We start from the raw sequence: 72089 nt of genomic DNA, 5'->3' as shown, positions 1-72089 counted from the left end.
GAATTGACTAATAACTAAAGTGAAACTAAGGCTAAAATCAACTCGCCTAGTCAAGCTTGTCCATGAAAAATAGGTTTTTGAAGTTTGTCATTTCAATTTCTTACTAAGTAAAATGGATCATTTTCAAGTTCCAACGCCTTAAAATGATCACCTCTTAAGTAAAAAGAAATCACTTGATAAAAAAGAACTACGTAGGTCTGATTTCCTCATCGCAATTGAGGAATACGTAGGAGCAAAGGGAAACACCCTTGTCGACCACAAAAAGAGAAAAAATATAAAAAGGGTATAAAGGATATAAGGACATAAAAGGGAACGTAAAAATCAAAGTCATGTTTGCACATTCGATTAAAGGCTGCCGTCCTTGTGACGGATGTGTGGGGTCTAATACCTTCCCCGTGCGTAAATACAACTCCCGAGCCTTTCACTTAAAAGTTCGTAGATCGCGTCTTTTCTGGTTTTTCCGACGTTTTCCTCAAATAAACGTTGGTGGCGACTCCGCGCGTATTCCTTTCGTGGAACACGCATCCCGCGAGTCTCGCGTCGCCCTCCCGCCGAAGGGTAGGTTGCGACACTAAACTACATATATATATATTTTGTGAGGTATGACTACCTTTCGAGTTTGTGCTTGTTTCGAGATTGATACACTTTGAGTGGATTTCTTCTATTTTGTCGAACCCAGTGTTTCCTCTAAATGGTCTTTAGAAACGAAATGCTAAACATCCAAAATCTCATTTATGGTTATGAAAAATTTCATCAGATACTCTCCTTCCCCGATAGACGCATTGTTTTTCACTCAAAAAGCATATGTTGCTCTATCAGTTGGAAATATTTGTCTCTTTACTAAAGCATGTTTTGCATTTTAGTGGAGAAAACACCGAGACTTTTTCAAGTCTCACAAGTTATCAAGAACTACCGTAGGTCTGAGTTCCTCATTGGAGGATACGCAGGAGCAAAAGCCTCGCTTTTGTTGATCACACCGCTTTCTGTTACCATGACCCAAGAGCTGGTAGCCTGCGGAGACACCTTACGGTTATCCGTGCCTCGTCATTCGGTGACCCAAGTGTGATTGATGAGCAGAGGCCAATGTGGTCATCTGCGCCCTTTCCGGAGATGTCAGCATCTTCCGGTGGAGACTTTTTCAAGTCTCACAAGTTATACGAACTACGTAGGTCTGAGTTCCTCATTGGGGGATACGTAGGAGCAAGAGCCTTGCTTTTGTCGGCCGCCCCACAAGATCTGTCGTACTGACCCTGAGGTCATGAGACATGTAGAGACAAATTATGGTCATTCTGCACCCTTTTGTCATCCAGAGGCGGCGGGCCCGATGACATGCGGAGACAAATTATGGTCATCGTCGGCGGTGGGCATCACTGGTTACCCCCATGGCCAAGTTCGATCCAGAAGTAGTCCTTGAGTTTTATGCCAATGCTTGGCCAACAGAGGAGGGCGTGCGTGACATGAGGTCCTGGGTGAGGGGTCAGTGGATCCCGTTTGATGCAGATGCTATCGGCCAGCTCCTGCGATATCCGTTAGTGCTAGAAGAGGGCCAGGAGTGCGAGTATGGCCAGAGGAGGAACCGGTCTGATGGGTTCGATGAGGAGGCTATCGCTCAGTTGCTATGTATACCAGGGCAGGATTTTGCCCGGACTGCAGCCGGAAGGCGGGTGCGGATCATGCGCACCAACATGACCACCCTGACCCAGATATGGATGACGTTGCTGCTCAGCAACATCCTGCCCAGCGATCATAATTCCGACCTCCCCCTGCCGAAGTGTCAGCTGGTGTACGCCATCCTGACGCGGATGAGCATCCATGTGGCTCAGTTAATCGCTGATGCCATCTATATTTTTGCAGGTATGACGCCTACCAGGCACCCTTTGGATCCAGATAAGTCCAACAGGGCCCTGGGATTTCCCGCACTGATCACAGGACTCTGCCAGTCGTTCGGAGTCCCCGTGGCACCTACCAAGGTGATTCGGCCGCCCATCACCCGGGCTTTTATTGAGAAGTACTGCACCCTGAGATAGGCTCAGGGGGAATGCTCCACAGGCGCGGGCACGCCACCACCACCTCATCAGGCTGGCCCGGCTGGGTCATTTGACATGGAGCAGTATTTACAGCAATTGGTTCGCCAGCAGGCGGCCAACCACCGGGCACATGTACAGACCCATGATTGTCTGTACCAGCTGAGCCTCAGCATGCAGAGCCAGGGCTTCGCTTCTTTTTCATGCCCTACTCCAGACCAGTTCAGGGCAGAGGTCGCATGGCCCGGGGATTGGCCCGAGGCCCAAGCAGGAGAGGCGCCCCCAGAAGCTCCCAGCGATGGAGAGGAGGCCCACGAGGACGAGGAGATGGCCGATTTGCTTGACTTCTAGGAGGGAGTGGAGCTACATGACTGGGAGATCCCCAGATTCATGTTTTCTTTCATATTTCTTTTATCATTTTTATGTTATGTTTTGACTTGAGAGACTAATGTTTGTTTTTGTTGTTTCGATTGTCATTTGTACAGCGCATACATTTTTGTTTGGATTGTTGTGTTAGTGTTTATATCATTACTATCAATGATGTTTGAAATTCTGGAACCGTGTAGAGTTCTTCGTTTAGGAACATCGTCCAAAAAAAAAATAAAACAAACAAAAATCATGATAAAAATAAAAATAAAAAAAATGAAAAAGAGAGCAAATAAGAAAGAAGAGAGCAAGTAAGGGAAAAAGAGAGCAAGTAAGAAAAAAGAGAGGAAAAAGAAAAGAAAAATAAGTTGTTTAGCTGAAAAACCGACATGCTTTTGAAAAGAGATGACTTCCAACTCTTCTTTTGGAAATTCGCCGATCATAGCTGGTTTTTGAAAAAATGTGTGTACACCCGACGGGTGAACTCTGTGAAATTTCCCCGGACGCCCAAAATGGACTCGGATGAATGCACAAATGGATAAAAGAACATATTTTGGAAACATTGGGTTGACTAAAATAGAGGGAATGAATCCTGAGCCCTAGCATCACATGACCATAAAAATTTGACACTTGAGTGTCCACATAGGTGCATGCATGACCAGTTTTGCATAAAGTTTCCAAATCATCATTTTTGCATTTGTGTCATGGAAATAATGTGGGGCATCCCTTTTACCCTTGAACCAAACCAAACCCTGACATGTATCATGTCTGGCCATTCTACAAGCTTTGAGCCAAAATCCTAACTCACCATAAACCTTGACCCAGGGTGAGAATGTCAATCCTTACCCTCGGAAGCAAAAAAGAAGAGAAGGAAAATTTCCAATCAAAGAAAAAAAAGAGAAGGAAAATTTCCAATCAAGAGAAAGCAAAAAAAGGAGAGAAGGAAAATTTCCAATCAAAGGAAAAAGAGAGGAAAGGAAATTCCCAATCAAAGAGTGGGAGAAAGAGAAAAGAAAAGAAAGAAAATTCCCAACCAAAGAGTGGGAGAAAGTAAAAGGAAGGAAAGAAAGCTCCTGATCAAGGATCGAAAGAAATCAGAAGAAATGTGCAAAAAGGTCTTTGGACCGGACATATCTGTACAATACAGAATTGTCACCAAATGAACAAAAAAAAAAGGGAAAGGAAACCACGACTTGAAAGTGGTCTTCTCCCTTTGATTACCAACCAAAATCCTGTGCGTCGGTGACTTGTTCGCCTCGCGCAAAACAGAAACAGAAAAGGAAAAAGCCAAAAAAATCAAAGGCCGAAAAACCTACCAAAAGAACCCATTCCCAAGGGAAGTCCTATTGATCCATGATCACGCATGTAATTTTTGATTTGATAGGAAATAATTTGCAAAGTCAAGTCATGACATATCTATGGTCCGGAATTAGGATGAAACACTTACCTGTGCGAGATTGATACACTTTGAGTGGATTTCTTCTATTTTTGTCGAACCCAGTGTTTCCTCTAAATGGTCATTTAGAAACGAAATGCTAAACATCCAAAATCTCATTTATGGTTATGAGAAAATTTCATCAGCATACTCTCCTTCCCCGATAGACGCATTGTTTTTCACTCAAAAAAGCATATGTTGCTCTAATCAGTTGGAATATTTGTCTCTTTACTAAAGCATGTTTGCATTTTAGTGGAGAAAACACCGAGACTTTTTCAAGTCTCACAAGTTATCAAGAACTACGTAGGTCTGAGTTCCTCATTGGAGGATACGCAGGAGCAAAAGCCTCGCTTTTGTTGATCACACCGCTTTCTGTTACCATGACCCAAGAGCTGGTAGCCTGCGGAGACACCTTACGGTTATCCGTGCCTCGTCATTCGGTGACCCCAAGTGTGATTGATGAGCAGAGGCCAATGTGGTCATCTGCGCCCTTTCCGGAGATGTCAGCATCTTCCGGTGGAGACTTTTTCAAGTCTCACAAGTTATCAAGAACTACGTAGGTCTGAGTTCCTCATTGGAGGATACGTAGGAGCAAGAGCCTTGCTTTTGTCGGCCGCCCCACAAGATCTGTCGTACTGACCCTGAGGTCATGAGACATGTAGAGACAAATTATGGTCATTCTGCACCCTTTTGTCATCCAGAGGCGGCGGGCCCGATGACATGCGGAGACAAATTATGGTCATTCCGCACCCCTTTGCCATTCAGACACAGTCGTGCCCGATGGTACGCAGAGACAAATTATGGTCATTCTGCACCCTTTTGTCATCCAGAGGCGGCGGGCCCGATGACATGCGGAGACAAATTATGGTCATTCCGCACCCCTTTGCCATTCAGACACAGTCGTCTCCGATGGCACGCAGAGACAAATTATGGTCATTTTGCACCCTTTTGTCATCCAGAGGCGGCGGGCCCGATGACATGCGGAGACAAATTATGGTCATTCTGCACCCCTTTGCCATTCAGACACAGTCGTGTCCGATGGCACGCAGAGACAAATTATGGTCATTCTGCGCCCTTTTGTCATCCAGAGGCGGCGGGCCCGATGACATGCGGAGACAAATTATGGTCATTCCGTACCCCTTTGCCATTCAGACACAGTCATGTCCGATGGCACGCAAAGACAAATTATGGTCGTTCTGCACCCTTCGTCAATCGCAGCCGACAAGCCCATTGACACACGGAGATTTACATCATCTTCCGCACACACAAGATCTGTCATGCTGACTTTTGAGTCACGCTGACGGGCGGAAATACCCGAGTGGTTATCCGTATAAACATTCTTTTGCTATCTGTAAGACAGAATGCTTGATAGCAGGCAGAGACTGACATCGTCTTTAGCACCTTTTGTTCCCCCGGGAACAACGTGTCATTTGCATGCGGAAATTTTATGGTCACCCGCGACTCTCGTCAACCGAGAGGAACGAAATTAGTGTCTTATCTTTACTTTCCTTTTATCTCCAATAAAAGACAAGTAAAGAGGGGCAACTGTCATACCCTAATTTCGTCCGGGGACCTTTGCTTGATGACATGCGACTTTTGTTTGGTCCTTGTAAGGTGCTTGGCACCCATCATTAGGCAATTTGTGAAATTCCGGGACGTGCCGGAAAACAAAAGAAAATATTGATGCACAATCCGTAAGGTTCCGTGACACACCGGAAATCAAATGGAAGCATCGTTGCGCAATTAGTGAGGTTCCGTAAGTCAAAAAGGGGATGATTATGTAATCCATAAGGTTCCGTAACATTACGGAAAGAAAACAAGTATCGTTACGAAATTTGTAAGTTTCCGTAACTTTACGAAAAAAGAATCACCAAAAAAAGGCAGGGGGTGTACTTAGTAAAAATGGGGGTGCAAATAGCAACCAGGCCCACTTGGGCCCTCCAAAAGATTCCTCCAGAAGGTTGTTGCTTCTGGAGGAAGCAACCCTGCTCGCCTGGGCGAGCTGGGTGGCAAGCTTCTCCCCCAATTTTCTATAAATAGGGGGAGAAGTGAAGTGAAAAAGGGTTCAGCCCCTTAGGCACTTCTCTCTCTTTCGAATTTGCTTGGAAAAATTGTTTCCGTGAAGAAAATCTAAGCCGAGGCGCTTCCGAAACGTTTCCGTAAGGAATTTCGTGAAGGTTTCGATCGTTCTTCGACGTTCTTCATTCGTTCTTCATCGTTCTTCGATCTTCAACGGGTAAGTACCTCGAACCAAGCTTTTCGATTCATTCTATGTACCCGTGGTGGTCCACATTGTGTTTCGTGTATTTTTATTTTCGTTTTATTTACTTTTTTATACCCCCTTTTGACGTGCTTAAGTCATTTTATTTAAGTCATTTCTCGCTTAACCTAAAAATAAAATAAATTTCCACCGATCGTTTGAATTGTATTATCCGTTAACTTCAGTTAAAATGAATTCCGACCGTTCGGTCGTGCCGTAACCACGTTGGAAATCAAAAAAAGAGGTAAAATAATAATATTATAATAAAAAAACGTCTTTTAGTAAAATAAAGCGGAAAATCAATCGGACGTTTTCTCTTTGGGATTTCTCATTCTTAATCGAATTGACTAATAACTAAAGTGAAACTAAGGCTAAAATCAACTCGCCTAGTCAAGCTTGTCCATGAAAAATAGGTTTTTGAAGTTTGTCATTTCAATTTCTTACTAAGTAAAATGGATCATTTTCAAGTTCCAACGCCTTAAAATGATCACCTCTTAAGTAAAAAAGAAATCACTTGATAAAAAAGAACTACGTAGGTCTGATTTCCTCATCGCAATTGAGGAATACGTAGGAGCAAAGGGAAACACCCTTGTCGACCACAAAAAGAGAAAAAATATAAAAAGGGTATAAAGGATATAAGGACATAAAAGGGAACGTAAAAATCAAAGTCATGTTTGCACATTCGATTAAAGGCTGCCGTCCCTTGTGACGGATGTGTGGGGTGCTAATACCTTCCCCGTGCGTAAATACAACTCCCGAGCCTTTCACTTAAAAGTTCGTAGATCGCGTCTTTTCTGGTTTTTCCGACGTTTTCCTCAAATAAACGTTGGTGGCGACTCCGCGCGTATTCCTTTCGTGGAACACGCATCCCGCGAGTCTCGCGTCGCCCTCCCGCCGAAGGGTAGGTTGCGACACTAAACATACATATATATATATTTTGTGAGGTATGACTACCTTTCGAGTTTGTGCTTGTTTTATTTAAATTCCTAGGATCATGAGCAACTAGGTGTGTCCTACTATGATTTGAGAAACAAAAAGGTGGTCAAATAACAAGCAGAAATTTAAAAGGTACTAGGTTGCCTCCTAGTAGCGCTTCTTTAACGTCTTGAGCTGGACGCCTTATGACTTGTCGGTCACGGACCTAGTATTTTGTTTTTGGACTTGGTCGCCTATTGGTCGGCCATGTGTCGTAGGCAACACTATAACCTTTTTTGTGGATGAGCTGAGGTGAACTCTAGAGGTGGTGGCGGTGTGCCTGTTGCCCGCTATCAGCCATCCCCAGGCTGCTGTGGTGTCTCGCCCTACGCCTGCCTAGGGGTGCAGTACTTCTTGATGAAAACCCGGTTAATGGGGGGCCTAATGACCTTGTTGGGGGTGACGGGCACTTCGTAGAACTGACAAAGGCCCGTAATCAAAGCTAGAAACCCCAAGACCCTGTTGAACTTCTCCGGGTCCACTGGGTGTCTTGGGGCGCGATCCTTGCAAACAATAGATGACATCAGAAATCAATTGAGAGAAGTGCATGCTTACCTATGTCACGATGGTATGACCTTGCTGGGAGGGACAGACACCTTGTACGACTGACAAAGGCCCGTAACCCGAGCTAGAAACCCCAGGGCCCTGTTGGACTTCTCCGGGTCCACTGGGTGTCTTGTGGGCGCGACCCCAATTGATACTTCCGTAGGGGGAGATCGACATTATGGTCATTGGGCAGAATGTTGCTAAGTGGCAACATCATCTATATCTGTGTAAGAGTGGTCATGTTGGTGCACATGATCCGCACTCGTCTCTTTGTAACGGCACGGGTGAAATCTTGCCCCAATATGCATAGTGGTTGTATGATAGCCTCCTCCTCTAGTTGTGCTCGCACAGTTGGCCCTCCTCTAGGATTAGGGGGTGGCCCAGGAACTGAACTGATAAAAGGAAACTACTGGCCCCCGTAACCTGGAGCGCAAGTCTCAGTTAAGCATTAAGGGCAGAGGACCTTAAATTCTCTTAAGGTGCGGATGTGGAGCCCACTAAAAGTGAGGACACGTAGCCCTTTAAAGTCGGGGACGTGTCACCCTTTGAAGGCGAGGGCATCCAGCCCTCTAAAAGCAAGGGCGTGCAGCCCACTAAAGGAGAGAGTGTGCAGCCCTTTTGTAACATCCTGGAAATTTCTACTCGGAATTTTTGAAAACGTTGTATTTTGAATGATTATATATATAAGTATTATTCAGTGTATATGCATATATGTTCTTGGTAGAAGTAGGAATAGCGGGGGCAAGATATGCGGGTTAGGCTAATTAAGGAAGAGAAACCCATAACTGGGAGGTTATGGGTTAATTCTTAATTAATTAGTTTAAAAATCATCGTTTTGCGTGCGACTTAGAATTTAACAAAACCAACCTCTGAACCACGCTCGGGGTCTTATTCTGAGCGTTTTGATATATATATTGATTAATTTCGAAAACTGGCCCCGACGGACGCAGAGAAACGCGAGGAACTGGAACCAGAGAAACAACACGCAAACCGAGGTAGAATTTTAGCATTTCAAAGGTCAGATTTTTCTCACTTTTGTGGCTGAGTATGGGTCACAATCAAAAGGGAAAGTGGGCTCTTTTTGCTCCACTCAAATGGAGACATGTGGCATAGCTTAAATAAAATAATAGAAAAAGAGAAAACCCTTTTATTTAAAACCAAAAAGCTGTATTCTCTCTCCTCACTCAGCCCAAAAATTTCAGAGAGCTCTCTCTCCCTCCCCCTCACATTGCTTTTCTCCTTCTTCTTCATCCACCATTGTTGCCCAACAAAGCTCCAACCTTTGGTGCCCATTTCTGCTCCAAATCGCGAAAGGAGGGCATTTTCGGAGTCGTGAAGCGCGTCTCTACGTGTGGGACTTCGAAATTTCAGGTTTGGGTGGACTTCTTTCTCCTTTGATTTTTCGTGGGTATGGGGTTTTGGGAGATATGATGGGTAGTCTTGCTAGGTTTCTGCTTTATGATGATTATTTGTGAAGAAACTTGTTGAAAGCATGTTGAACTTGCCATGTTTGGATGAGTTAAACATACCCATTCTGTTTTAGGGTTTTTATGATGATGCTTGTGACGTTTATGTGCTGAAATTGCTCATGGAAAGCTGTTAGAGATGAAGGGTAGAGTTAACCTAGGGTTAGAAAGTGAGAATGTAGTGTTATGAGTGGAGAAAAGAGTGAGGCTTTGAGAGTTGGAAGGTTAAATCTGGATTCTGTAGTATTTAGAGGTTAGAGTGAGTTAATCCTAGCTTGAAATGCCATTTAGGACTTATGAGAAAGGTTAGGCTGTGCTAGAGAGAAAAACAAATGACCAAAGTGAACCAAGAGCCATTTCTAGGGCAAAATTAGGTGTTGAGGAGTCAAATTTTGATTCGGTGAAATTTTAGGCGTAAATCCAGTTTGAACAAGTTTAAATTTATGTTATAGACTTGTGTGAGGTGAGGGTTTGCTTCAAATTTACCTCATTCCCAATTTCACTTCTCAAACCTAGAAAACCCATTGAATGGAGGGGTATTGGGCACCTAGATTCTGTGTTGCTGTGTTTTGAAGCTTGACTTTGGTTTAGACATGATTGATACATGATTTGGGACTTGTAGGATTTGATTTGGGCAAGATTGGATGAGGGGAAGTGTGATTTTCGAAATCTGCACTTATGCAGAATTTTGCTGCCAAATAGGTGCAGCAGAATTTTGGCTTTGTGCAGAAAAATTGCTATGCATTTGCTGGTTGTGGAAAGAGTAGTGCAGAATGAGTTCTGGATTTTTGTTAGTAGATCCCAACGGTCAAAACGTAGGTTTCTGTACTAGAGACTTCCAGTAAAAGTTTCGAGTCGATCCAACGGTTAACGAATGGGAACGAAGGAAATGTTTCTGGGGTATTGGTATGTGAAAAGCTGTGATTTTGGTTGGTGTTTTGGGCGGAATTTTCTGCCTTTGCCCTGTTTTGCTTGGCTGTGATAGTTTGTGCTGTTTGAATGTTGTATTACTTGGATGTTGGGGAAGCTTGGGAGGATTGATGGGGACCCGGTGTTGAGAGAAACGAGGATATGGGCTACGTGGGAGTACGTGAGCTCAGTTGGAGGTGGGCAACAGGGGATGGTGGGTTTATGCCCGATTTGTGGATGTGGAAAACTTGTTGTGCACCATCACCCGACCGCCACCTAGTACCACATGTGATGGGTACCCCATAATCCTACAAGCTTGAGATGAGGAAGTGTAGAAGGGTGAAACTTCCTGCTTTTATTCGTTGACCACAGAGTGGTACCTGGAGATATGTCGCGGGGGTCAAGAGACCTTGGGGACGTCAGGTGGGGTGCTATTGCCCAAAACCAAGCTTGACCAATCCCGACCCAACCCGGGCATAGTCAGTCAGTGAGAACCTGTGATGTACCTAAACAGGCGAGCTCCTGGCAGTCAACAGATAAAAGGAACAAAGACCACAAAGCAAGGAGGCTTGTGGTGGCTGGCCAGCTGTGAATTTTGTGTGATATATGGGTTGTGGCCTCTGGTAATCGATTACCAAGGGTGGGTAATCGATTACAAGGCTTAAAAATGAAGACAGGAGGCTAAGATGGTCTCTGGTAATCGATTACCAAGGGGTGTAATCGATTACCAGGCTTGAAAACGAGGTCAGGAAGCTAGGGGAGCTTCTGGTAATCGATTACCAAGGGGGTGTAATCGATTACCAGGCTTAGAGATGGGACTGGAACATTGTGGAGGCCTCTGGTAATCGATTACCAGTCTGTGTAATCGATTACACAGAGGAATGGGTCACTGGTAATCGATTACCAGGTATGTGTAATCGATTACAGAGTGCCTTATGCAGGTTTTCATGTCCTGAAGCTGTGTGATTCAAGTTTGGCCTCTGGTAATCGATTACCAAGGCTGTGTAATCGATTACCAGAGATGGAAAGCCTTGAGATACCCCTTTTACTTGCATGTAGTGGTTATGAGACGCATTGTGTTACGGCATAGTTAGATTCTTGTGAAAGAGTCTACCCCTTTCTTTTCTTTCTTGTAGATCGTGATGGCGGCGCAGCTAATCCATGATCGAGTAGAGATGGAATGCCTAGAGGGAGTTTGGGAGACCCTCGAAGGCAACACAAGGTGCCGATTTCGAGGCACGATTCGATTCACGACTACTTCTTTGGTGCATCCAGATGAACCGGCGCGTACGCTTCAGCGCACTGTAGAGTGGATACTACCCACGCCTACACCATATCGTCTAGTGGAGCCAGTCCAAGTGATCGAAGTGACGTCAGCCGAGGAAGACCCTGAGGAGGATCCCGAGGAGCTACCTCCTGAGCCTGCTACGGATGCTCTTGACTTTCTAGAGGGTGATGAGGACCCACTTCTTGAGGTGGATTCTCCTGAGGAAGTCATGTCGGCATCTGAGGCAGACTCTACGGAGGATAGTGGCCCGAGAGAGATGGCGACCAGTGGGGGCTCTTCATCATAGTGGACAGTCCCATGGATTAGTTTTGTATACTTTTTTAGGGTGGGTGTATCTAGGACTGACTGTTAGGTTTACCTTTTTGTTTTTGTATGGGTAGACCTGTTGTATAGGAATTTGATGATTGTATACATGTGGCTGAAGCCACCACTATGGACACCTTTGCTCTGGATGACACTATGTATTTTGTAAAACTCCCATATTTTGGACAGCTTTAAATGATGAATGTATTTATGATCAATCTTGTTAATTGAGAAGAAAGCATTTGCAACTTTATTTGTAAAAGAGTTTATCGACCGTATTTTATTCTTTTATTTTCACGTGACGACCTAAAGTAATGGCTGGTACATTCTTCCTTTTGAAACAACAAATTAGTTTTAGAGATTATGAACGGTAAGAAAGAATTGACTCCGAATAGAGTTGTGAACTAGCCATTCAGGACTCTATAGTGAGGATTTTCCTTCTAAACCTAGTTATGGTGAAAGAGAAAGAAAAGAAAAAGAAAAAGAAGAAAAAAAAATTACCATGGTTTTTGTTATTTAGATTATTACCATCAAACCAGTCATTATTTTGGGGACGCCACACCTTTGAAGGCGAGGACGTGCAACCCTCTAAAGGTGAGGACGTGTAGTCCTCTAAAGGTAAGGGCGTGTAGCCCTCTGAAGGCGAGGACGTGTAGTCTTCTAAAAGTGAGGGCGTGCAACCCTCTAAAGGAGAGGGTGTGCAGCCTTCTGAAGGCGAGGACGTGCAACCCTCTAAAGGTGAGGACGTGTAGTCCTCTGAAAGTGAGGACACGTAGTCCTTTGAGGGCGTGCATGTAGCCCTCTGAAGGTGAGGACGCGTAGCCCTCTGAAGGCGAGGGCATGCAGCCCTCTGATGGCGAGGACGTGTAGTCCTCTGATGGCGAGGATATGCAATCCTTTGAGGGCGTGCAACCCTCTAAAGGCATGTAGTCCTCTGATGGCGAGGACATGTAGTCCTCTGAAGGCGAGAGCGTGTAGCCCTCTGAAGGCGAGGACTTGCAGTCCTCTAAAGGCGAGGACGTGTAGTCCTTTGAAGGCGAGGGCGTGTAGCCCTCTGAAGGTGAGGGCGTGCAGCCCTCTGAAGGCGAGGACGTGTAGTCCTCGGAAGGTAAGGGTACTAGTACCCAAGGGTCCACCCTTTTGAGAAAGCAAGAGATTGACTCATTGAGAGGGCCGGTCATCCCAAATTCCAAAAGATGGGACATTAGGTGTAGGATATCTATGCAGTTAACATGATTTTTAGGGATGCAGATGTATGTAACCTTTGAAATTCGGTAAATGTGGACTTCATATGAAACAATGCAATGCAACAGAAAGTTGTACAATGTTCATGACATTCTTTCCCTATTTTGTGATTTTTATTTTGACTTAATTTTTTTGGAAAACACAGATTGACTGTCCTTTTGAAAGAGGTGATAATTCGTGCAACCTTATCCTATCTTTTGCAAATCTCTTCGGGAACTCCCTCAGAGTGTATGTTTTGTTTAATTTAGTCACTTGACCATTTTGGAGTGACAACAATGGATCTTTTTGATGTTTAATCAATCCATTGAAATGCCAGGGTTTGTCCCCCGTTTTTTTGTTTAAAAACATCGACGGGTGAGAACTTTTGATCTGCCCCTAGGTTCGCTTGAGGCTCATGCACGGTACCCCTCATTGCCCCAGTGTAGGGCTTTAAGGTACCAATTGTTATCTTTCATCATGACCTTGTAGCAAGGGAGAATGAAAGAAGCGGTTGATTCTTGCAAAAAGAATTTTCCAAGGAGAGAAATAGTTGAAGGATTTTTTTCAGTTGATGGATTAAGTCAAATGACTTCTATTCTTGATAACTCACTTCTCTCTAAAAAAGACAAACTTTCCAGAATGATAAAATGAGGTCACATGAACGTCTATATTTTTACTTGAAAACACAGTCAATCAAATGCTTTTTTTTATTTTTATTTTGAAACTTATTTTTGCTTTACTTGTCGTTTTACGACACCCTCACCAAATGTGTAGCACAAGTAATTTTTGATTGAACGGTCTTGGAAGTCCAAACTCAGGAGCGCAGGTCGCTTGAGCAAAGAGACCAATGGCTTGCACCCACATTCCGGTGAATGTTGAATAAGCAAAGATGTGTTTGTGAGAGGATGAGGGACAAAGATACCAAATTTATCCATTTTATTTAGCATTGTAAATGTGGTTTACAATAATGGCATAAACTTGAAAATCTTGATGAGTCATTAGAGACATTTAACAACAGCTTCCAAAATTGCCCCATGTGTGGTGTTGCTTGTCAATGTTAGGATTCACAAGCGATTCTCCTCAAATTTCAGCCAGCACGCATCAATTAGACTTTGCACCTTATGCTTCAGGGCCCTACAATGCTCAATGGAATGCCCCGGGGCTCCTCCATGATAAGCACACGTTGCATTTTAGTCGTATCCTCAGAAAAATGAAGGTTGAGGAAACCTAGCAGGGGTTATGGCTACCATTGCATTATCAAGTCGATATGGGATCAAGTTAGCATATGACACCGGAATTTGGGGTGAATCCTATAGGCTTTTTGCTACAAAATTCCTTTTTGGTTGGTGTTTTGGTTTGTGCTAAAGGGGGTGTTTAGAATTGGTTGTGTGGTAGGTGGGTTTTGTGGTTGATTTAGGGATGGCCTTTGTGGATAACTGGGTGGTGGGTAAGGAGAAGGGTTGTTATTGGTTGAGTAATGACATTGTTGGGTTGGTGGGAAACTTGGCCGTATAGGAATGGCAGTCACAGCATGGGTTTCTCCCTTATTCTCACCCTCTTCATTTGCCCCAGTTATTTTTGCATTTATCAAAGCATGATGATCAGATTTGCCTTTTTTTCAGACCCACTTCGATCATTTCGCCAGTGAAGACCAAATCCGCAAAGCTTGAAGGTGTGTAACCCACCATTTTCCATAATAGAACACTAGTAATATGTCTACTATCATTGTTATTATTTCTTTCTTCGTCATTGAGGGAAACACTTGGGCTGCCAGATCCCTCCACCTTTGGGCGTATTCTTTGAAAGATCTGTGCCCCCTTTTTGCACATGTTTTGTAGTTGCATCCTATCTGAAGCCATTATACTGACACTGCCTAACGAAGGCAACCATTAGGTCCTTCCAAGAATGGACTCGGGAAGGTTCCAAGTTAGTGTACCAGGTAACAGCTACCCCAGTAAGACTTTCTTGGAAGGAATGTATCAGCAATTCCTCATCTTTTGCGTATGCCCTCATCTTCCGACAATACATCTTTAGATGGTTCTTGGGGCAAGTAGTCCCCTTGTACTTGTCAAAGTCCAGCACCTTGAACTTGGGAGGGGTGATGATATTGGGTACTAGGAACAACTCTTCAAGGTTAGCAAAGGCATAATCTTCACCTCCTTCAATGGCCCTGAGCCTTTCCTCTATATGATCCAACTTTCCCATTTCTGCCATAGCATGAGGGTTTTTACTTGTTGTGGAATGCAAGAGGTGTAGTTGTGGGTGATACTGAGGGCCCTCCAAAGTGTTTTGCAGGGGTATACCACCAACTGCTTGCCCTTCAGTGGCATATCCGAGGCAAGGCTCGAAGTCGACTAGATTGTGGTGGGGAATTTCATGTGTCTCCCCCACGGTTTAAGAGACATGTGCATGATCAGTTTGGGGTTGTTGGCTCTCAATGGGTATAGGAGTGGAGTTATTGGCATTCTCATTGGGAGTGTACGCCACATTGGGTGGCGTATAGTTGGGAGGCAAGCCATATGGCGGGAAGGCGTGCTCGTTTTGAATTTGCACATCATGGGGTCGTTCGTACTTCCCAAATCTTTTCCCACCATATCTGAGGTTGGATGATTCATTTGGTTGAGATCAGATGGGGGCATCGGGTTCACCTTAGCAACAGCCCTGGTAGCGGCAACTGCAACCGCATTGGCTTCCATTATCTTCTTCATGCTCATCATGGCCTCCATCATTGTGGCCATTTGCTCGTTCATGGCCTCCATGTCGGTCTTCATCTGCTCATGCACCTCCTCTACTTCACCCATTACTCTAGCTCTAGCACGGGTTCGGTAAGGGCGCCGTAAAGCGTGTTCTTTTCTTTTTGATAACAATGATTAAGCTCTTTTTTTTTCAAGGAAAGAATGCAACGAGCAATGCAACCAATGAAAAGCACGGATGTATGCGAATGATGCACAATATTGTGAATTTTTATGCAGAACATGGGGTTGAATCAATTTAGATTTTCAACATGGTCCATGACATCTTTGTCAAGGTGAAACTGGAAATAACAAGGACATCAACAATCCTAAATGTGTTTGGCAGTAGACAAAGCAGTGATGTAACTCGATCCATCTTTTGCATCAATTTTTGCAAGATGGTTACTTCCATATTTCAACTTGACTTGATGAACCTTTTCGTAAAAGCATGAGCTTGGTTCAACCCTATAATCCAAGGAATGGCAATTCTGATCGCCAATACTTCAACAACATTTCATAGGGATGAATGACTCGGGCATACTTTAAGCTATGCATGGAAAATGTAATTATGAAATTGAGATGCCCGAAGAAACATCATTTCCTAGTTAACCATGCATTAGGTACCATGTTCAATCATTTTGTTTTTAAGTGAAACGGGTTTATGATCCCAACATGGTTGGCTCATGGTACCGAATATATGCAACTAAGAATGCATCATGAATTTTCATGCTTCCCTTTTTTGTTTTTGTTTTGCAGAGGAAAATGAAAGGATTATGCATGAGCGAACATGAAAACAAAAGGTACGCAGTTTGTAGAACAAAAAGTATGTTGAACGCATATGCATGATGATGCAATGACTTATGCAAAATGTGATGCTGGAATATGATAACGGACAAATGCAGGAACGATATGTTCATTATGATGCCATGAATAGATGCTTATGTAATGCATGATATGAATGCATTTACGGACACGAGGGCTCGGAAAATTATCTCTTCTTACATGCACATTTGGGGGTGCAATGCCCCATGTGTGCAGTTTAAGAAGGTGATATGGATCTTCCGGCTTCCCATGACAAAAGATGAGACCAACATACAACGCGTGCGTGACGACATGATGTAGACGCGCAAAAGCATAACATGGGGATGCACATAGTACGACAATATCCACAAATAATTACAAGCAAAGGCGTACATGACATTTAGGACTACATGCATGGCAATGTTTAAAACGACACGCATCGTGTTTGCTCCGTGCCCCTATTTTAGGGACCTACACGGGAGGAACCAAAAGGCCTTTTAATGATAATTCCCAATGTGGTCATATCTCTCTTGATGGTCTCTAGAGGTATCATCCCCTTTGAAGAACATATTGCGGCAGTAGGGACTACTAGCAACAATATGTTATCAAAGAGAAAAACTCTAGATAAGGGTTCACTGTAATCAAGCAAGTCGAAGACCTAGCATGACCACAGATTCACCTCCACTCCTTATGTTTCCATGGACCCGAGTATAGGGCCCCTTTTCAACTCACCGTGTGTGCAAATAGTGTTGGTGTTTGTGTGCATCAAATGAATAAATATTTACCTCATGCATACATTTTAAAACACACTAAAAGCATCAAAAGAGTTTATATATACATGAACATAAGAAAAAAAAGACAAAGAAAAAGAACAAAAGGGAAGTCATAGTAAGGAAAGCACACTGATTGATTGGCCTAACTCTCTAACAATAGTCCCCAATGAAGTCGCAAACTGTCGCAACCTACCCTTTGGCGGGAGGGCGACGCGAGGGCTCACGGATGGGTCTTCCATGGGAGGAAGATACGCGGAGTCACCACCAACGTTTATTTGAGGAAAACGTCGGAAAAACCGGAAAGACGTGGTCTACGAACTTTAAGTGTGAAAGGTTCGAGAGTTGTATTTACGCACGGGGAAGGTATTAGCACCCCCACGCGTCCGTCACAAGGGACGACAGCCTTTAATCGAGTGTGCAAAGATGACTTCAAATTGTTTTATTTTCCCTTTTACGTGTCTTTTTGTGTTTTTATATTTTTTATGTTTTTGTGGTCGACAAGGGTGTTTCCCTTGCTCCTACGTATTCCTCAATTGTGATAAGGAAATCAGACCAACGTAGTTCTTTCAAAAGGGGCGAATCAAGCGATTCTTTTTACTTGGAAGGTGGTCATTTAAGGCGGGGCTTTTGCTCCTACGTATCCTCCATCGAAGAGAAAATCAGACTTACGTAGTTCTCGCAAAAGCGATAAAGTTACATGTTGATTTTATGCTTTTGAACGGTCCATGTTAACCGATAAAAGCAAAGAGAATCGTTTAAGGCATTGGACCTTAAAACGGTTTTTAGTGATTTTTTGCGGACAAAGCTTGATTTTTGAGTTGATTTTAGCCTTAGTTTCACTTTGGTTATTAGTCAATTGATCCAAGGAAACTTCCAAAGAAAAACGCCCGATTGATTTTTTTTTATTATTTTATTCAAAGATATTTTGATTATTTTATTATTATTTTGCCTTTTTTTGGTTTAACCAAGATTACAACGTGAATGATCGGTTAGATTTTGTTTTAACAGTGATTAAACGAGATTACAACGCAAATGATCAGTTGAAATTTATTTTATCATTTATTAGGTGAGAAAACGGCTTAAATAAACGGTTAAAGCACGTTAAAAACGGAAGAAAAGAAAACTGAAAGTAAGCGAAATTAAAGTGAAAGTACACAAAACAAGTAGGGACCACTAAGTGTGCATAGAATGAATTGAAAGATTCGATTTCGGGAACTTATCGGTAGAAGACCGAAGAACGACGAAGAACGACGAAGAACGAACGAAGAACGATGAAGAATTTCCACATAATCGCTTACAGAAGCGTTACGGAAGCACTTCGACTCGATTTTTTCTTCATGAAAATGTGTTTTTTGCCCAAAATAGCCGAAATGCATAGCTAAAGGGGTGATGAGTATTTTTTGAAACAGCCCCACTCCCCTATTTATAGGGAAAAAGATAGGTGTTTGCCACCCAGAGACTTAATGAAGAAGATTTCTAAGCGCACCCAAATTACTAAGTTCACCCCCCTTTTCGTATTTTACGGAAAAGTTACGGAAGCCTTACGAAAGTCTTTCGGATTTGATTTTCATCTTTTTTTCTCTTCCCTTTCACCAATGTTAAGTGAAATATGCTTACCCAAGGTTTTTAGAAATTTTACGGAAGCCATGGAAGTCCCGGAAACCATTTTTCAAAAACGTGGAGGATCTTGCCGCCCAGTTGCTTCCTCCTTAAGCAACCCAACTTTTAAAATGTTCCCGAAGGGCCTAGACTCAAAATGCTATTTGCACCCCTATCTTGATAAGTTCACCCCTTTTTTCGTAATTTTCAGAAAAGTTACGCAAGCCTTACGGAAGCCTATAAGACTTGATTTTCTTCTTTTTTTTTCTCTTCCTTATCACCCATATTAAGTGGAATATGCTTATTAAGGGTTATGGGAATTTTACGAAAGCATTACGGGAGTCCCGGAAGCCCATTTTTTAACAAAATGGGGGAGCTAGTTGCCACCTAGCTTGCCCAGGCGAGCTAGGTTGCTTCCACCTTAAGCAAGAAAATGCCCAGAAACCTCTAGAAGGGCCCAGATTTGAAAATTACTATTTGCACCCTCCATTTTACTAAATACACCCCTTTTACCCCTTTTTTGCTAATTCTTTTTCCGTAACGTTACAGAACTTCATGAATTACGTAACGATACTTGTTTTCTTTCCGTAATGTCACGAAACTTTACGGATTACGCAACCATCCCCTCTTTGGCTTCTTGAATGCTACAGAACTTTACGGATTGTACAATAATGTTTCCTTTTGACTCCCGACATGTCGCGAAACTTCACGGATAGCTTAACGATGGGTGTCAAGTTCCTCGAAGCGGTCGAGCGAAGGTTGTATGACATCAAACAATGGTCCCCGGACGAAATTAGGGTATGACAACCCCCAATGTGCCTTCCTCTATCTTGGCTAAGAGGAACCGTGACGACGTTGGGGTGTTAGGCCGTAAGAAGTCAAAGGGCCCTCTCAGCCTTCGCGCTATGAAGCAGATTGCTGGGTTGATGTCCAGTTCGGGTCGCCCCTTTGCTACTGATTCACAGAGTCCTCCTTCAACTCCATTGGCCGTCCAAGCTACTGTTGCTTCTCCTACTCCTCCAACTCCTTATTCCCTACTTGTTCAGGAGGTTTCTGTCCTCCTACCTACTGCAGTTATAGCATCGGTTCCTTTGGCCGCTCCTATTGTGGCTCCTGCTTCCACCACTGTTACGCCTTTGCTCAGCGCTTGTGTGATGACCACGAGTGCTCCAAAGATCTCGCCTCCTTCTTCTTCAGCTTCACCAATTACCATCTCAACTATTTTGGCATCGGTGTTGCCTTCCTCCTATTCTCGCCCAATTGTTTTCCTAGATCACGTTTATCCTTCTCGTGATATTGATTCAACGTAGAGCATGGGATATAGGCCGGAGCAGAGAACTCTGACTGGCTTTGCATCTTCTTTTGATAAGAACCTTATCTGGTCATTTAGGGTTCAAAATGAAATTGATTATGTGAAGGTATTCCTACTAAGAAGTTTGGCGATTTTGGAGGAAAATGGACAAAGGCACCAGGAATCTCTAAGCAAGGTCACGTTATTAGAGGTTGAGGTTGCCAACGTCATTGATGCCTTTGTTGAGGCCGTACAGCCCAACCACTCGTTGTTGTCCAAGGTTGGTGGTGTCCTTTCCAAGCTAATGTGCACCAGACTACATGGTAACAAATGTTTGGGCGTTGCAAGGACTTACTAATAGAGAAAAATGACTTGACCGGCATGGTGGAGAGCACTACTACGGAGAAGGAAAAGCTTGCCATGGTGGTTGCTAACCTCCAAGCCCGTTGAGGGAGTCTGGGTCCAAGCTTGAGGAGTCTGAGATCAGGGCGTCCAAGGAGAGGGAGGCCAACAAGGATCTAGAGGAGGAGCTGCTAGTGTTCAGGAAGGAAGCCATGGAGCAACACGGAAAGGGCTTTTACAAAGGTCATCAGGTTGGTCAAGTTCTTCAACAAAGATCTTGACTTTGGTCTTTGTGATCCATTTAAGGACGTGAAGGACGATGAATTGCTTGATGAAGAAGAAGTGGTTGTCGCGGAGGAGGATGCCAGCGAGGAGCAAGATGTTGGGGCCAATGTTTAGGCTGCTCTTTCTTTGTTCTTTTATATACTAGAGTTTGGGCCATAATGGCTTTGTAACTCTGACAATTATTTCTTCTATTTTTAATGTATTCGCCTTGTTTTCTACTGAAACTTGTTTTGTCTTATATGTTGTTGCCTTTTTTTGCACAATGCTCTGTTGCTTGTGGTAGTAAGGATAGGCCGCCTTGACGAGAAAGAGATCTTGGCGGCATAGGAAATGAGATCTTAGCAAATTTGTATGAAATAGTAAGCTATATGACATGAGATCCTCTCAGGTTTGATTTCAACCAGATTAAAGGTCTTGTGAATAATCTTGGCGATGCTTCCTTTCACTTTGTGGAGCTTCTCCCTAATACTTGTGAGGAGTTAGCATGATTTCCACGTAGTTGAAGGTCTTGCTGACCAGTCTGGTGGTATCTATCTTTGCTTTGTGGAACCTTTTATTCGAGGACAAGTGATTAAATTTGGACCTTTGGCTATGCTCGTCATAGTTCAAAAAGAGAAAGACTACTAAGGGTGTGCCTTATGTTTTTATAGGAGTGCTTACCAATGGCAAACCTTAGGTTTTCTATGTTCCTACAAAGATATAATTTAACAATAAAGAAGCTTATCAATGGTGGACCTTTCATACCTTGAATTTTCGTGTAGGCAAAACTTGGCAATGGAGAGGCTCACCCAGGATGGACCTTGGGTTTAACAAGCCTTTGAAGAAGCAAGACTTACCAAGGATAGACCTTCAATTTGACGAGCCTTTGGAGAAGTGAGACTCACCAAGGGTGGACCTTGGGTTTGACGAGCCTTTGGAGAAGCGAGACTCACCAAGGGTGGACCTTGGGTTTGCGAGCCTTTGGAGAAGCGACCAGGAACGCGTCTGTCCTATGTTTTAGGGAGACTCACCAAGGACAAACTTTGAATTAGAAGAGCCTTTAAAGAAGCGAGACTCACTAAAGGCGAACCTTGGGTTTGATGAGCCTTTGGAGAATTAGCTAGGGACATGTCCCTCCTAGGTTTTGGCGAGACTCACCAAGGATGGACCTTGGGTTTGACAAGTCTTCGTAAGGTTGACACAAGAAATTTATAAAGATCGAAGGGAGATAGAACATTATTAAATGTAGTCAGTTGACTACAAATTTCCTTCATTCTCTAAGTGTGCCTCATTAAAACCCCTTAAGCCAAAAACCTTGATTTTTCTCTTTTGGGACAAAAGACTTGTGTATGAAAAATAGTACAGCACCTGGTCTTGTAGTAGGTCAACTGAAGTAGAACTTTAGATAGGTAGTAATCCATGTTCTTGGAATTGCTTTACCATCTTGTTCTTGTAGCTTGTATGCTCCATTTTTTAAGCTTGCCACGACTTTGAATGGGCCTTCCCAGTTGGGTCCTAGCTTTCCTGCTCGGGGATCTTTCCTGGCTTCACCTCAGACTTGCCACACGAGGTTGCCAAGTTGAAAGGCTCGAGGTTCAACCTTGATATTGTGTCTTCTTGATGCTCGGAGCTTGGTGACCTCTTCCTTGATTCTGACCATCTCTTGGACTTTTTGTTTTATCTCTAGTTCCACCCTCATGTTTTCTTCATTTTTTTGTTCCTGATAAAACAACCTCCTTGTCGACAACTCCCCAGCTTCAACGGGGATCATGGTGTTTATGCCATAGGTAAGCCGAAAAGGAGTTTCGTTGGTTGTTGTCTGGGGTGAGCAATGATAAGCCCAAAGTATGTTGGGGAGTTCCTCCTTCCATAGACCCTTGGACTTGTCAAGTCTTGTGCATAGGGGCTTTAAAGGTAACCTTATTTGCTGCCTCCACCTGATCGTTGGCCTTGGGGTGTTCGATAGAAGTCACGAGGTGCATGACACCTAGCATCGTCAAGAACTTTTCTACCTCGTTGGCTGAGATTTCTAGTAATGGCCTTGCCTTAATCCATTTGGTGAAATAGTCAATGACGACCAATAGGAACTTGATGTAGTCTATGCTCTTGTATCAAGGCTGACATAAGTATTGGGGTGCCACATCACTTGTCATGTCCATTTTGTGGACCCCGGATAGTACTGTGTGTGTGTGTGTTTGTGTAATCAAAAAGAATAAAGAAGGAGACATAGATAGGGGAAGAAGTTAAAGATAAGAGAAAGAGTTATCAAAAGGAGAAGATATTATAGAAAAATTACTCTACTATAGAGAAAAGAAATGGGCAAAAACATACATTTTTCTATAAAATTGAGAGCCATATGTGCAACAGAGTTGATGTAATGGAAGTATGCAAATGTTCATAACCAAATAACCATATTACATTCTTGCTTATTTATGGAAAAACCTAAATAACTGGTATTTGAAACAGATGTTGACACGTGTCTTTGACCTTCAACGAACTTTTTCATATCTTGCACTTGTAATGCTCTCCTTCTCATTCAACCTTCACCAACTGTTATATTAATTGTCAATTTCATTGGTCAAATTCATTCATTCTCGATTCATTTTCCTTTTGAATCGCATCCTTCAGTAATTGTATATAGGCATTTTCTTTATAAATATCGAATCGACTAACATATCTTTCGATTATTTCTTCATTTTACATATCTTTCAATCGATTATATATTCTCGATATTAATCATCAGTTGTCCCCTTTAGCAATGAGAATCTAATATCGAAAATAATTTCAAATTATTATATGAAGAATAATATTTGAACATTGCTGATGTGCCATCATTTTGTTCTATTTTCTAAACCCTTTTTGCACCATTTTAATTACTGATTGGTCTTAATTGTCAATTAATTAGGCAGTTTTATTATTTGGGCTCATTTAGCTAATTTGATGTTTTTAATCTAATTTCAGGAACTAATGAAACATTGGGCTTAATCTAGATTTTGGTTGTGGACTTGAAGAGGGCAAATAAAGCAGCGCTTACCGTAGTTAATTTCTAATTAGGAATTTTCACAATTTTATGTGGTTCAGTGTTTATTTCGTTTTGGGCCAGAGTATTGTAATAGGGCCCAGTGACTTTGAGTGACTCTTTTTAAATAGCAGCCTTGGGATTCGTGCAAGGCTATTCTGTTATGTTATTCATTATTCAGAGCTTTGTTTAGGGTTTTACGTTTTTCTGCTTGAATGCTACTATTTCGTTCTTAAGGCAATTTTCCATTTTCTGCTTCTAATAACAATTTCGTTCTTGTTTCTTCTTCTACTTTCATTTACGTTTCTGCTTTTAGTTTCATTTGCATTTTCTGTTTGAATCTATGGAAGGCTAGATTTTATGGTTTCGTTTATAATGTGGCTTCCTAGCAGCTTCCCCTTCACTAGTTAACCCAAATTCGTGAACATTAATTAGTGCACGCTTCGTGTTTGATTAATTGCCTTTGAGCCTAACTTGCGTTCATGCTTAATGGACGAAGGGCTAACTGGTGTATGTGTTGCCTAATCACATATTGACAACCCTAAGTCGATTTTCACTTAGTAAATTGAAATAGGGTTGGATTAAGTGGTTAATTGTTAGGGACGAATTCTCCATAACCCAGGATAAGAGAATGGCTTCTGAATCAGAGGAAACAACCCATTTTTAATATTAGTAGTTTCGTATTCCAGTTTACTTGTTCTGTCCTTTAAATCACAAAACAAACAACCCCCCCCCAATCGTTACTGTTACTGCAAGTGTATTGTGAACATTTGGTTTATCATTGCTCATTGGGAAACGACCTAGGATCGCTTCCTAGTTACTGCATTTTCATGTTTATTTGATTCAGGTACGGCCTCGATCAATTGCTAACACTTTTATATATTATTTTCACTTTGGCAAGAATTGGTTGAAAAATGTTCGCTCTTGAAATGTTTCAAGTAAACATTTTTGGGCAGCATTTGTTCAAGTTACTTAAAAACAATTATGAAGGTTTAGGACTTTTTCTATTATAATAACGAAGAACAGAAACGCTTCTTCAAAACAATGGAAAAAGAAAAGGCTATTAAAAAAATAGACAAAAACTCAACAATGTTTTCAAAAAACTCAAAAATGATTTTTGAACAAGAAGGCAGAAGTTTAAACATCAAAGGTTATGCCAAAGAAAATGATAGTGTTGGGAGGCTTGAAGATACAAAACATTTTAAGACAAACAATAGATGGGGGAAATACATGCCATGCAAAAAGTTTTAAGCAATTATATAATCAATTCTAGGCAATTGTATAGATGTACAAAAATCCTGTAACTCAACCTTTTTGCTGAAAAGTCTATAAATAGGAATCAGATAACAATTTTTTCAATGGTTCAAAACACTTACACTAAATCCTCGTAACACCTCACAGCCTACTATTACGATTACTAGTTGAGTGAGTAATGTGTATGTTTTCACCCACTTTCAATAAAAGTCATTTACATTCTTGCCAATTGCATTTAATTAAACTTGATTTATTGCTTTCTGATTTTATTTATGATTTCTACAATCTCTTTCTCCCTAGCTACAATTTATTCTCAAAACTTTAATCTTTATCACTTCATAATCTCTAACCATGTGTCATTAATGTGTGAAAACGCAACCATTTTTATTCATTTTTAAAATCTCAAAAGATTCAAAATTTGAATTTCAATTTTTTTTAACCTAACGAGAGACTATATAAAGACACCAAAGTTCTCATTTTGCACACTTCTCTTTTCTCTTTCATGCATCCTTAAGTTTCTTCCTTTTCTTGTTCTTCTTCGTTTCAAGAATCAACAACAACAATTTTCTCATTAGGTTATATTCCACCAATCCCTATCTTCTTCATGCAAGAAGAAAAGATTGAGGGAAGGACCTTTACCCCCTTTCCTATGCTTGAAGAAGAAAGGTTGAAGATTTGGAGAATGCGGGTATTGTTACCTTTTACCATGAACAAATCATCTCTCGATTTTTTTGGTCCTTTTAAACCATAAACTAGCTTTGGACCCTTACTTGCCTTCCACTGATGAAGACCGCACCCTTATCACTATTAGAAAATATGCTTTTAATGTCGTCATTTTAACATTGGTTTTATCAAAACCGATGTTAAAAACAGGACTGTGACATATTTATAAATGTATTGAGTTCGTTAACATCGATTTTTATAAAAATCAACATTGTTTAATACTTGTTAACATCAGTTTTTCAAAACCGATGTTGTGTGTCTATGTTAACATTGGTTTTTATATATATAAAAAAAACCAATGTTGTTTGATGCTTGTTTTCTCAAATTAAAATTGAATAGACGATGAGGCAAAGCCAGGCACACACAACACAGGAACGAGTGAGTGATTGAGCGAGTCCTCACTCTCAGTACGTATTTGCCCTCAATTTTTCATCGTTTTTCTGCAATTTTGTTCATTTTCCAATGATTTTCTTTGTTTTTCCATGAATTCAAGATGTAAAAAATAACTTGATTGTGTGATTGCAGTATCCATCATGAAAGGAGGAAAGTCCAAGATTGAATATAAGAGAGCTGATCCCAAGTAAGATTCACTCGCTTTTGATCCAACTATGAATTTTTTGATTCTCTTATGATTCAATGTTTTGTACGGTGAAATAATAAAAAAAACTAGGGTTAAGGAATTTCCTGATCTAAGATCTGAAATCTCTATTTGGTATGGCGATTATTTCAGATGTGTACATTATACTATATTGTGGTTTTTTATTGTATTTATTTTGCTATGAATTTTAGACTTGCTGTCAATAAGAAGGGAGCCACCACCAAGGCCAGGAAACCCATTGGCAAGGGGAAGGCAATGAAAGTTCCTAACAAGCCAAAGAGGCCTCTGAGTGCTTTCTACACTAGTTTCCATTTTTTTACAATTCTGGGATGCAGGATTCAATCCAATTGCTGCATAGTCTTGTAAATGATTTATTAATTTTAACCAAGATGATTTGTGCAGGATGCCCTTATCTAATGAAACATTTAGTTCATTCAGAAGATAGGTACTAGAAATTTTACAATCCGGGCCTAGAATTTGTGTTGCCGGACAATTGGGATTGTTAAAACTACTTGAATCACATTCTAAATGACAACGAGGTGTGATATATGATTTAACAATGAAAATCTTGTCATTGAGCAATTTAAACCAACATAGCTCAAGCTGTGTTTAAGTATTATGTGAAATTATAAAACTAGCTGTATCAAGTGTGATATCAACTTCTGTACATATTTTTATTCTCTGGTTTATTAAATATGTTTCTATGTAGCTTTGACTCCTTCTTGTCTTTGATTATCCATTTAGATAAATCAAAATCAGGAAGTGGCACAAATACTAAGAAGGAACCACCAGTTCCAAAGGATGGCCCAATGGCCCATATTGCTGCACAAACATTTACATTTCGAGAGCTTGTAGTTGCTCCAAAGAATTTTAGGCTAGAATGTTTATTAGGCGAAGGAGGTTTCGAGCGTGTTTACAAAGGTCGCCTTGAGAGCACAGGGTAAGTAAGTTGCAGTTGTTGCAATGAAAATTTTGGATTTATTGTATAGTGAAGCTCAGCCTGATGCCTTTCATATGGATAGGATTCATCAACTTTCACTTTGCATTTTCAGCTCAGAAAAGTTATCTGTCTTTTGGCAATTTTCCTGTTGATAACTCTGTCACTTTCATAATCTTTATTGATGAAATCATTCTCTTCGCAGGTGGTTGCTGTAAAACAGCTTAACTGAAATGGTCTTCAAGGAAATCGAGAGTTTTTGGTGGAAGTTCTTATGCTCAGTCTCTTGCATCATCCAAATCTTATGAACTTAATTGGCTATTGCACTGATGGTGATCAACAACTGCTTGTTTATGAATTTGTGCCATTGGGATCTTTGGAGGATCATTTGCACAGTTAGATTGCATTCTTTTTTAACTGATATCTTTGCTTCTTTAATTATTTTTCTTTCGATAAACATCATATATCTTTCGATAAACATCATGGTTCAAATTAAAATAATAGAATTTCCCATGGAAATAGATCACAAATGATCAATAGTTACCTTGAACAATTGTGTGGTGGATGTATTCTATTTATATGTTTACACTTCATACTGTTTTGCAAATTTTGGCTTGGTTGCATGTTGTTGCTTTGTCCAAATGGATGGAACTTGACCAATATTGTAAGATTAGTTAGGTCTCTAGGATTCAAGGAGAAACATGAATAGTTTTTAGAGCATTGCTATTGTTGATACTTTATGATTTATGACATGGAAATATTGTTAATGGTCACAAAATCATGATAAGTTCTGACAGTTTGTTTGAATATGTTAAATGAACAAAATTTGATTTTATATTATATAATTCTCTTATTACTTTTGACTCGTTACCTTTAATGAGAATACATGTATCAATTGGTTAGGAAGTTGAACAATGAGGATTGTTTTTACTATTGAGGTATTGATTAGTCATTGATTTCAGATTTCTACCTTTTTCACTTTGTTTATTTAGGTGGTGGGATAGTAAAGTAACTTAACAGAGAGTGACTAATATTCATTGTTTTCCAAAAACCACAGGGAAATGGTTATATTATCCCCGTGTTTTGGAATATCTTTTCTTTTATTTTCTTTTATTGTTGAGAAATAACCTTTTTTTCAAAAGCTTTCTCAGGTGGCTAGCAAAAATTATTATTACTCCAAACTAAGCTAAACTAATTCATAGCCCACAAAATCTACCATATATATTGGGACATTTGATGTTTTGGAAAATAATGATCTCATGTATGGCAAAAGTTAAATTGCTGACTTGCAGATACAGGTGGTTGATCTCAAATGAGGAGAATATTAGTTGGTTGCCTATGTAACCTGTATTAATTCTGAGGACAGTACTAGTGGTTATTGTGATCAAAATATCGGTTTCTTCCACTTTCAGTGATGGGAAGTAACATCAGTGGAAAGAATGGTGAAGGCACTTCTGGAGTTAGTACAAACAAGACATCAAATTTCTGCCACCTAAAGTGTTTTATGGAAATACCAATGGATTTCAAGATCCATTGGTTCTGTTAACTCCACATGGCCATGTACCATATGAGCCACCACCTCCCTTGCTCATGCAACCCCAAGTCGGAGTTAGATGATCCTTAATTTCTTTTATTGAAAAAAAATAATTATGGGGTTGGTGTTTTTTTCTCTCTTTGAAATAAATAAGATATGTCATATTTAATGTTATAGTTTTATACAGTGTCTCCATGAGGGGGGAAAAAGAAATTTGATCAGAGTAGTGAGATATAATTTTCTTGCATTCCATTATATGAATAATATCCATGAGATAAATTTTCTTGCATGTGTGAGGTAATTATAAGGTGGGGCATTCCTTCACCAGACGAGAATTTAATATTCAAGACTAAATGAATGACAAAGAAAGTGGTGGCACAGAGGAATTGATTTTCAATTAGAGTTAATATGGTGACAATAGCACTATATAATTAATGGTGACAATAACATTGTATAATTAATTTTCAAATGCTTTATTGAATTTAGACCCATGAAATATACCAACAACAAACTTGATATATTATTTTACTTAAACAATAACTTAAGTTACATAACTTGTAGCAAGTTGTCCACTATTGCACTATTTTTTCAATGACTTCAATCATGGTTTTGTGATAATTTACATGCTATTTATTCAATAATAATTTGAATATATATATATATATATATATATATATATATATATATATATATAACAATCAATAACATATTATATAAACTGTTCAGGCTAGTTCTGGTTTTGATTTGTAGGTTGGTTCATTGTCAAAATAGACAAAATATTAAAAAAGATTACAAAAATCAACATCAATTAGTCTAAAAACAATGTTGAATATGTTATACCACATCAATTTTGGTCAAAATCGATGCTATAAAGACACATTCAACATCGGTTTTTAGCCAAAACTGATGTGGTAAATGACTTTCAGCATTGGTTTTAACCAATGTAGAAAACGCTTCAGACACAATTTTGGTTACAATTCTACATCAGCTTTAGCTAGAACTGATGTAAATAATGATTTTCAACATTGGTTTTAAAATTGATGTTGAAAAATACTTACGTTCAACTACAGTTGTTCTAACATTGGCTGAAACTCCTCCAAAACTGATGTTAAAGTCCTTTTAACATCGGCTCAATTTCCTTTTGGCCCTAAGGTTAGTGTGTAGAAGCAAGCTTCATGATGAATCAAGATTGATTCAAAGAAGTTTTGATGATAACAAAGGTGATGACAAAAAGCTCAAAGATCAAGAACAATTCATGATAACAAAGATGATGATCTCAAGAATCAAAGAATGAGTTCAAGATGTTCAAGATTGAATCAAGAACACTTCAAGGTTCAAAGAGAAAATTTGATTTCAAGAATCAAGAATTAAGTTTCAAGATTCAAGCTTCCAAGAATCAATATCAAGATTCAAGAATCAAGAGAAGAATTAATCAAGATAAGTATGAAAAAGTTTTTTCAAAAACTGAGTAGCAAATGGATTTTTTCTCAAAACCTTTTTACCAAAGAGTTTTTACTCTCTGGTAATTGATTACCAGATTATTGTAATCGATTACCAGTAGAAAAATGGATTTGAAAAAGTTTTCAACTGAATTTACAACGTTCCAATTGATTTCAAAATGTTGTAATCGATTACAATGTTTTGGTAATCGATTACCAGTGTACTTGAACGTTGAAATTTAAATTCAAATGTGAAGAGTCACATTCTTTCACAAAAAAGACTTTGTGTAATCGATTACACTGATTTGGTAATCGATTACCAGTGATAGTTTCTCAACAAATCAAAAGATGTAACTCTTCAAATGGTTTTTGACTTTTTCAAATTGGTTTTAAGTTTTTCTAAAAGTCATAACTCTTCTAAATGGTCCTCTTGACCAGACATGAAGAGTCTATAAAAGCAAGGCTTTGTTTTGCATTTCATATCAATCCAATCAATCTTATACAATCCTTTACAAGCCTTGAATCTCTTTAAACTTCTTCTTCTTCTTTGTGCCAAAAGCTTTCCAAAGTTTTCTAGTTTTCTAAACCTTGAAAACTTGTCCTATTCATTTTTTTCATCTCTTCTCCCTTTGCCAAAAAGAATTCACCAAGGACTAACCGCCTGAATTCTTTTTGTGTCTCTCTTCTCCCTTTTCCAAAAGAACAAAGGACTAACCGCCTGAATTCTTTTGTGTCTCCCTTCTCCCTTGTCAAAGAATTAAAAACTACACAGTCTGAGAATTCTTTTGATTCTTCCTTTTCCCTTATACAAAAGTTTTCAAAGGACTAACCGCCTGAGAATTCTTTTGTATCCTCATTCACAAAGTATCAAAGGTTTAACCGCCTGAGATCTTTGTCTTAACATATTAGAGGGTATATCCTTTGTGGTACAAGTAGAGGGTACATCTACTTGAGTTGTTGATTGAGAACAAGAGAGCGTACATCTCTTGTGGATCAGTTCTAGTGGAGGGTACATCCACTAGGTTCAAAGAGAACAAGGGAGGGTACATCCCTTGTGGATCTTTGCTTGTAAAAGGATTTTTACAAGGTTGAAAGAAATCTCAAGGACTGCAGGTCGCTTGGGGACTGGATGTAGGCACGGGTTGTTGCCGAACCAATATAAAAACTCTTGTGTGTTTGTCTCCTTCTTCCCTACTCTTTCACTTTCCGTTGTGCATTTTAATTTCCGCTTTTACTTTTGATTAAGTTTCTCTTCTAGTCCTTATTCTCTTAACAACATAGTAAAAGCCTTAGAAGAGTAAATTTTTAATTAGTAAAGGTTTAGGAATAATTAATTCAACCCCCCATTCTTAATTATTCAGAGGCCACTTGATCCAATATAGTGCTTGTCTCCTTCTTGTCTGCTAGCAATTCTTCCTTGCTCTGCTGCTTAATAACATTCCCTGGCCTATCAAAACCACATTGTCCTCAAGGTGTTGGGACCTCAATTCCAGACCTCGAAATAGCTTGGTGGTGCAGTTCAAAAACAAAATAGCTAAAACATGAGGTGAGTTTAGAAAAATAGAAAAAATAACACATGAGTGAAATTTGGGCCATGGTGATTTGGGCATGCTATGGTAAATATGGAGGGGTAGAAAAAGAAAAAAGTGGGAAATAAAAAATCAAGTTGAAACAGGGTGGGTGAGAATAGAAGAAGAAAGGTACATGAGTAAAACAGGGCACCAAGAGGAGTTACTTCCTTAGGCCTCCGTCCCTCATCCTGCATTCTGTTGAACAACGCAAAAAATCATGGCATTCCACGAAGCAATGTCTTGCTGGCACATAATATCAAATGCCTTCTATGCAGCATCAAGATCACCGATTTTGGCATACATGTCCAGCAACGTGGTCAGCAACAAGATATCAGCTTTGAACCCAAGACGCAAAAGCTGAGAATGTATCTGGGTGGCTTTCGAGAAAGACAATGCGTGCGCGGCCCTTGAGGGCAAAGGAGCATGTCAAAGCGTTCACCTTTTGGGAACAACGGGTGACACGACCAAGACCTTTACGGTCGAACCTCAGTGTCCACGAAGCGCAAACCCGCACCGACCGTGGTCTTGGTGGAGGCGATGGCTCTAGTGGTGGTGGTGGAGGTGACGGTGGCGGATACGGTGGTCGTGGGAGGGAGGCAAGAGAGGCTTAGCTTGGCCTTGGCTAGCTTAGCGGAATGAATCGGCCTCAGATGTAAGGGTTGGGCGTTAAGCGCTTGAGACTCATGGCTTAGCGCATGAACAGAGACGGGCTTAGCGCAAGGACTGCTTTTCTTTTTTTTTTCAGAAAAAATTTTTTTTAAGTTATTTTTCAGTCATTTTTCCAGGAAATTGAAACCCTTATGTTAAACATTCAAAGATAGGCTGATATACTCCTATGTACAGATTATACAGCAAGTTCCAAATGATTAAATGCATGAAAAACAAAGATAACAAAAATTAAAACTGGGTTGCCTCCCAGGAAGCGCTTCTTTAACGTCATTAGCTTGACGCATAACTTAATACCTTCAAGGTGGCATGAAAGTCACAAAGAACACATCTTCCTTGAAGTTTCGCCTTTTAGCTAGAAATTCCATGAACTTCATATAATCTGGAAGGACATTCCAAATCATTTCAAGAAAGGTGTTAGTTATTAAAGAAAGAATGGCACTTAAGGTTTCCTCATGCTCTCCTTGCCTTCCTTTCTTGTCAATCAGTTGATGAGGAAGGTTATTGCTTTGGAGAATATTTTCTTGTTGGTTTTCTACTGTTGAGTACTTCTCCCATTGTTGTTGTGCTTGTTCCTTATCTTTCTCCTCATCTTTTTCTCTTGACTCATTCTCTTTTATAGGGCATTTCTCTTGAGCTTTAGCCTCTACAAAGGATTTTTCTCGTCTGGACATAAATTGAGTTACTGCTTTTGCCAGCTCACCAACCTAGATTTCTACACTTTGGAGTGCTTGTTGAGTTGATTTAGTTGTTTCCATGAATTACATCAACAGTTTATCCAGATTGGAACCTCTTTCTGCTTCATTTTGATAGTAAGGTTGTAACTCTTGTCCCCCTTGAAAGTTCTCTATTGAGTAGTTCTTACCAAAATGAATTTCATGATTTTTCATTGAATTTTGATTAGCTTTTGAACTATCATGAATTCTTCAAACACACTTTCAAGATTATTAGTTCTTTCTTCTTCATATTGATTGTAAGGACTTAACTCCTGTTCCCACCCTTGATCGTGTGCCGTCAAGAAATTCATTTCACCCCTTAAAAAGCTCCAAATCTCATGGAACTAAATCATTTGCAAAAGATTTACTATGCATACAAAGCACTAACAAGAGTAGCAGTCACCAAGTCAAGAGAAAAACAAACATAAACAAAAACAAATATTCTCAAGTAATAAAAGAATTAAGAATAGACACCTAAAGACAAACTAACTTCCCAAATAAAAAGAAGTTCCTCGGCAACAGCGCCAAAAACTTGTTCGGCTTCTGGCAAGTGCACCGGATCGCACAAGTAGTATAAAACGGTAAGAACCAAGTATCGAACACTCGGGGAACTTGTGTTATTTGGTAAGCTATTTCAGCAAATAGGTGTCTGGTGTGTAAAGGTAAGTGTGAATATGAACAGGTGTATAAACTATCTATGCAAAAAGAACGAAAATCACGCGAGAGAAATGATGTGTAAAAACAAGTAGAGAACACGTTGGCCTTCCTAATAGGTGCCTGATGCTAAAAAGATATTCTCTATCTAACAATGCTCATGTGTTCTTATGGTGTCTCCTGAGATACTAAACCTCGATTCCTCATGATACTAATCCTGATCAAGCATCGTCCGCAGATTCCTCTTGTAAGACTAAACTCAACCAGGACCGCATTAAGACACACATAAACAACTAAATTATCGCACCCCGATTCCTCGTGAAAGCACGACAACTCAGTCCTGTACTATCAAGAACTTTAGAGTCAGACCAGTTTCTACTGTTGAATGACCCTAACAAAGCATGCATCTACATGATCAAGGTAAAGGCATACTGGAATGAAAAGCAGATAGCACAGAGAACACACAAAACATCATTAAATAGATAGAAATATATTTACATCAGGTACCTACAAGGAAGATCCAACAGAGGATTTAGCTTTCCATACCAGGAAGCCTTCTTAACAACAAAGAGAACAAGATGAAAGATTGCAAAAACACAAGTGGTGAGGATGTCTCCTTCACCTCTAGGATCTCACAATCACTCACAAACTCATCTCAAGCTCTCAAACCAGCTCCTGCTTCAAGCTCTGGTCTCTGCAGATCTTCACACAACAAAATCTCTCAAAACTCTCTGGAATTTGGACCTTTCTCTCTCTAGAAACCCTAGACATGCAAAGCTCTAAATCCTAGTCCAAACTTTCTCTCTAAAATCTAATTTCAGGCTTAAATAGGTGGCCTTGTTCGTGCTTGTGCACATTAGTGATTTTTGGCTTAGCACGCCTTTCTCGCTTTGTGGATGAACTGAAGCGGTGCGCTTAGTGAGATGAAGCGGTGTGCTTAGCGAACCTGTACTGCTCATCTTCTTCCAGAGTCTTCCTTGCGCTTAGCCCATGAGTGTTGCACTTAGCGGACGCTCGCTAAGCCAGCAGATTGGCTTAGTGAGAAGGTGAAAAACAACACTTTTCAAAGCTTGCCTAATTAACCTGAAATTGAGAGAAAATGATTATTAAACACACAAAATGGAAGTACTAAGTATTTATTACCTATACTTAACATAAAATACTTATAACACTACAAAATAACCATAATTTGGAAGAGTTTGATACAATTTATACAAGTTTTATACACAAAAGTTAGTCGTTTTCACCAACTAACAGGGCACAAGGTGGATGTTGTTGCCACTCTCGAGAGGTAAGGTAGGGTGAAGTGGTGCTACAAGCTTCCCTATAGTGTCTCTTATGCTGGTAAGCGGGGCCGACAAGGGTGCGGGGTGTTGCGGCATGAGCGCGGGGCGTGGAGGCGGAGTTGGCATGGACATGGGTGCGGTGAGCGTGGGTGAGGAATGTCTTCGCAGAGGAAGAAGATGGAGGTGTGGGTGGGTTGTGTTGACGGGCTTCCAACACAGTAATGCATTGAATGAGTTCATCTAGTGTGGTGGTGACATGGAGTTGGTTGGAGGCTAGCTTGGCTATGGTTTCTTCTATGCATTCCATTCGGGTTTTGGGTCGAGTTGGTTCAGCCAATGTGGTAGTGCTCAATGAAAGTACCAAATTGTTATGAGCAAAATTTCTGCTCATAAGATCCTAGTGTTCGAGGTCTAGGTACCTTCAGAAAAGGGGAAGATTAAGGAGAGGAACTTTTATGATTATATTGCTTGCATTCCATTACATCTTACATTCGTATATATAGGCACATGAATGTTGAATTGTTATTCTAATTCCTTTATAGGTCCTAAGGAGCAAAGGCCAGCAAATGCCAATAACATAATGAGATTCTGATAGCAGACAAGTATCCTCACTCTCCACTAGCAGGCTGCCAGTATAGCGTTTAGGAGCAAGGTGGTTACAAAATCCTCCAAATGGTGCAGTTTGCTCAATTGCCTTTTAGCCCTAAGGTTAGTGCTTGTCTCCTTCTTGTCTGCTAGTAATTCTTCCTTGCTCTGCTGCTTCATAACAGCTTCCTTTCTCTTCTGGAATCGAAAGCTTCATGCCCTTGACCTGTTGGACCTACTTTGTTCGAAATAGCTGCCATTACATGTCTTTGCCCAACATGTGAAAGGTATGCCTTAGGTCTAATAAATGACGAAAAGTAGCTGAAAGACCTCCCCATTAATTTCAAGTTTGTTGGAGTTGGTACAAAAGTTTCGGAAGATGAGCACATAGCCTTGATGTATTGGTTATCTTCTTTATGTCTATTGTACTCGATAACTCCAAGTAATATAAAATGTTTTCAATCTGGCTCAAACCATCCATTTTGGTCATGAAATTTGTCTAAGTAAGTTTCTTTTGGCTTCATTATACAAATATATGGATGATGTTATTGATATTTATGAGAAATCAGAAAGTCTTCGAAAGTTTGCTGAACCTTAAAGGAGCTTGTCTGGCTTAACTGACTCGTAAAAAGGAACTTACTCTAAGAACTTAATAGAGTATATTCGAATATTTCTGAGTTTCACAACTTTTACTCAAAATTTGGCCCCTTTTGCAAGACCCACTATATGCAGACCTAGTTCGCTGAAGGTTCGATTTCCATGTGAAACTCCAGGTGCTCAAGCTGAAATGATTGAGATTTGGACTGCTTTCCTCTTTGGAGATATCATCTTCACGATTACTCAAGCATGCGAGTTGTTACTTTTTACCAAAAGATGAAAAGTTATAAATTAATGTTGTTTCGCATTTGTTACCGAAACATGCATTAATTCTAGTACTTGCCTTATAATTAAGATTGTTACAATAGTCGCTAGTTCGAATAAAAATAATCTACTTCCTCCTTGACATTTCGATTTTAAGTCCCTACCACGAATAAAAATACTTTATTCGTTGGTTAGGCATCATTATGAGAAGTTAACATGTAAGTTTCAGTATCTGTTGAAACTTATTGCCAAGTTTACACAATCAACAGATTTCTTTCAAAGAAATCGAAAAAGTGAGTAGATAAACACATTAAAAAATGCAAAGCAAGTTAAAGGTAATTAGTGCTCCTATTTTTTCCTTAAAAAATTGACTTCCAGAAAAATACTTTTTAGAAGTGCTAAAATTTTAACATTTTGAAAAGTGATGTTAAAAAAATATTGTAACTTATATATTAGTAAAATTACGAGATAAAAGTAATCAGTGACAGATTTAAGGGGTTCATCCCCCAAAAGAAAGCTTTAATAATAATAATAATAATAATAATAATAATAATAATAATAATAATAATAATAATAAACTACTTATAGTAATTAAAAACACTAATTAACAAAAGTAATAATATGTGTTGCTGTTGATTTTATACTAAATTTTTAATAATATATTTTTAATAATTTGTTACCACTAATTATAATCTAACCCAAACAAATATGTATACCAATTAATAGATATATAATAATGACATTTTTATGATTTTTTTTATCCATTGTCATTATTTTGACTAATTATATTTTGTGTATTATTATAAGTCTCATTTATCTATTTATATATATAATTATTAAATTAATTATTATTAAGATTATATTGTATTGTATATAATTGTTATAAAATTTGATGATTGTTGTTATTATTATATTTAATGAGTTTGTTCTTCTTTTTTTATGGGAGATTGAGATTATTGTATATTTAAATGTTATTGTGTTTGTGAAACCAAAAAGTCTTTTAAAACTTGAAATAAAAAATTAGTATGAATTATAAATACACATGTTTTCTTCTTGTATCATTCGAATAAAATTAATTTTAATTTTACATGTAAAATTAATAAATAATTTTTTTTATAAAAATCATTGTTTATCAAATATTTACTTGTTTGGAGTTAAATATTTAAGTAATTAAAGTTAAAAAAAATCAGCCTCTTTTAATGATTTTCTGCATGCGTCCCTGTAAATAACTTACATCCTATAAATAATTTTTTATAAATATTTAAATTAAAAAATAACTAAATAATAACTTCTTTAAGTTCAGTAATTGACTTTGACCCGCACTATCAATCCCAAAATGTCTTTAATGCAAAAAGGCCTTCATTCATTTCAAACATATTGTCTAGTGAAAGCATTGGATGGTCTGATATTTTGTTTGCACATTTGGTCATCTTATTTCAACTTTTTAAATCAGGGCCTGGGTAGTTAACCAAGATATATGCCTACAAATCATCAGGAACATAAAAAAATAAAAAAATAAAAATTCTACGTAGATCTATGCAAGCTTTTTCTTAAATGATGTAATAATCCTTCAGCAATTATTTCGAACGATCATTCATAACATGTGGCTTAAGTTTGATTTTCTTACTTGGATAAGTCAATTTAAACATAACATCTTTGAAAAGAACGTGAACTCGAACAAAGTTCTAAGCTAGCTAGTGACTCTCGAATTGTAGTCTCAAATCAGTGATCAATTGCAATGCTATAGGGATCACGTTGAGTAAATTATTAATTATGACTAGGACATGTTAAGAATATTAATTAAGAAGTTGGTCATTTTTCATTCTTCGAGTATATACTTGTGTTAAAAGTTGTCTTTTTGGATGGCATGCTATATGCCGGTAACGTTTACTAAAAGTAACTCTACCAAAGGCACATGTATAGCAAAGTTGCATTATAATAAAGTTCTAGTTGCACCTAAATTTGTCTTTGTATTGTTTTTATTAATCAATAATAAGTTCTATTTAATTAAGATAACGACCCTACCGACATCATTTCTTCATATTGCATGTTTCCTCCCTTTTTATTAGACGGTAAGATATACTACGTACATACCATATGGACAGTGGTCAATATTTTAACGCGAAAATTGATACAGATATTCCTGCAAGATAACATTATATTTGTGTATAAACTATCACTACACATAATTAAAAAAATGTTTGTTTTTCAATCCACGATCAAAAAACAATTTTTTTTAAAACTAGGGAATACCCTTATCCAAAGTACTAAGATTCATTTAGTAAGTGCTCTGATATCAATCACAATCGATTTTAGCTCCCAAAATCACAGCAAAAAATTTAAAAATCAGAAACAATAAAGTGTTGGTTTGCCGGCACCGTGAAAAAATAAGCGAAGTGCGATCTTCAAATCCTTTAACCAAACGCAAGCTTAAATAATTAACTTCTCCTATCAAGTATTTTTTTCATGCATATAGATTCAAAAATCAAACTTCAAAGCATGTACTTACAAGAAAAAGTTAATTTGTGAATCATATCACACTATCTTGGTAAAAAAAAAAAAACTATTTATTCACAAATAATGAATAAAATTAGAGGCGGAAATTCAGTCTGGGTCTTCCAGTGTCATTTACGACAAAAACGTCCCATATATCTCACTATATTTATTTTCATTTTTTGTTTCTTGCAGGGATAATACCTTAGTGATCATCTCTCAATGATCTGTCATAACTCAAATTGATTTTTTAAATCTTCAATAGTCTTGAACGTGATAATAATTAATGCATACAACTCTTCCCCCAAAATAGAAATAAGAGTTTTAAGAAACATTTTATAAACGCAAAGAACAATTGGACAGTTTAAGCATCATCTTGGTGCCAAAACAGGACAATGAGTACTATTGTTTTAATAAAATAGAGATCGAGCTATTTGATTGTGAAGGATACTATAATGTATGAAGGAGGTACGTGTTTTTTTTATTATGTGTAATACAAGGAGAAAACATAATTGATGTATTCATTTTAAATAGCAAGTAGCAAACAACTAGTCACATATTTTTAAGTAATTAATCCCTCAGTCTCAAAATAATAGTCATTTTATTTATTTTACAAAGCCAGTAAAGAAAAAGTAATGAATAGATAAAATAACATAATAATTTTACCAAAACAAATTTACATTATCATTAATTCATTTTTAGATTTTACATTTCATGATAAATATATAAGGGATATAAATAAAAAAAAAGTAATTAATGTTACCTTCAAAAGATAAAATGACAATTGTAGTGGGACAAAAAAATTCTTCCACAATAATTATAATGAAACAAAAGAAACAAAAGTTAATTTAAATATTATAGACTTTCAAGATTCCTCAATTTTAATAGGCTTCTATTTTACTTTTAATTACTAATATTTTTGTTGGTTTTGATTAAGAATTATCATCACCCTAATTATATTTTATTATTTAAATATGAAAAGTGTTCTAAAATGAACCATTCAGCATATATCATTTGTATTTTACTCATCAGGTTATATAAACTATTAAAAACAAATATGTAGATATGAAGTAAATTTAAATTAAAGTTAAACAGAAAAAGCATGATATTTAAGGAAGGCATGACAACAAGATAGAGTATGTAAGGAGGCCTGAATGGACAAAACCGAAAAAATGGAGGGAGGAGAGAGAAGAGAGAAACACATGAAAACAGTGACCGAGAGAGGGAGATGTTGCAATAATCGTGAACATGGAAGGTGTAGCATCCCAAATTTTGAGTACTAAAAATATATCATGAGGAGAATTTAAGATCTTGTTATATTATTTGTAATGTGTTGTTATTATAGTTATTATCAGTTATGTCTTATGTGAGTGCATGTGTATCTATATATATGCACTTCTTATACATTGTATCCTATGTTATTATTATTATCATTATTATATTATATTATGTTTAGTGTTATTTTTATATAATTACATAAGTGTTGTAGTTATTATATTGATGTTAGGAGAGTGTTAGATTAAGTTCTTATAATTATAATGATTAAAAACTGTCTAAGTCTAGCGAGAGTTTTTTGATGAAGACCCTAGAAGGACCTCATCATATCTTAAGTTATGCTTGTCCAATAGAGGTGTTATTTACGTAGTTGGAAAGCTTGTTAAAAATGCTACAACTCATCCTACATCTTAGAAACAAAAATCAACTTCCATCTCAAAGAAATTTAGCTTCAAAGTAAGAGACTTGATCATCGAAAATAGTTAAAGTCTCACATTGGGAGAAATAATCTCATGAATCTCTTTCTTCCCTTATATATAGAAGAGACCACCAAGCCTTAGGAGAATCAAAAGAATAGAGAGGGCTTAGCGTCAAGCATGGAGTCCCTCATAGTTAATATTTTTATCTTTCCCTTTGAGATTTTAAACTGGGGGGATATAAGTAGCTTGAGTTCGTGTTTTAAATTGCACTTATATTTTAGCCTTAGTACTGTGGGGATCGTGACAGACAACGCCACAAAGTTCATATAGGCTAGTTAGAGTTTGTCTCCATGCTTTCCTGGTGAGTGTTTTCCCTATCCTTCCTAAGTTGTTGTCTTCTTTAGTTGTGGGTGTATGCTTTTACTTAGGCCTGCCAAAGTGAGTTTGAATCCAGTGAGTCAACCTGCTCACCACGGGTCCGGACTGGGCTCACCACAGGTTGACCCACTTAACCCACAAAAATTATAATTATTAGTTAACCTTTTTTATAGTAATATTTTATTTACTTAAGGATTAGGATAACTACAATTTCATTTTGGCATTTTGGAATTTAGAATTAAATGTTGTACTTCTTTAGTAGTTAGTCATTTCAATTATGTATATTGGCTTGACAATTTGATATTTTTTTAATTTTAAGACTTTAATATTGTTGAACTATGACTGATGTTTGAATGATTTAATTTTATCAAGACTATGGTTTGAGACATGCATCATAAATGTGATGTGAAGTTCAATAGAACCACATGTGCTTGGATGTTTAAGACATGCATAAAAAATGTGCATTATTTTTAAGTCGGGGGATGTGATTGAGCTTAACTAGGGAGGACATGAATGAGTTGAAGATTGACTATGTCCTTTAGAGGTATCTAGTTTTGAATCTCCATGTGGCTCGTGTTGATCCCATGAGTTAGAGTATCCTTACAAGATTGGGTAATCATGACGCCGTGTTGAAAGTTTCTTCTCGGTGAGAGTGTAGTAAAGTGATCATGTGAGTCCATTACTACATGTCCTTTCGAGTTTCTTTTGCAAAAAAATTTTTTGGTACCTCATGCATATGAAAAAGAGAAAAGAACATTGCATTTCATTGCATAGTGCATTATTATGAGTTGGTCTAACTTGTGTGATTAATGATGTGGATGCCATGCCATGAATGGCTTGGGTTGCTATTGTGTTATGTGTGATTCATTTCATCCTTAGTTATGATATTTTGTGATGTGAAACTATTGTGATGACTTGGAATGGATGAAATGTGACTCTTTAAGGGCATAGATAAAGATTTATCTAGAATGAGACTATGTGAGCATAGGCTAGAATATATATTGCTTTTGAGAATAGACTAGAGCAAGGTTAGTGTTTAAGAGTAAAGCTCGAGTAAGAAAAATGGAGTTACCACAAAAGAGAGAGCTAGTGCTGTAAGAATAAAGTTGGGAATAAGCTTGACTAAGAGTAAACCTCAAGATATTAGTGAAGACGAAGTAGTTTAGTAAGGGAGTATAAGGGATGAGTTTGAGGCAAAAGCTTATGATTCAATGGATGTAGACCTAAGCATAGAAGTAGTAAAGTTTGATAAATATCAAGTGAGGTTAAAGCCATGAGAAACGAATGAATGATGAAGTGTTTGGGTATAAGAGTATAACCTAATTGTAGAGTTCTTAGAAGACTCACTGAGACATTATGTCTCACCCCTTTAAGTTCCCTTCTTTTCAGCAAACAAGTGATGATGCATGTTGTGGAACATGGAGTCTTGTTATGGAGAACATAGTTTAGTTACGCTTTATGATTATATGTAATTTCTTTTATATGATGTGTGAGACCCTTGATACAAAGGAGGATTTGTATTTATCCATATTATAATTAAGTTATAATTTGTATATTTATTTGTTAGCTTCTGCATGATAACATCGTATAAATGTTTTTAATTTTCAAGTTCTAGAATAATAAGCATAATTATGGTAGTACCCTTAGGGTGTTACAGAAGGAGTGATGGTTAGAGAGGGAGTCCAGGAAAACTCACAAGTTACTATTTCAAGCACTTTCCATAAGATTTTTCAGGTGTTAGATCTATGGAAGGTTTTTGTTAGGTTAGGTAAAGTGTGGGAGGTTTCTATATCACCAAGAAGAAGGAGGAGTGGTCTTAGGTTTGGTTTTTGTGGTTTCAGGGAGGTGGAGAATCCATTGTTGCTTGAAAACCAGCTTCACAACATCTTTATAGGGAACTTGAAGATTATGGTGAATCTACCTAAATTTTAAAAAAGTAATGAAGCAGAAAAGTAATGAAGTAGGAAATTTCATCTATAGGGGTAACCACACAAGAGTTTGATCAATGCTTAGGGATAAATTGAATGATGATAAAGGGAAAGGACAAGTACGGGTTGAAAAATTGTATTCTCATGATGCGTCAGAAAGGGAGATTCACAAATGTCATGTGGGAAAAGAAGGGTGTGTGTGGTTTGAAAATTGACAAGGAAGAATGGTGGGGACAAGAAATTAAGGTGGAAGAATGTAATACTGATTAGTTAAACATGAGTTTGATAGCAACAATTAAGGATATCAAGCTCATCCAGAATGTTCAAAGAACTATTTTTTGTGGAAGAATTGCAGTCGATGCAAACAAGACATTACAAGGATAATATATTATTGCTAAAACCAAGCAAAGGAGATTATATGTATGAGATCCTTAAGGGGGAGGAGGAATGGATGGGCGGTATATTTGAGTCTATCATGGAGTGGACACAAGATATACCTATCAACATTAGGCTAGTATGGATCAGGATTAGGGAATTACTGTTGAATGTATAAAGCATGTATTATTTTGCATAGGTGGTTAGCATTATGGGGGGAATTAATGCTCCTTGATGACAAAACAAGATATGTATCAAGGGTTGTTTATGCTAGAGTGTTAATTAGAAATCCCTTTTTGGATGTGATTCAGAAGGTTCAGAAAATGAAGATTAATGAAAGAGCTTTAGTAATTAAGTTGATTCAGGAGACATGCTTGTTAGACAGGAACAATGTTTGTTGCCAACATTTGAGGAAGGAAGAGTCAGATTGGAGTCTTTGATTATGAGTTACAATCTTGAAGGGGCCTCAAGTACTGCATTAGAGGGTGGATGATGGTTTTTGGAGAGGTGAGGACTTTAAAGCTAATAATGACTTTTCGGCGATAGCAAGTGATAGTTATTTGGAGGAAAATAGATATTCTCATAATGTTGTTATTGGAGGGAAAAAAGATTTTAATAATTTCATTCACGATTCAGAGGTAGAGGATATTCCTTTTATTAGGAGGAGGTATACATGTGGTATAGATCAAGCACTCATTCAATAAATAGAGTATTTATGTCCCATGGTGATAAATTAGTATTTGACCTTGTTTATTCATGAGTTTTCTAGCCACAATTATGCATTCTTGGTATATTTTATTGACAAAACTCACGTTTGGGTGCTAGTTTATGCAACACAAGTACTTAGAAGCTAATCAATGGAAAAAGAGTAAGAAACTACATGTTTTGGTTGAAATGGCCGGAGATTCTATGGTACCTTGACCACGACCAAGTGCAGGATGTTTATGAGTTTTTGAAGACGACCACACTCCCTTTACCATAGCCAAATGTGGAACTTTTCTGAGTTTGTCACCATGGTCGTGGTCGATCACCTAACCATAACCATGATCCGTGAGGTGTTGACACCCACTTAAAATTCTCCTTATAAATAGTGGGCTTTAAAACTTAAACCCCTATCTTTTACTCTAAGCACTGTGAGAGCATTTGTGACTACAAAGGATCCAGGAGATCACAATAGTGATCAATTCTTGTAAATATTTCTTTCTCTTGTGTGATTTCATGTCTTTTTCTTTATGATTTCTAGCTTTATCACAACCATGAGCGGCTAGTTCCTTTTGGTGTAGGATTATGATGTAGCCATACTCTTGTATCCCTTTTTTATTTCAGTAAATATCTCGATGTTATGCAATTAAGTTTCTCTTCTCATTATTCATTGTTATATTTGGATTTTATCATTTTATAACCTAATTAACTCCATAACAGTGATAATTTGTGTGTATGATTAGTTGACCTAGAAAGTTATTATTTTGCACCAACCTGCATGATCAAACTAGTAATAAGTCAATATTTCTATGATCAATTGAATATTGATTTAGGCCGATGAGCATTATTAGACCTAGATCCTAGGTTTTTAATTGAATTAGGGGAATATTGGTGTTTGGTGGTTGATGTAATTGAGAGTTTATTGGAATTAAATTGGGAAAAAAGAAATATGTGTGAATTCATAATCCTAGGCCTTTTCATTATAAATGTTTTCTCACTAAGTTATTTTAATTTGTTTTAATTCTTCTCTTTGTTAAAGAGTAAATTGATAAAAAAAAATCTTTCTTCATTTGATAAAAACTCAAATTGTGTAGTTATTTTCTTAATTGATTATTTGGGAATATGACTTCCCTAAGTTTGATATCGAAACTTAAATCCACCGTTAGTCACTATTAGGTATGGTATATTTATTCTTATACAAGTATTATTTATATGCATCACATGGCAATTGTGCATGCATAGGGTCCACTACTAATCATGCAATCCCCCTCAATTTTGAAATTCCTTTTTAGAAAGAATAAATAGACATTTTGGTCCCTGGCTTTGTAGCCATTTTGCATATTAGTCCCTAGCTTATTGAAATGTTAAAAATAGTCCCTATCTTTGCATAAGTGTTGCAAAATAGTCCTTGTCGTTAAATTCCCAAGTAATGTCGTTAGTGAGGTGCATTGTTGGCAATTCAATGCCACGTATATTATCCAACGTGGCACTGAAGTCTGTATTTATAAATCTTCTCTCACACTCACTTGCTTCTTCTTCTTCTTCCTCAAATAAATTAGGGTTTATGAAGCTGTTGTTCTCTCACGCTCAGTTTCTTCTTCTTATTCTTCTCTCACGCTCACTTGCTTCTTCTTCTCTCGTCTGTAAAGGTTCTACCCTTTGCTTCTTCTTGTGCATGTCTGCAAGTGGCATTTCTTGTGCATTTTCTGGTAGAACCATTCGGCAATGCCACCATGGAAGACGTGCAGCTATTCGAACTGCAAGAAAAGGAGGAACCCAAGAAGGTTATTCTATACTTGTGCATTGCCCCAAACAGACCTAGATAACTGCCAATTTTTTCAATGGGTTGAAGAAGAAAATCAAGTTTCTAATCCCTCTTCTGTCTCAAGAGAATCAATGCTAGTGGCTGATTTGAACCTACAATTTGAAGCTTTGCAGAAGAAAATGAGAAATTTAACAAATATTGTGTTATTAGGTTTTTCATTTTTAATTATAATGTTAGTTTTAAGGGGAATGCATTTTAGGTAAAATTTGTAATAGCATATTTTGATATTGTAATTGTTGTTTTGCTGAAGAATTTGTAGTAGGAAGAAATTTGTTGCTACTGTCAGTTACCCATTTCAATTAAATATAATTTGTTGCTGAAATATGCAGTTTATAAAATATAATTTGTTGTTGTATAGCTTGTTGAAGTTATTGAAGTAGCACTAAACCAGGTGGTCCTACTCCAACTCCAAATCCAAAACAGTGTGTAAATTATTAAAGAAAGAGAAGAAACATGACATTAAATCATGTGATTATGTTTCAAAGTCTAGAAGCTGATGTAAGGTTTAACAGTGGTCCTAGTCTAGAGAACTGCTAGCAAATATCATTTGACACTTCCTAAACCAGAGAACCAACATGGCTCAGCCATAATTTCATTTCACATACCAAAGCATGGTAGTTACAAGCTTTCATATATAAGTACCATAATGTTTACATCATTCAAGCTTTCAAAATATCCAACTACTGAATCCTAATAACAAAATAAAAATTAGTCATATACAACTACACATCCTAATAACAAAATAAAACAAAAAATGGGTCTTCAATTTTCTTCATTTTTTATATTGCATCATCTTTATCAGCAACCTTTCTTTATTTGGGTCTTGTTATGTTTAGCTTATTCCTTGCTACTGGTGGAACAATAGTTGCAGGGACCTACATGCAAATGCCAAACATGAATAGCACTTGTAATATATAAAAATGGAGTGCTACAAAAAATTAGGTTGAGATAAAAATACTTTGTTGTGACAAATATTTACCATGAACTCCATGTCACATCTTGTGACAAATTAGGCTGAGATAAATTAATCTGCACCGGACCTTCTTGAACATGAGCAACAGCTTTTTCAGCCTCATTCAAAGCTTGTTCATCTTGAGCTAGTAGGTCATCATCCTTATTTGAAGTTGGTGGTGCAACATATTTCTTTGGCCTAATAGGAACTCCAATATTTTTGCAGCTTCTGATGTTATGATTGGTTTGGCCACACCTTCCACATGTAAAGTCAGGCAATTTCCTCTTTAGCCTATGTCCTATGACATTGTCTTCATCTACAGATCTCATTCTATTTTTCTTAGGCCTTCCTCTTTGGACCTTTTTATGTGGTGGAACAGGTTGTGCATGTTGTGTCTGGGCCCAATATTGTGGTCCTTGGACTGGTTCAATAAAATGGTGGTATGTCTTGTTATAAGCCTCTATTGACAGCCACTCATGACACATGTCCTCAGGCTTGCCTCCTTTGTGACTTATTGTTGCAATGGCATGTCGCATGGCATCCCTACATCAAAGTTGTCAAATCAGCACACATGTAGGTTACGAATGAAAAAAAAAAAACTATACAGAACACAACCTGTTAGTTTCCAAACTCTACAAGTACATGTAGACCTCATATCTCATGCCCATGTTATCACCACACACCAAATTGGAGTCCATTGATTAGCAAAATGAATCTCTTTTTCTAGTCTTTTGTACTGAACTGAACATAATGGTCCAGGGTTTCCAGAAAGTTTAACCTTGTGGGCAGCCATGCTTCTCATGATGTAACATCTAATTTCTTCAAGCATGGTGAGAATAGGCTTGCACCTATACTGCAGAATCTTCGAATTGAATACCTCACATGTGTATGTTGTCCACTTTGGGTATTGTACTGAAATGGGCTTTTGTTCATGCTTCCTTCGTCCATTTATTCAAGTACTCCCAAGCTTGGCAGTTGATTGTCTTCAAATGGGCCATATGGCCTTCAAACTCAGCAATAGTAGTGGATTTTGCACATTGCCACACAATTCCTTTAAGTTCCTTGTTTTTCCATTGCTTTGTAAAAAATTTTCAAAGATGCAAGGCACAGAATCTATGAGGTGCACCAGGCATGACTTCCTGTAAAGCTGGAATAAGTCCCTGAAAAAATGTAGCAGTGTAGTAAATACTTCTGGACTAGTCCCTAACTTATGCCATTAACTTCAATTAAATAGCTAACTTATGATAATAATTTCAAATCATTCCATGTCATACCTTTTGCATGTCTGACATGAAATTCCACCCATTCTATACGTAATCACTAAGATCTTCATGCAACAAAGTTAAAAACCATTTCCAATTGTCTTTGTTCTCCATATCCACCACAACATAAGCAATAACAAAGATGTGGTTATTTCCCTCAACCCCAGCAGCAGAGAGCAAGTTTCCTCCAAATGCACTCTTTAGGAAACATCCATCTAGACCTATGAATGGTCTACATCCAACAACAAACCCTTTCTTACAGCTAGCAAGACAAATATATAGCCTTTGAAATTGTGGTGGACCTTCTCGACTTGACACTGTGTTGATCTTAACTGTTGATCCAGGATTTCTCCTCAACAACTCATGTGCATAATCAAATACTTTGGCATATTGTTTCCTCTCACTCCCTTCCACTAGTTTCTTTGCTTCTTTCATGGCTCTCCACATCTTTGTAACTTCAATGTGAACTCTAAACTCTTGCTTGAAATAATCCAAAGCTTCAACACATTTAAGGGTTGGCTGGATTCTGAGTTTGGCCTCAAGTTTGCTGACCACACACTCTCTATTTGCTAGTCTGTTGTTCATTTCTCTACAGCAATTATGCTTATGCTTAAATGACTTGATCTAAGAGAGTTTTTGAGTTCATTCTTTGCACAGTAGATCTCCCAATCACAACATGCCTTCTTGCATTTTACTCTAGCCCTCTCTTTATCATTCTTCTTCCACTTGAACTCCCTGCCCATGAATATGCTATACTCCCTCAAGGCAGATTTAAATTTAGCCAGAGTACCAAACTCCATCCCTAATTCCAACTTCTATTCTCCAACTCGACTACTTTCATTATATCGAGGATAAACTTTGTCAACATCCTCATATTCATCATCACTACTAATGAGGTTTTTGAGCTCCTCTGAGTGATGATCATCTGTTTCAACTTCGACTTCCTTCCTCATACTAGAGAAATCTGTAAACCACTCATCATTGTCATCTTCATTATTAGGATTACCAACCTTTTCCTCCTCGCCACCACCAACATCTGTCTCTTCACCAGCACCAGCATCTCTCTGCTCACCAGCACCAGCATCTCTCTTCACCACCACCAACATCTCTCTGCTCACCAGCACCAGCGTCCACATTAATACCTTTCTCTCCACCACCAACATCTGCATCAATGGTGATCAAGTACAAATAAATTATATTAATTAATTATAAACATTAAATTCCAAAATTATTCAAAATTATGGTAACCATGTTGGACCAAGTACAAATGAATTAAAACTTACCTTCCTCATGGCCAGCAACAAGTACATCATCTAAATCATCCTCATTCTCAACAGCTTCGGGAATTGGATGACATTCCAAGCACAACATCTATGGGACTTCTTCTAAAATTGGATCTACTTCATGATGAAAATAAACATTTATCTCATTCTCATTTTCCAAAGCATCCCTCACTAAGTATAATATATCTCCATCTGTTGTACAACTCCTTAACCCATGATTAAAATCTAAGTCTTTATCAATCAACCAAAAACAATCTCCTATATTGCTATACTTCTTACAAGCTTTCACCAGATCATATAGGAAAAATGTGTTCATTCAATCTGCAGATATATCCTCCCAAACATCAAATTCTCCGCCTATATATTCAACCTTTCCATCACTGGCACGTGGAGTGAATCTTCCTCCATGGTGCAATATTAAAGTTATATTGTCATTCATTCTACATGCACAATCAGAAACCACAAACATTGTCATATATTAGAAAATAAAAAACCTAACTCAAACATAGGCACATCACACAACAAAATGCAATGTCATCTATAAAAACAGAGCATCATAAATCAAAATAATAAAGGACCATAAACCTCACTGCGAAGAGTGAAGATAATGCAAATGAAAACCCTTCAACATATAAAACCCCAAATGAATCCACGAAAACAATGCAAACAAAAACGAACGCAAAACAACCACAAACCTAACTGGCAAGCGCGAAGACTCACAATCAGCGACAAAGGGAATGCAGTCGAGGAAAGAGCAAAGTGCGAGCAGTTAAAAAATGCTACAAATCGCAGTAAGACAGCGAAACCGCGTTGTGGGGGAAAGTGCGTTTACTTCATTTTTGAATGCTTTTTAACCTAACTTTTCCTAATTTTTCAATTCAGTTCTTGCCACATGAGATTGCTGACATGGACTCAAACTTGTCACGTGGGTTTGCCTACATGGACTAAGGTTTGCCACATAGACATTTGACTAACAGAGGAAATTAGATTTTAACAGTAGGGACTTATTTGCATAATGGATGTAAAGATAGGGACTATTTTTAACGTTTCAATAAGGTAGGGACTAATATACAAAATGACTACAAAGTCAGGGACTAAAATGCCTATTTACTCTTTTTAGAAAATGCTAAACTTCCATCCGGTGCGGTCCGTCTCATTGCATCTCAAATGAACTCCTTTATCCAACGGTTCAGAAAACTCTTGCACCGTACAACACTTACTCAATTAACGCTTGCTAGCAGTCGTCATGTATGTATAGGATGGAGAAATTGGTATACTTTCTCTTACGTGGTATCTAGCATTTGGGTTTTACAAACTACTATTCCAACATATAATGATATAATGGTTCGTTCGTCATATTGATTATAGTTACTTAAACATTTTGAAAAGTAAATGCTTGTCAACTTGTAGCGAGATATATAGGTCGCAAGACTTAGTCTTTGTTTGTACTTGAAATAAAACAATTAGCGGAAGCGCTGGAAAGAAGAAACATACGAAAGGAAACCAATTAATTGTTAGAAACGGGTCAAAGTAGTATCACTCAGACTCATTTTGTTAATTTATAAGACCGCGTACACAATTTGCTGATGACCAAGACTCGTCTTAATTCCTTCAATTTCTTTATTAATTAATGTCCTCATGATCATGTTAGGTTTCTGTTAGCTGCTTTACATCCATCAAACAGAATATGGAGTTTCTTTCAGGACTAAAAAAGCGTGAACCGAGCGAAATATATAGCTATAGCTATGACATAGATAGTTTGGGAAATTAAGCACTTCAATTTGAGGATTTTATAACGTTTAACAAAGTTTTTCCATTCACTACTCATCGATCTGATGAAATTCATTTTGTCATATATAGTCCATTGAAACTATTTTTTTTTTCTCAATAACTATTTAGCCAAGATCTAATAGAGACAATTTGGATAAATTTATAGAAAATTTTGTCCTTTTAATTGTCCTATATACAATTGATCGAGTCAAGATGCATGTTTCCCTGCATAGTAGTGTTTTACATTATGCAAAATTTAAATGAGTCGTTCAAACAACTTTAAGAAATTTGAAATATCACATTTATATTAACAGAAGAAAGTATATATGTTATGATGATCATCAGCCTATAGGAGCTTACATCCTTGCTCTTTTCTCACAAATTGGCTAGAAGAATATCATAAAAATTAAGTATAGTTACCTTAGCATTTAATAGATATATAGTTAAATTTTTTATAATAAAAATTTACATACTCTTAAAAATAGAGAGAATTCAAATTATTGAAAATTAACAGTACTACATGAGAAAAAAATATTATGCTAAAAAATTAAGAAACAAGAAACAACAGGCCAGTTGAGAGATATTTAATTTGAGAGATATTTAATTAACTTCTGCACCCTCGAAACATAAATCAACCCTTCAGATTAATTACTAACGATCACTGATGATTTTTATCATTTTGTTAAGTTCAGCTCGTGCGTGATATTTACGATTGACTACTGTTGTTGGAAGTGTTTAATTTGATGGGGTGTGTTGAACGTATTGAAACATCTAAAGTCCAACTTCACACAAATTACTTATCATACATTTACTTTTTAAAAAAACAAGTACAATTATTACCATACATGTAATAATTATTTATCATGCATCCCGCCAAAAACAATATATTGGTATTAGTTGTTGAAGAATATATTATTGAACTTTGAAATTAAATTTATAACACTATTTTTTGTTAAAATTTTCTTTGTATTAATTTAGTTCTTAAAATTATCTAAGTGTTTGTAAGAGCATCACAAAACCAGATTGGCTTGTAAAATGATATTAGAAGCTATTTCTTGATTCTTTTGGTGCTAACTCTGGAGAGAGCGTGACAACCCACATTGTAGATTTGGTTACAAACAAACACCATGTGCTTTTAATTATATTTGTTAAAAGTTAAAAGTACATTATTTTTTATCAAATATAAATTTAATTAAGTAAAAAATAAATTCAAAAAGTGACATAATTTTAGCTATAAAAAATATTTTCCCACCAAATATAATTATAAGATAAGATTGTGTGTGTGTGTGTGTGCGTGTAATAACTTATGTTTAATAAACGCGTTGCAAAATTACACCGTCTGTTGAAATATTTAAAGTATTGGAAATTTGGCTAAAATAATGTTTGGTGTATATCTGTGTTAAATCCATTAGTAATCTCGCAAATAAAAAATGTGAGTGGGTGAATCATAAGGTGAGATTAACGTACTGTAATCACATGGTAAAATTTACGTACTTTTGTATTTATGTTACGACTGATATAATCAAGTAGTTATGTGCATAGTATATGCAGACGGAACTATAATCATATATTATGATGAATTTAATGGTAATGAATTGTTAGTATAAAAAAAAATATTATTAATATAACTTTTTAGTTATTACAAAAATATAAAAATTTATTATTTTTAATAATTTGTGATCGAATCACATATAATCCATAATTTATTATTATTATTAAATTAGGCATGTAAACCCTATATATATTAATGTTCTGTACAATGAAAACCAAGTACTATTAAAAAAAGACAAAACAGTGGTGGATCTCTCTGAGGAGATTGCAGTCAGATTTTTGAGTTAAGTCAGTACTACAGTGGCCACCACCCCACCTCTCATCTGATGTTTATGTAAGACATTAGAGGTCCCACATCGGTAACTTTCAAACTCATGGCTTCTAGTTTGCTTCTCCTCACAAAGAAAATGCAGAAAAAAGGGAACTTGTGAGTCCTATTATTCATTCTGGTGTCTCCGTCTTTGACTCTCTTAGAAAACCAAAAACACAAAACAACACACCAAAAAGGTTAGAGTACCCACCACTTCATATCTTCCACACAAAAAAACTCCCTCAAGCAATCCCTATCTATCTAAGATCCCAAGATATATAGTAGACTCATGTGGCTCTCAATTTCTTGCTTAAATATGGGATCACTTGCATAACTTCTTCATCCATACATACATATCCACCATTTTTCTCTTTCTCTTTATTGTTCTTTTCCCTAAGGGTTTTTGTTTTGGGTGATATATTTTGTGATTTGTGTACCAATGGAACAGGGTCAATGTTGGACAAAGAAGAAGAAGTACTCTTTGAACAGCACTAGTCTTGGTTCACCAACAAACCCTTCCTATGGTGACTCATGGGAAGAACAAGCTTTTGCAGAAGATGCAGCTAATTCTCTTGGTGGCTGCATATGGCCTCCAAGATCATACTCTTGTAGCTTTTGCAGAAGAGAGTTCAGGTCAGCACAGGCTCTAGGTGGCCACATGAATGTTCATAGAAGGGATAGAGCAAGACTAAAGCAACAACCCTCTAGCCCCCACAATGAAATTCTATGCCGTCATGACCTTGAAACTCAGCTCCATAATAAGCCAGTTCATCAAAGTTCTTTTGCTTCTTTGGGTGGTTACCTATACCCCTCTCCTGTTTGTGGATTGGCTTATAAAAAAACTAACCCTAATTCTGATCCTGATTTTGTTGCTTCACCTTCTTCATCACCCTCACTTTCCAAGGCCTTATTGGCTCCATCAGTGAATATTGGTACCTTCAGAGAGGAAACCATGATTCCACTTTATGATTCCTCTATTCTCCACGAGATTTCTCCTGCGAGTAATAATTCTTCTGAATCATGGCCAAATTCAGCTGAAGATCATAGATTATATTCATGTAAGTTCTACCCTCAAGCTGATACAAAGAAAGCCTCCAAGGAAATAATGGATTCTAGATATAGGGATAATAAGGGGAATAATGATGATATTGATGGGGATATGAGCTTGAATTCAGTTGTGTATAGAACATACCCATCTTTGCAGTTTGAGAGTACTAAAGAGCCAGATCATATCAGTTGCAAGAAAAGGAAAACAGATGCTTCCTCAACTCTATTTTCCTCACAGTCAAGCTCAGTTGATAGGCATCACGTGAAACCAAAGATGTTTGAGTTTAGCCCTAGCTCAATAGAAGAGCTAGATCTGGAGTTAAGGCTTGGTAACAGGTCCAAGGTATAGTAATAAGTAGCATAAATAGACAAAGCTACCCTCCACTGTTAATGAATATAAAATTCTTCTCTTTTTATGTTCATCCTAGTTTGTTTTCACTTGTTTCTATTAATACCTTACAATCAAAGAAGTTTTTCATCATGTTTGGTTGGATCTCCTGAGGGCCTCAGAATGTGTATCTGCAAGGTGTCATGATAATAACAATGCTGCAATTATATTTACAGGCTTGTAAACTTCCTCGTATTAGATAGTGTGGCCAAAAAGGTGGATTGTTTTGAATAAACACAGATTACATGACTTTGTAATTGACGGTTCCATCGATTTTTACTATGATCTTATGAAAGTTTTAATGTAAAGATAATCTTATAGCTAGCTGGCTGCATACAATTTGAATGCTACAAATATTAATTCTAGTTTCATCCGACAAGTATAATTTAAATTTTCTTGCATTGGTAATTACTTTGTAATTACATTCAAAAAAGTTAAATAGGATTCCAATGTAAGTTCCATATCTTTATCTTTGTGGCCAGAGAAATATCTTAGTTGAGCCATATATATACCCGGTTTATTAATTACTTCACTGAAGAGTTCTCTCTATTTCCATTGTCAATGATGAAAACTAATACAAGCAAGTCTTCTAATAATGGAACAAAACTAATGCTTTGTAGTGTAGTTCATTATTCTGCTTGTGGACAACTTACATGAATACATGTATAGGCATGGAATCACTGTTTCAGAATTTAGAGGGAGAGAGAGAGAGAGAGAGAATCTACTGTGTTTAAAAACTGTTAAAGTACTGAGAGATTAGGGCATTATTTGTGTGGGGTTTAAGGGGGTGAAGTGAAGGAACTATGAGTATAAGAAGTGCATGGAATAATGTGAGCTAGCTCTTTTTCCCATATTCAGTACCTCACTGACATTCCATCAGACAAAAACAACTAAACTAACCCTAATAAAAACACTGATTGAGCTTTTCACAGCCGCATAAAGTCAGATACATCCCAACATTGATTCCCTTTTCCTTTGGTATTATTCTCATCACCTCAGATCTGTTGCATTTAGTAGTATCCCCTTACACACAAATTAAATCCATTTGCTTGTGTCCTCTCTCTCACCTTTCTATCTACCTTTCTTCTAAATCCCTCCAAAATTTGCCACCTACTCCGGAATCAGCCCCCTTAAAAAAATGCCTATCATAATATGCTTTTGCATTTTAATAATAACAGAGAATATTATCCCCCCTCATGAGTCACAGGCGCTAACTACGCAAGTTTTTGGTTTCTTCTGTGTGAGAATTTGGTATAAAGTACCTTCACTTTTTTTGTACGTGTATATATATATATATATATATATATATATATATATATATATATATATATATATATATCATTCAGTCAACATTCTAAAGCTAATCTCTTTTCGAGATAGAGAAATTACCAAAAGTGAATACAATATCTCCTTATAATTTTTTTTAGAGAATACAATATTAAGTGTTTTGATACTATTGAGAATCCCTCTGTCTTATTTAGCTTATACAAGTTCATTCAACTACATTAGCTAAAAAATAACTATATCACAGCCTTAATTTCTAAGCGATTCTTTCCTCTCTTTTATACATACATGGCGGATGCAGGTTAAGCCCATTGGGGCCAATTGTCCCCACAAGATAATGTTTTTCACTTATACATATTTGATAAAAAAAAAATACCCCCTAAAAAACAATTTTTCCCTAATAGATAAATTTTATTTAAATGAATGTAGAAAATTATAATTAAGAGATAATTTATTGTTTTGTCCTGTTTTACTCCTATAACACTAAACACATAATAATAATACGTCAGCGACACAAACATGCATTGACACAAATTATGTATTTATAATATTTTTTATAAAAATATAATATATTATTTTTCCCCTACTAAATAAACTTTTTGGACCCACCCTGATATTACAAACCGTCAGTATTATTGAGAAACTCACTTATGTACTGTGTCAATGTCATGAATTATAAAGAATGGAAAGTGAACTTCATTTACCCTATGAACTCTAGCCCTAGGTGGTCAAGTTTGTTACAAAAATTGCTGCAGGAAACAAGGAAAGCATTCTTTCTGATCATTAACTTGAACGGGAATTTGATGGAACACCCTTTTACTTAAATGAGCAATTTGTACCTAGCATGGTCATTCAAACGTAGCTTTCACATAAACACAAATATGTATAGAAAACCTTAGGCCACACCCAACATTTAAATTCCCTTGTAGGCTAAAGAATGAAGATAGCTTTAATGATATGAAAGGAGGGGATGTGGCATTTCCTTCCTATTATCGAATTAAGTGTATGCTTTTCTCAATTTTGCATGTGATTGAGAAGGAAACAGAACTGAGAAGCACAATTAATATATATAAGGGGAAACGAGGTCCTATTTGTGTGTAAGAGAGGGAGGGTTTTAAAGGCAGTTGGTGGGATTTGTCTTCTTTTGGGGCTGTGAGATGGGTAGGTCTGATATGAACAGAGAGTAATCAGTGAAGTTTTTTGGGTTGAAGTGGCAGAAGTGCACATGGGAAGAAAGTGTCGTTTCTCTATTCACTTGAAGGAAGGGTTACATAGAAAAGGACTATAGAGTGAGTCAGTGAATTAAGGAGGGTATAAAGGGATATTATTATTCTCCTGTTGAGCAATGTTTTTATGTTAATTTAATAGCAAAACACTATTTTAAAGAATCGGAAAGTTTATTTGAGAGAGAAATTCCAGTGCATTGGGGGTTGGTATTGTCTGGGGTTTGTGTTCTTTATAATTGCTATGACAACTAAGGTCTAGGAGTATATTTTTGCATGGGGGCAAGTTCCTTTGATCACGAGCCATTTACATTCCATATAAATTAGAATATCTGTTCTCTCTCCCATACGAGGTGTATATATATATATATATATATATAGTTGTATTGTGAATGTGAGGAATAGGAGGAGCTTATTATTTGGTAAAAAAAAAAGGAGAAGCTTGTTATAACTACAATGTCGATTTATATTATGTTATTAAATGGTTCGTCAATTAGGATGTTTCAGCGTTTATTTCACGTTACCATGGATTTCTAAAAATATGATGACGGGAATATATATTTTCATGTTATAATTTTTTCCTAAAAAGAATATGTATTATTGATTTCTGAGAGTGTTCTAATATTTTTTCTTTAAATATGTATTAGTTATTCTGTTCGGTACCACAATTTTTAACAAATTAAATGGACCTTAAGGGTCAATTGAATGAAATTAAAGTTCATAATGTCTATTTACAAATGAGATAAAGGTTAATGGTCAATTATGATAAAATTAAAGTTTAAGATGTCTATTAATTTATAAAAGAAGTAAAGGCTATAGAGATTGAGTGATCTTTTTCCTAATATAAGAATTACAGTTAAAATGTAAGCATATGACTTGATAATTGACTCTGTATGTATTATTCTTAGATTCAATCATGACTTAACATGAAAATTTTGTTAGGCTATATGACTTAACTTACATTATTATATTAACGTACATTTTCTCCTTTACTAAAAAAAAAAACATACATTTTCCGTAGGTCATATAGTGCTTTCTTCCAAGGTCGGTCCAAGGGTTCTACCGCTAAAAAAATATTTTTTATTAGATTTTATAACACAGAAAAAGCCCATATATTACAAAAAAATGTCACATATATTTACAAAAGTCATTAAATGTAGCTCTCACATTTAATTTTTTAAAAAAATTTGTTTTAGGCCTTATGTGTCGTTCCACTAGCCCCACTTCTCTCTCTTCAACAATTCCATCTATTCTTTCCAACTTCAACATGTATTTCTTATTCTTTCCATTTGTTTCACCCAATTATAACTTGTTAAATTTATGTGTCGTAATTAAGTAATTAATCATGAGGTGATGGTTTGTAGTGTTTATATCTATGTTCATGTTTCTCCTTATACTTAAACCATATTTTATGTGTAACTAGTTGATTTTTAGAGTATTTCGGCTTAGGTGAGTGGGCCTTGAGTGATTGGAAAGGGATGATGAGTTTAGTAAAGTGCAGGGTGTGAAGAGAAGGAAGTTATAGAGTGACAAAAGGCTCACATATCCTTTCAAAATTTGAAACTCAAATCAAAATAGCATTATTTACTCTTTTCTCCTTCTCCAAGAGAAGCATCCTCTTAGGAGCTTCAGTGTTGGTCCTCCTTGTGCAAAAAGAAGTTCTTTTCTCCTTTCATCGTTGTTCTTAGTGTGGTAAGAACCTTTCTTCTTCCCCTTTGCTTCCATTATTAGTTTTCCTCATGGAGCATTCATGAGAAAGCTTGTTTTAGGTTCTTACTTGAGGTTTTGGCGTGTTTTTGGGTCATGGGTCATACCTTGTCTTGTAGTTGTTGTGGAATGGTAGACAACATCTCATCTTGGATACAAAGTTTATCCTTTTTTCCTCCTTCTTCACAAATCTCTCTTTTTGATTCTATAGAGGTAAGGGAAGCATAAATTCTTGTTTTATGATGTCTTTGATGTTTTAAATGTTGATCTCTAGCTTTGGATGTTATAAACTATGTGTTTTCAAAATTATTGAAGCATTGGGTGCCATTTCGGAGAGCCATGGAGTGAGTTTTGAAGTTCACTAAAAGTTGCAGACCTCGGGCTTAAGCACGAGTAATTTGGAGCTTGGGCGTGGGGCTTAAATACAAATATTTTGAGACTTAAGTACAGGGCTTAAGCACAAGTATTTTAGGGCTAAAGTGTGGGGCTTAAACATAAGTATTTTGAGACTTAAGTGTGAGGTTTAAGCATGAGTATTTTGGGGCCCAAGCATGAAATTGAAGTGAGTTATTTTTCTAATACATATTTAAATATGATTATTCAAATGGAACCTGAATGTGATTAACTTGTTTTATGAACTAATAGAAGATGATTATGTTATGTTTGGGTAAATGTATGAATATGAAGATTGATAAATGCTAATTGTCAAAGAAATGATATAAGTATATATGTCTTACTGGTTGTAGTATGATATACTCTTAATTGTGTAATTGAGTTGGATTCTGGTTATTATCATATAATTAACATTCATATGGGTGTTTGAGTATGAGGACTTGATTTTTCAAAATTATTATGATGTTAATTAATTGGGTAAGAGTTCATGATTGGTGACTGAGATGAATGATGAATTGAATCTTAATGGATATTATTTGATGAGGTGAATGTGTTGATAATGAAAGATGATGTATGATTTTTGTGGATGATAATCTTGCTTTGAGAACCATCCATATGTGTGAAAAGGAGTTAGTTATGTCCTTTTATCATTCAAAATATTTTGATTAAAGAGTTAGTTAGTCGAATGAATAAAGCTAGAACCATAGCCAAATGGGGTTGTTTATTACTTTAGATAAATGATTAGATAGGGACATTGGATGGATAATTCAGCCAATTAATTTGAAAATTCAACTTTTTTTTTTCAAATGTCTTGAAGATAGATGCAAGCAGGATTCTAACTAAAGTTGAAGCAGCGAAATAAGGGATAAGAGCAATTATAAACGTGAAATTTGAAAAAGCCCATGATCTAGGAGCAATTCCTAAAAAATAGGAATGTGCAATATGTGTTGATCTCTTGGCTTAGCCGAAATAAGTATAATGTAGCCAAAACAGTTAATGATAAATCAATAGTGGTCAAATGTGGTAAAAACACGATTTGGTTTAGTTAGTTTAAATTTTTCTATATAAATATGTGTTTCAGAAACGTTTGTAGGGACCTTCAACCAAAAAATCAATCAATGCAATTATTTTCAGTTTTTATTCTTGCCGAATTTATTGCTTTTCAAATTTAGATTTTCTTTCAATTATTTATTCAAATTATTGTTAATTTCACCTCTAGTCAAATACTTTCTTTAGTAACTTAAGAACCCACACAAGGTCAAGAGGCAGATTTTTCCTTTTGACGATTGAACCACTTGACTCAAACATTCAATTTTGGAATAGTGTTGGAGTGTTAGCTAAACTCTATCCAGTTAAGTTTCAATTATTCATGTGACAACGAAATTGACATGTCTGGTGGGACCAATGTAGGTGAATTGATTGAACAATTTGAATCATAGATGGAGTCCTACTAGCTTATACATTTGTGTTCCGGTAAGACTACTACACGTGAGATGGATTAATAAGCCAAGAAGAAGAATGGTTCAAAACAAGGAGAGTTCATTAGGAATGTTTACTTCCTTAATGATGAGTCTAGTAGCAACAACATTTCCTAATCCTTTAATTGGCACTACATCAATCATGGTGTTTGCTGTTATTAGTATTCCTTATGAAACACCCACTATGATGACTACTTCCTTCATCTGACAACAAATAGACCTGCAAATTCATGATATAAAGTACCACTTATCTGGGCAACTAGCCGAAATAGTCCAACCTATGGTGCAAAACAAAATGCAACAATTAATCCAAGGAATTGGAAGCAAGAAGGACACATGTTGGTGAGAATTTTGCTTCTTTAGTGCCTAGGAATCATGAAGTGTTGAATCAGGTAATTATTCTCGATTCTCCACATCTGACTAGGCCAATTCATGCGAGATCAATACCATTGGTCCATCTCAATTTGGCATTTATGCCCACAATCGCAAGCAACTTAGTTGGATATGGCTTTGACAAGAGTGTTTACTACAATCTAGTCAATAGGTAGCCAAACGGGGTTATCCCTAAACCTTTATTAGCCAAACAAGTTATATGTCTTGTAATGTTAGTAATTTGTTTGCCGCTACCCTTAGGGGGCAAGCAGGTGCAAATGATTATACTGATTAAGTTTTTCCTGCATAAGTAGGGCTAGCCAAAAGACCTGCAAATGTTGTTGGCCAAATTGGCTTACCTCACCTAACTCCTTTTGTACCTCCTTTAGGGGGAGCTAATCAAGTCATGAATGATGCAGGATTGGGGCCAAGTGTTATGGGTTAGATCGATTATCAACCACTGAAAACTACGACGATGCCTTTGATTGATCCAAAATTGATAGTTGAAACCATAAGGAAGTATTTTATCATTTAACTAAAACCCATGGAGAGACCCATGTATAAGCCATATCCAGAATGGGTGGACCGTATGATGCCTTTGCTGAAAGGGTACAAGACACTAGATTTCTCTACTTTTTTCTGGTGAAGATGACAGATTGGCTATGGAACACATAGGATGATTCATAGCCTAGAATGGTGAAGCTAGTCAGAATGAGTTTCATAAGTTGCAACTTTTTTCTTTGTCTCTAATGGGAATAATATCCTTTACTTGGTACTCAAATTTCTACCAAATTCAGTACAAAACTAGGTAGACATGGAAAGATGTTTCCATGACAGATTTTACAGGTCTCCACCTAAAGTAACTATAGCCAATTTGATGAACATGAGACAAATAGTTGATGAATCGACAATAGACTTCAAAGAAAGGTCTAGGAAGGCTGGAAGTCATTGTTCAGTACAATTACAAGAAGTGTAGTGTACAACTATGGTAGCTGGTAATATGCATCCCCAACTAAAAGAAAACTAGTAGCCCAAGAATATGGTGACCTTAGTCAATTAGCCTCTAAAGCTATCTGAATAGAACAATTTATACATGAGAAGGAACTGAGTAGGGCTAATAAAGGACGATGATCCCGTTTGATCTCAATAGTTAACGTTGATGATGAGAAGGTTGAAACCTTTAAGAGGAAGATGAAATCATGCTTGTTGAGATCTTATAGGGGAAACCTTACTCAAGACCAACATTGAAAAAAGAAAAAACAAAGGTGATGCTGAGGATGGAAAGTTTGAGTATGACTTTAACATATCAAAGGAGGATTATATTTTTTATCATCTCATAAAATACCAACAAATTCGTCCAAAGGATTGACATAAGTTACTGTTTCTAAAAAAATTGGAAGGGAAAAATATTGTAAGTGGCATAATTTCTAAAACCATTTTACGAATAATTGCATTGTATTTCGGCAAGTTGTACAAAGGGCTTTGAACGAAGGTTATTTTAAGCTTGCTAACCAAAAAGATCTAATTTCATGCAAGATCAAGATATTATGGAAAACAAAGATTTTTTCTCCAGCATTTGGAAGATTAAGGCCCTTCCTTCTGTGCTAATTATGATTTGGAGGGAAGCTCACAATAGATTACCTACAAGATCTAATCTTTGTAAGAGAGATATCAATGTGCTAGGTAATTTCTTGTGCTTGTTGTGTGGATATGTGGAAGAGTCTATTGATCACTTGTTTGTTACATGCTATGTGTCGATAAGAATATGGAAATTTTGTTACAATTGGTTGGGTATTCAATCAGTAATGGCAAATTCCTTGGAGTCATTATACTTGCAGCTTGGTTTTTCTGTCTATGGCAAGGAGGGATCAAAAGCCTAGCAGGTGGACTGGGTAGCAATTATTTTGTCTTTATGGAATAAGCAGAATGAACTGATATTCTGTGGAGGGTGATGTGTGTCGCAACATGCCCTCCGCGGACGAGCGAGGGCGAGGCTCACGGGTGCGCTTTCCAAAGGAGGAAAGATGCCCGGAGTAGCCACCAACGCTTATTTGTGGGAAACGTCGGAAAAACTGAAGGAAACCGGTCAAAATGAAAATTCTAAGTTCGGGAGTTGTATTTACGCTTGAGGAAGGTATTAGCACCTCTCACGTTTGTCTCAAAGGACAACAACCTATTTTTTAGAATTGTGGAAATTGTGTTACCTTAACTTTTATTTCTTTTTATTTTTTGAGGTCGACAAAAGCTGGGCTTTTGCTCCTACGTACCCTCCATCAAAGAAGAAATCAGACCTACGTAGTTCTTTCTTATGCGTGAATCAAGTGATTCTTTTTACTTGAAAGGTGATCATTTTAAGGCGTTGGACCTTAAAAATGATCCATTTTACTTGGTAAGAAACTGAAATGATAAAACTTTGAAAACCCTACTTTTTGTGGACGAGCTTGACTAGGCGAGTTGATTTTAGCCTTAATTTCACTTTAGTTATTAGTCAATTCAATTAAGAATGAGAAATCCCAAAGAGAAAACGTCCGATTGATTTTTCGCTTTATTTTACTAAAAGGTATTTTTTTTTATTATTATATTATTTATTTTACCTCTTTTTTGATTTCCAACGTAGTTACGGCACGACCGAACGGTCGAAATTCATTTTAACAGAAATTAATGAATACTACAATTCAAATGATCGGTGAAAATTTATTTTATTTTTAGATTAGGCGAGAAACGACTTAAATAAATGACTGAAGCACGTCAAAAGGGGGTATAAAAAGCGAATGAAAACGAGAATAAAAATACATGAAACAAAATGTGGACCACCATGGGTACATAGAATGAATTGAAAAGCTCGGTTTGAAGTACTTACCCGTTGAAGACTGAAGAAAACGAAGAACGAACGATGAATATTTGAAGAACGATCGAGAATCTTTGCGTAATTACTCACGGAAACGTTACGGAAACGTTACGGAAGCGTCTCGGCTTGGATTTTCTTCACGGAAACAATTTTCCTCAGCAAATTTAAGAGAATACGAAATGCCAAGAAGGCTGAACCCTTTTCTTCTTCACTCCTCCCCCTATTTATAGCAAAATAGGGGAGGAGCTTGCCACCCAGCTCGCCCAGGCGAGCAAGGTTGCTTCCTCCAGAAGCAACAGCCTTCTGGAGGAAAGATCTGGAAGGCTCAAGTGGGCCAGATTGCTATTTGTACCCCTTTTTTACTAAATGCACCCCCTTCTATTTTTTTGGTAATTCTTTTTTCGTAACGTTACGAAACTTTACGAATTTCGTAACGATACTTATTTTCCTTCCGCAAGGTTACGAATCCTTACGGAATATATATTTACTCTTTTTTAGCTTTCGAAGGAGTTACGGAAACTCACGGATTACGTAAAAACACCTCTTTTCGATTTCCGCCACATCACGAAATTTCACGGATTGCGCTAGCCTGCTTCCTTTTGATTTCTGACACGTCTCGGGACTTCATTTATTGTGAAACAAAGGACGCCAAGTATCTCAAAGCGGCTAACCAAAGGTTGCATGTCATCAAGTAATAATCCCCGGACGAAATTAGGGTATGACAGTTGCCCCTCTTTACTTACCTTTTATCGGAGATAAGAGGAAAGCAAAGATAAGACATTGATTTCGTCCGTCCTGCCCTTTCCGTGATGACGACTCTCGTCTCTACTCCTTCTGCTTTTCTGCACAACACAAAACAAAATACAAGCAACAACAAGAACAACAAACTATACATATACACATTTGGGAAAGGAAACAATCGGGAACATAACAAAGATCACATTTCCCAGTCAAGAGGATCCGCCCTTGACGATGAAAAACTCTGGAGAATGGAGGATTGCACTAGAGGGTCCTCACTAGTCAATCATGAAGCATAGCTCCAAACTCTTGGGTGGAGGACGCATGAACGAAAACGCAATTCATGGGGCTCCGAAAAAGGTTGAGAATGGAGAATTGCACTAAGCAATCACTACGCATAGCTCCAAACTCGAAGGTGGAGGACACATGAACGAAAACACAATTCATGGGGCTCCGAAAAAGGTTGAGAATGGAGAATTGCACTAAGCAATCACTACGCATAGCTCCAAACTCGAAGGTGGAGGACACATGAACGAAAACGCAATTCATGGGGCTCCGAAAAAGGTTGGTTGGTAGGACCGAACGATCCACCGGGTCTTTCCACCTACAAAAGCAAACATGCTTTTTGCAAAGAAAAATAAATCATTCGCGAGAGCACCATATCTTAGAGAAACAATATACTTGTGCTAAGGGTAATCTTCCTTGTAATCGAGAATGAAGGGTAGGATGTCAACTTTTAGCTTTTTAAATGAACATGCAGGGGAAACATCGGGCTAAGCTGAAAATAAATCACTCATAGTGTATAAAACTCACAAGGAAAGTGTTTTATCCTATTCCCAAACCATAACTGCACCATGACTCTATTTTGCACACGACTTCCTATCGAATCAAAGATCAAACGTATGATCACGGACCAATAGGATTTTCTCGAGGGTGGTGTTTTTGGAGAGGAAGCTGGGTGTTTCGGTCTTTTCCTCTTTGTTCATGTGGGGTGGGATATTGCCAGTCGAGAATGATTTCGAGTGGCAATCTGGCTTGAAGAATTTCTGTCCTCTTTCTTTCATTAATCGAGAATTGCTTCTTTTCCCTTTTCACTTCCCTTCGACCTTCGACCGGGAATCTTTCCTCTTCTTTTTTGTTCTTTTCTTTATTTTCATCTTTTTCTTTTTCTTTCTTTCCATTTCTTCCTTTTCTTTCTTTTCACTTCTCCTTTCCCATCCTTTTGTTTGGGAAATCGGGTTTTAGCATTCTATTCGCCCTCCCTTGAGGAGATTCCGCTGTCCTTTGCTTTGGGGAAGGAATGAGGATTCTTTTTTTTTATAGGCCAAGGTTCAAAAAGTCGAAGGTTGTGTTTCAATGGGGTCTTTTATCGTGGGAACCTAATCTTGATATCTGGGGCGAAACAAATTTGGGTGTCAAGGTGTCGATTTCAGGCCGAGCTTCCATATTGTTCCATAAGGCATGCGTGACAATGATGATTCGAAAACAACGTGCAAAATTAGTCATGGCTACAGCCAGGTGGGCACTCAAGCATCCCGTTTATGGCATTGTGATACTACGGTTGGGAATTTACACAAACAGACCCAACGTTTCCAAGTTATGTTCTTTCATCAGTTTAATGAATTCATCCATTCTTATCTCGGTCATTCCGGAAAATAAACTCTTAGCATCAGTCCCTTGTTTCCAGAAGATACGTTTGCTCTTTATGAATGATTTATACTTCTTAACTATAACATGTTGACCTTCGCGGTCTATCTTTCTTTTTCCTTTTGTTTCATCTTTATATATTCACAAAATTATACACCTGTGGTCCTCTATGAAGAAATCTTTCTTTGTATATCTACACTCTTGTACATGACAAACTCTTTCTGTATACGCATTGGAACTCTCTCCCTTTACGTCACACGATCAAACCCTATTTACATTCAAAGATCTTTTTCGTTTTTCTCCAACGCACACCTATGGCTCATACAAAAGTTTCTTTATATACATTCGTTGCTCACACACACAAGAATTTCTTTCCACGCATCACTTACACACACAAAAACCTTCTATACACATTTTCCTTTTACATACATGTATATATACAAACCTTTTTCTTTTCTTTATGAACATGACTTTTATTCACAACGCTTCTTTCTTTTTATTAGGATTTTTGGTTCATTTTACTTTTAGGACAACGTTCCTAAATGAAAAATTCTACGCGTTTCCAGAATTTCAACAGACACTATTGACAACAACGAAATAAATACTAACATAACAATTCAAACGACATGTATGCACAAAACAAAAGTCAATCAAAACGAAACAAACGTTAGTCCCTTAGTCAAACAAAAATAAGGTGATATATACCAAGAAAAATGGAAACAAAAAGAAATATGGACCAAGGGATCTCCCAATCATGTGGCCCCGCTTCCTCTTAAGAAATCAAGTAAATCGGCCATCTCCTCGTCCTCGCGGGCCTCATCTGCCTCGTCGGGAGCCTCTGCTGGTGCCTCTGCAGGTGCCTCTCCTGCCCGGGCCTCAGGCCAATCTCCAGGCGATGCGACCTCTGCCCTGAACTGGTCCGGAGTAGGGCACAGAAAAGAAGTAAAGCCCTGGCTCTGCAGGCTGAGGCTCATCTGATAAAGACAATCATGGGTCTGTACATGTGCCCGGTGGTTGGCCGCTTGTTGGCGAACCAAATGCCGCAAATATTGCTCCGTATCAAACGATCCGGCTGGACCGGCCTGATGAGGTGGCGGCGTGTCTGCGGCCTGCGGAGCATCCCCCTGGACTTGTCTCTGCGTTCAATACTTCTCAATAAAAGCTCGGGTGATGGGCGGCCGAATCACCTTGCTAGGTGCGACAGGGACTCCGAACGACTGGCAGAGTCCTGTGATCAAGGCGGGAAATCCCAAGGCCCTGTAGGACTTATCCGGGTCCAGAGGGTGCCTGGTAGGCGCCATACCTGCAAATATATAGATGGCATCGGCGATTAGTTGAGCCACGTGAATGCTCATCCACGTCAGGATGGCGTACACCAGCTGACACTTCGGCAGGGGGAGGTCGGAATTATGGTCGCTGGGTTGGATGTTGCTGAGCAGCAAAGTCATCCAGATCTGAGTCAGTGTGGTCATGTTGGTGCGCATGATTCGCACCCGTCTCCCGGCAGCAGTCCGGGCAAAATCCTGCCCCGGTATACATAGCAAATGGGCGATGGCCTCCTCATCGAACCCATCGGACCGGTTCCTCCTCTGGCCATACTCGCACTCCTGACCCTCTTCCAACACTAAAGGGTATCCCAGGAACTGGCTGATAGCATCTGCATCAAACGGGATCCACTGACCCCTCACCCAGGACCTCATATCTCGCACGCCCTCCTCTGTAGGCCAAGCATTGGCATAAAATTCGAGGACTATGTCTGGATCGAACTTGGCCATGGGGGTGACCAGTGATGCCCACCGCCGGCGAACTATCTCCTCCTGGAAATCGGTATACTCGTCGTCCCTGAGCTGGACGCGTCGCTCCCGGAGAAATGACCATCCCTTGATGGCCTCGAAGCGTTGCTGGTGTTCAGCGCTCCTAAAGCGGTGACTATCATACTCGGGAGCGGAACTAGTTCCTTCGGCCGCTTTATCCTTCCTGGATCTCTTTGAGGCAAGTTTCCTCAGGGCCATTTCCTGCGAGAACAAACATTTAGAAGTTAGTTTTACAAGATAATGCTTATATTAACGCAAAAATGTCGTGCTGGCCCCTCTGATTTAGACCAAACTCAGGTAATCCATTTATGCACACGCGCATGTGTAGAAAATATCCTATTACCCATGTCAACATACAAGAACATCTAATATATTATAATTGCCATACACCTATATACATTCTGAAAAAGAAAACACACTTTCATGCTCAAAGTGTTGCGTCAAACTTTACACCTAATTTATATCCTAAACATTTGCTATCACAAACTACTCACATACATCTGAAGTACACCATACAAATTTTACTGTTTCACTCATATTTATTTATATGCATATTGGGAAACTAATTACATCCTGCACATATTTGCATTCAAAAAGGCATTCCACACTATCATACATTCATTTAGGAAGACAATCATTCACACTTTGCTAGGAATTTCATGCTCCTTATATTTACCTATGTACACACACTATTGCAAGGTGTTTTCCACGCTACCTCTATGTAAAGTATCAAACATGGGGCAGCCCAAATTCGAGCAAAAAACTCTCACAAGCAAATCCTAATTTTCATGTTTTTTTCTAATTCTGAAACCAAATTTTGGATTTCTAGCCATAAGCATGTTTCCTTGCATTGAAGCTACAAGTTTGGGTTCCTAAGCTTGGAATTGCATTTGGGCACCTATTTTGAATCTCCTATGCTGTACCTACATATAAGAAACAGTCCCACTCTCCCAATTTCACAAAATCATATTCATACATCATTGGGGCATTTCACCGAGCACTTGGTGAGCGCATGTTTGGACATAAATTGCAAGAGGATGGGGACAATGTGGCATGCCCCATTGCTTCAGAATACAGCATAGGCCTAAGACCTTCTCATTCAAATCCTCAACTCAAGAAAACAAGATAAAAACAAACCAAAACTGCCCCACAAATATAAGCACATTCTCACAATTTGGAGCACCAAAAGATGAAGAAAATATACCAATGGGAAGCTAAAAACATCAAGGATTGAATACTTACTTGTTGGAGTGAATAATAACACCAAAAATGACAGCAAAAGGCAACCAAAAGTGGCTTGAGGGAGCAAGAAACGTAAGCCTTCGTGAGTCCTCTCTTTTGAATGAGGGGGGGGGGGGGAGTTTTTGGATGCAAAAACGTTCCCCTCCCTCGTTTTTATATTTTGAATGCAGGGGTTGCTCGCCCAGGCGAGCTAACCTGCCAATTTTTATTTATTTATTTTTTTTTTTTAAGGGTGCATTAACCATGCCTCCCCCCTCTTATGGGTTAGCGTTTTGCCTACTTGAACTTACTTAAGTTAGAATTAGGCGTCGATTACTAAAAAAAACAAACAATAGTAGTAAAATACTACGAATTCAAAGGATACTGGGCTGCCTTGCAGCGATGTTCTCTGCTTGTTTAGCGCCGGGAAGGGGCAACGATCGGTCGGTCGTGACCCTATCCCCACTTGCATCCGTCCCTATGTACCTGCAAGTAGGAAACAAAATCCGTGGCCAATCGTGTCTGGTCATCGTCTTACCTTGGTTGATTTCCGCAGTCAACTTGTCTTGACTTCTAACCGTGACCTAAGAAGGCCCTGCCCCTGTTACCACAAAATATGCATGTGTACGTGCATGTATGAATGTTCCTAATGCGATGACTTTCTTTTAGTGAGGGCTGGTTAGATTCAATTTTAAATAAGCGTTTGGGGCACCCCATACACCGAGCGAAGAGGGCTAAAGTTATAACAAATCTAAAACACAAGGTTTGAAAACAAAGGGAGGACTGAAACCTCGCCCATCTTTAAAGAAATGAGATAAATACAGTGAATGGGAATCCCTAGAGGAAACCAAAAAGAACGAGAACAACTCAAAAATAAAAAACATGCAACGGTCCTCTCGATTGCCCCAGACTTCAAGCGTAATATCGTTTAACTACGTCGGAGTTCACGGGCGAGGGCAGCTCCTCGCCATCCATGTCGGTGAGTATCATAGCACCCCCAGAAAAAAGCTCTTTTCACCACGAAAGGTCCTTCATAATTCGGGGCCCACTTTCCTCGACTATCCTTAACAACGTGGGACATCTTTTTCAGCACGAGGTCCCCCTCGTTGAACTTGCGCGGACGTACCTTCTTGTCGAATGCGTTCTTTACTCTTCGTTGATACAGACGCCCATGGCTCATGGCTGTCAAACGCTTACCTTCAATGAGGTTGAGTTGGTCGTAGCGTGCTTGAGCCCATTCCGACTCTTCTAGGCCGGATTCTGCTATTATCCTCTGAGAAGGAACTTCCATCTCAAACAGGAGTACTGCTTCCATCCCATAAACTAAGGAATATGGTGTTGCCCCAGTAGAAGTTCGTACCGAGGTTCTATATCCGTGCAGGGCGAAAGACAACATCTCATGCCAATCTTTGTATGACACTGTCATCTTTTGAACAATCTTCTTAATATTCTTATTCGCAGCCTCTACAGCTCCGTTCATCTTTGGCCGATAAGGGGTAGAGTTATGATGCTGGATCTTGAAGTCTTTGCACATCTCCTGCATCATCTTATTGTTCAGATTGGTGCCATTGTCAGTAATGATCTTCTTGGGGAGTCCGTATCGACAAATCAACTCCTTCTTTATGAATCTAACTACCACATTCCTTGTGACATTAGTATAAGAAGCTGCTTCGACCCATTTAGTGAAGTAATCTATCGCCACAAGAATGAAGCGGTGACCATTCGACGCTTTGGGTTCGATGGCCCCAATGACGTCTATTCCCCACATGGAAAAAGGCCAAGGGGCGGACATAACATTCAGAGGATGTGGCGGAACATTGACATTGTCCGCGTATGCCTGACATTTATGGCATTTCCTTACATGAGCGCAGCAATCGCTTTCCATGGTGAGCCAATAATAACCGGCCCTAAGGATTTTTCTGGCCATAGCATGCCCATTGGCATGTGTCCCAAAGGAACCCTCGTGGATCTCCTCAATCATGAAGTTCGCCTCTTTGGCATCTATGCATCGTAGGAGGGTCATGTCGTGGTTTCGTTTGTACAGGATGGTACCACTTACAAAGAAACCAGTAGCCAATCTCCTCAACGTCCTTTTGTCATTGTCAGAAATCCCTGGTGGGTATTCCTTGTTCTCGACATACTGCTTGATGTCGAAATACCACGATTTCCCATCCCGCTCTTCCTCTATTGCATAACAATATGCCAGCCTGCCTTGAGATTTGAATTCGATGTACGGCAGATCCCCGAGTGGGGCAAGTTGAAACATGGATGCCAGGGTGGCTAATGCATCAGCCATTTGATTCTCTTCCCGAGGTATGTGGTGGAAGGAAATGTCGTCAAAGTACTTGGCTAACCTTAAGATGTGAGTTTGATAGGGTATCAACTTCGGATCCCTAGTTTCCCATTCTCCTTTTAACTAGCGTATCACCAAAGCTGAGTCTCCATACACCTTGAGTAGTTTTACATCAAAATCAATGGCCGCCTGAACCCCGAGGGCGCATGCTTCGTACTCAGCCATATTGTTGGTACAATCAAAACCTAGCCTAGCCGTGAAAGGAATACACTGATCATCCGGGGATACAAGGACTGCCCCTACTCCGTGGCCCAAAGCATTTGACGCCCCATCGAAGCAAACAATCCATTTGTCTATAACCTCGTGCGTCTGCTTCTCTTCAAACAGGGCCATGAAATCTTCATCTGGGAACTCGGGGTGCATCGGCCGATAATCCTGGAGGGGTTGCTAGGCCAAATAATCTGCTAAGGCACTTCCCTTTACCGCTTTTTGGGTGACGTAAACGATATCGAATTCAGATAATAGTACCTGCCACCTAGCGATTCGTCCCGTGAGGGCCGGTTTTTCAAAGATGTATTTCACAGGATCAATTTTGGAAATAAGCCACGTGGTATGGCTGAGCATATACTGCCTAAGCCGATGTGATGCCCATACCAGAGCACAACACGTCCT

General features: G+C 38.1%; 1 protein-coding gene across 1 annotated transcript; it reads left to right on the top strand.

Annotated features, from left to right (window-relative positions):
* Positions 1-53019: 53019 nt before the first annotated feature.
* Positions 53020-54707, top strand: LOC114406193 (zinc finger protein 10-like). The gene has a single exon (XM_028368836.1). The coding sequence runs from the start codon at positions 53404-53406 to the stop codon at positions 54358-54360; it is 957 nt and encodes a 318-aa protein (XP_028224637.1). The 5' UTR covers positions 53020-53403; the 3' UTR covers positions 54361-54707.
* The last annotated feature ends 17382 nt before the right edge of the window (positions 54708-72089 follow it).

This window comes from Glycine soja, chromosome 3 (assembly GCF_004193775.1).
Source record: "Glycine soja cultivar W05 chromosome 3, ASM419377v2, whole genome shotgun sequence".
NCBI classification, from domain to species: domain Eukaryota; kingdom Viridiplantae; phylum Streptophyta; class Magnoliopsida; order Fabales; family Fabaceae; genus Glycine; species Glycine soja.
Note: the sequence above shows the minus strand (reverse complement) of the source record. Positions and strands in the feature narration are given on the sequence as shown.

Excerpts from the sequence above, each read along its gene's own strand:
- LOC114406193 (XM_028368836.1), top strand. The coding sequence starts at position 53,404 with ATGGAACAGGGTCAATGTTGGACAAAGAAGAAGAAGTACTCTTTGAAC.